This window comes from Impatiens glandulifera, unplaced genomic scaffold (assembly GCF_907164915.1).
Source record: "Impatiens glandulifera unplaced genomic scaffold, dImpGla2.1, whole genome shotgun sequence".
NCBI classification, from domain to species: domain Eukaryota; kingdom Viridiplantae; phylum Streptophyta; class Magnoliopsida; order Ericales; family Balsaminaceae; genus Impatiens; species Impatiens glandulifera.
In genome coordinates, this window is record NW_025919022.1 from 1 (window position 1) to 72,089 (window position 72,089).

A 72,089-nucleotide genomic window follows, 5' to 3' on the forward strand; every position below is an offset into this window, starting at 1 on the left:
AAGAATAATTTATAGTTAGAATTTATTGTAGGGTAGGATTTACTTAGGGCTAAGGCATCTTTTTGATGAAAGGATTTTTTGGATAAACCCATTTTTTATCTCAAAACCCAAAAATCTTATCAACTATCAAATCAAATAATTTTATCAATTAAATACTAAAATTATCTTCTAATTTTATCTTTTTTTTAATCATTATTCTCTCACTTACACTGTATCCTCTAAAGTTAAAGGACAATATTAGTCTTTAAATTTTAAAAATTATTTTTTTCCTAATTTTTATCAAACAAGAATGTTTAGAATAAAACCCAAGTAAAACATAAAAAACCATTTCTTCAAACAAGCCTAAGGTAGATTAAGTCCATCCAACTCTTCTGACTTTATAACATTTTAATTTTATAGTTGTACTAAGATATCATTTTTTATAAACAAATTATATGTTAATTTTAATAAAAGTTATAGTTGCATACTTGCATCACAAGTTTGGATTGTTTATAAAATGACAATTATTTTATTAAAAGGTTATTAAGGTTTCTTATTGGGTCAATAGAATTTTGGACATCTTTGTTCAAATCTTACAATTTAAAATTTTTTATTGTTATCTTTGTTCAAATTTTACAATTTAAAATTTTTTATTGTTAAAATTATAAAAATTGACATGATTTTAGTGCGTTTGCCCGATTAAAGTATAAAATATCACAATTATCATTTGCCTCATTCACCCATAAATCTCATCATTATCGATTTTTTACTATCTCATTTCGAGTAATCAACATATTCATTGTTACCCGTAATCGAACTATATAACATATTACAAACATTCTTATTCTACCAAAATATTTATCTTTATCGACTTCTCGCCATCTCTAATTTCGAGTAATATACATATTCATTGTTACCCGCAACCGAACTATATATATCATATTATAGACCTTCTTATTCCATCAAAAAAATTTCTCTTTATCGACCTCTTGTCATCTCTAATTTCGAGTAACCAACATATCCACATTTACTCACAACCGAACTATATATCATATTATAGATATTCTCATTCCAGCCAACCAACATATCCCTTACTCTCCAATCGAACTATTATTTAAAACATTTTGCACCATAACCATCTCATCATTATAAATATTTTCTCTTATCATCATAACTTTTACCAACTAATATATTCATTGTTCCCCAACCGACCTATCATTTTGAGTATTTTGCACCACAACCATCTCATATCATTACAAACTTTTTTTCTTACTATCCTCAATTCAACCAACCAATATAATCCTTAATTCCCAAACCATTTTATCATATTATAGAACTTCTCACACTCTAGTCAACCCAACACCAATCCCACTACATTTTAAGTATTTTGCACACAATCATCCATCTCATCATATTACTAACATTCTCACTTCGATTTGTTAGACTATGTTATATCAGTTGATATTCTATTATTATATATGATTAAATGGGTCGGATATACGACCCATTAGGTTATAGAATGTTCATGTATATATATACTCTACACAAACCTTATTCAGTGTTAAGAATAAAATTGCATTTGACATGGTATCAGAGCCTCCATTTATGGATTCTCTTTGTTCAACCTAAATCATTCAATCTACATCTATCGATTTGAATTTGGTGGTTGAGTCTGCAATCGTCAATGGTATTTTTCGTTTTTGTTTCCTTTTACTCTATCTGATTGTGTTTGGAAATTTGTATTTGTGCCGCGTCGTGCCGCATTGTGTCACGTCGTGCCACATCGTGCCGCGTCGTGCAATATTTGTTGTTGCTGATTTTGGGTTGTCGTTTTTGGTATTTGTATCTGTGTTGTGTCGTGCCGCGTCGTGTCGAATAGTGTCGTTTCGTGCTATATTTGTGCTAAATATTAAACCCTACCAAATATTTTGTCCAATCACCGCCGATATATCAAACGAGGATGATATTTCCGGCGTCTTTGACGCGGAGTTGTAGTCTTCCGGCGGCCCGACCTACCGGATTCCTGGTTTGACTCCCACTTAGTGGCAGAATCTCCTTCGCCTAGTTGGTAACGATGGTTCTTGCACTGATCATTTGAGTGGTAAAGTATCTTTTATCTTGGATTATTGATTTAGGGGCTACCTTACATGCAGTGCCGGACCCAGGGGCGGAGCCAGGATAAAAAATTACCTGGGGCTGACTCCAACTTGAATCTCAGATTTAACTTTCTATACTTCGCTTTTTTTTCAATAAAATTTCCACGATTATTCAAAGATGGAGACTCGTCATGCCATCTCAATGCACACGCTTGCAAAGTGAGCCACCGAGTGCTTTCAATAGTTGTTTTAAGCCGTAATCTGTTATTTTGTTTTTCATCTGAATACTATGCATTCAGTACTTTGTAAATATGACAAGGATATTCATTAGATTATAAAGATATTCAACTGCCCTATTATATGGTGAAATATTACATCCTATATGCATAACAAAAGAGCATCTATCCCCATCATTAACTCGTTTTCAATATTTGAATTCATCTATTGTAAATGTAGGTTTTTGAGGTTGCTTATGTTCAAACAAGAAACATGGGAAACAAAAAGCAGCATCTTTCAAAGGAGAGTATTCTAACCAAGTAAATATCTTAAACCAATGACTTTAAAACCGTCTATTTTGATTTTCAAATTTGGTCGGCGGGTACTCATCCTTAATAGGTTGATATGACCCATCTTATATAAGCTCGTCTAATTTCATCCATTTTATTAAAAGGATATTTTCATATCGGAATACGTAATGCTGAATCAAGTTTAAGAGAACTTACATCAACATCAATTCTAGGAGATTTGTTAGGTTTTTGAGCAGGGATATCAAATTCTTTATTTAAATACCGAATCAAACCATATAATAATAAATAAATAATATTATTATATGATTTACATTATTTTATATATAATTTTTTATACTTTATTTATATATTAATTAAAATTTATGAATTATTATAAATATTTGTATATTAGAAAATATTGTTAGTATAAAATAAAATAATTATGAATTAATTTATAGATAAAATATATATTTTAAAATATAATAAATTAAAGTTATTTATATAAATAAATCTTATTTATATATTAATTAAATTTTATGTATTATTATAAATATTTGTATATTAGACAATATTGTTGGTATAAAATAAAATAATTATGAATTAATTTTTAGATAAAAATAATATTTTAAAATTAAAGGTGAGGCCAAGGTTTGATTTAATTAAATTTTATGTATTATTATAAATATTTGTATATTAGACAATATTGTTGGTATAAAATAAAATAATTATGAATTAATTTTTAGATAAAAATAATATTTTAAAATTAAAGGTGAGGCCAAGGTTTGATTTAATTTTTAGATAAAAATAATATTTTAAAATTAAAGGTGAGGCCAAGGTTTGATCACCTGACCTCATCTTCACAGTTTAATCATATAACCAACTGAGCTAAAGGACATTTATCAAATACATATATAAAATATTTTGTTTTAAGATTTTAATTTAGGTGGGGCTGGAGCCCACCCTAGCCCATGTGTGGCTCCGCCCCTGGCCGGACCTGAGATTTCGAGACCTGAGGCGAGCACAAAACTTGGTGGCCTCAAATTTTAATATTCATACATATATTTTTTTATCGATTTAAATATAATAGTATTTGTAACATCTAGAAATAAAATATTATCAAAACAACATGTCATAAGTAAATATTAAAAAAACAAAAAAGATCCAAACAAAATATAAAATTCATGTTCCGAACTAGTTCATAGTCACTTGAATATTACTCGTCTCGCATTTTTTGAAGAGAAAGTATTGATCAAGTTTGCATAATTAACTTTCTCAATAATTTTTTTCTCGATAAATAACATAGTTAACTCATTTAGTCTTTCTTGCGACATAGTTGATCGAAGATAAGTTTTAATCAATTTCAATTTGGAAAAACTTCTTTTCGCAGATGCAATAGTAACTGGTATAGTCAGCAAAACTCGATATGCGATATAGGAATTTGGATAACAACCATCCATTGTTTTCAAATAATTCAACACATCAATCGCTCTTTTTGCTTCTCCGGGTAATGAATGTCTTAACAACTTTAGTTATAGAAATAAATCTGATTCATCAACATCGGAGTGCCTATAATGTGTTAAAGAATTTTGAAGATTGACACATGAGCTCAAGAGGCCATCATCATCAATAGACTTCAACTTTTCCAAACTAAATAAAAACCCAAAAATTTCTTCGTACTTTTGTAATTTCTCAAACCGAGTTTGAAGTGAAGAAAAAGCTGGATCAATTATAAATAAGAAGTAATTAACTCGAAAAGATTCTTTAGGAGATTGAGTTACCTCTTCACTATTGATATCATCAAATTGTCTCTTTCTCCGAATGATGCATTTTTCTCGGAAAATAGATTCAATTCTCATTTCACTTGCAATATATTTGGCTTCAACCAAGGCTTAATCAAATCAGCCAGAAGGATCGACGACGGGCTTGGAGTTTGGAGGAAGTGTTTCATTTTCTTTTTCCAGAATGCTTGTTCTTATTTTTTTTCTTTTTTCTTGATTTTGTTGATAAATGGAAATCGTGCGATTCTTTTCTCCAAGTAAGATAATGTTTTTTATTTTTATTTTTTTTGGATACAAATTAAGTTAGGCTTATCATTGATAGGTTATCAATTATTAGGGATTTTTAAAAATAAGCCCATGAACATATCATTATAATTTTTTTTGAAGATTTTGGTGCTCCAAAAATATTTGGGCCTGAGGCAATTGGCTCACTTATTACATAGCAGGTCTGGGCCTACTTACATGTCACTGGGGTCTAAGACTATTTAGTCGATTGCTTTGTGGGGATGGAGTGTCCCATTTCTCTACTCGATGGTAGCATTGTTACTGCTCATATACGGGGTTCTGTGTACTTATATCCTGAGATTACTCTGAAAAATGTTTTATTTGTCCCATCTTTGACTTGTAACTTGATTTTTGTTACTCAGTTGATTGATGATTATCATGGTGATATCACATTCTCATCTGATTTATGTATTTTTCACGACCGTAGTACTAGGAAGGTGATTGGAGCAGGTGAACGAAGGGGGTCTCTACTACTGGTGCAGTCTTCCGGCGTCACTTTTTGTCTGCTCAACTGAGAGTTTGAGGATTTGGCACAGTAGGATGGGGCATCCTTCAAACAGTGTGCTGCATCATTACCTGGTGTTAGTGTTACTCGTCGTTCTCCTAGTGTTAGCCCTTGTGATATCTGTCATCAGGCCAAACAGTCCAAGAGTATTTTTTATGACAGTAATTCATATGCTAGGAGTATTTTTGATTTAGTACACTGTGACTTTTGGGGTCCATATGTTATTCCCTCCTCTAATGGAGCACGTTATTTTCTTACTTTGGTTGATGATTTTAGTCGAGTTGTGTGATTAGTTCTTTTATCTGCTAAAACTGAAGTTTTCACTGTCTTTATGAAGTTTATTGCTATGGTCAAAATACAATTTGGAGTTGATATTAGACATGTAAGAACTAACAATGAAACATAATTTAATTGTTTGAAATCTTATTTTTTTGAAGCTGGTGTATTATTTCAAACTTCTTGTGTGCACACTCCTTAACAAAATGATAGAGTAGAGAGGAAACATCGACATATCTTGAGTGTTGCACGGGCTGTCATGTTCTAGAGTTATATTCCTATTGAGTATTGGGGGGAATGTGTTCTTACTACATGCTACTTGATAAATATGACTCCTTCTCGTGTTTTGAGTTTTCGTACTCCTTATAAAGTGTTATATGGTACTGCTCCCATTCTGTCTAACGTGCGTGTTTTTGGTTTCCTCTGTTATGTCTTTGATTTACACTCTCGTCGTGACAAGTTTGCTAGTCGTAGTCGTAAATGTGTGGAGGTTATTGGATTGGGAAACTAAGGATGTTTTTATGTCTCATGATGTTGTTTTCTATGAAAATGAGTTTCCTTTTGCCCTTGTGGATTGTCCTGTCTCTGTTCCTCCCATTAGTGTTGTGAAGGAGGCACCAAACCAGGTTTTAGTAGGAGAGTTCATGGTGTTTGATGAGCCAGAGAGGGCTTTGGGCGAAGAGGCTGATGCGCATGATTCAGTGAAGGAGACTAATGCGTAGGGCTCTGCTGAAGAGCCCGGTTCGCCGGTTGTGCAACAGGAGAGCGAGTTTAGCGTTGAACAACCGCAGTCGAGCGTCAAGCAGCCACAATTGGGCAGATGTATGAGGACTTAGACTCCTTCTTCTTGGTTGACTGATTATATTACCACCCTTCAACATCATTCATCTGGCTCCGACTCTTCCTCAGGTACTCGATATCCTCTTGCACATCATTTGAGTTATGATTTATTCTCTGTGAGACATTGGAATTTTTTGGTTGCCATTTCTATAGGCGTTGAGCCTAAATCTTACAGACATGCCTTTTGTGATCCTGGATGGCGCGCAGCCATGCAGAGTGAGATACGAGCCTTGGAGGACAATAGAACATGGAGTTTGGAGGATTTACCTCAAGGGAAGAAGACATTAGGCAGTCGTTGGGTTTACAAGATCAAGCACAATTCTGATGGGTCAATTGAGCGCTTGAAGGCACGTCTGGTTGTCTTTGGCAACCATTAGTTTGAGGGGATTGACTACTCTGAGAAATTTGCTCCGGTTGTCAAAATGAGTACTGTTCGGGCCTTTCTTGTAGTTGTTTCTGTTCGGTGTTGGCACTTGCACAAGATGGATGTGCATAATGCCTTTCTCCATGGTGATCTGATAGAGGAAGTATATATGCGCCTACCACCAGGTTTTGAGTTCGGTCATACCAACAAAGTGTGTCGCCTGCGTAAGTCTCTCTATGGACTGAAATAGATGCCTCGTTGTTGGTTAGCCAAACTAACAACTGCCTTGTTTTCTTATGGTTTTATTCAGTCTCGTTCAGATCATTCTCTATTTTCCTTTGTGAGCAGTGATGCTGTCTTACATTTCTTGATATATGTGGATGACATGATAGTATCAGGGAGTGATTTGGGGACACTAAAGGTCTTAAAGCAATATTTATCATCATGTTTTCATATGAAGGACTTGGGGGATCTGAAGTACTTTCTAGGGTTGAGATTGCCAGGAGTGCTGAAGACATTTCTTTGTGTCAACAGAAATACGTTCTATATATTATTTTCGAGTGTGGTTTTTTGGGTACTAAGCCTGCTGGTTTTCCTATGGAACAAAATCATAAGTTGGGGGAGTCAATGAGTGCGCAGATGGAGGATCAAGAGAGCTATCGACGGTTGGTGGGGAGATTGATATATTTGTCTTTCACAAGACCTGATATAGCTTACTCTGTACATATATTATCTCAGTTTATGCATGACCTATTACAGGATCACTATCAGGCAACATTGCGGGTTTGAGATATCTGAAGAATGCCTTATGACAAGGTATACTCTTGAGGAGTGATTGTGACATTCAATTATCTGGATGGTGCAATTCGGATTGTGCATCCTGTCCCAAGACTCGCAGATCGGTTACTAGGTGGTTCGTGTTTCTTGGCTCTTCTCTCGTGTCTTGGAAGTCCAAGAAACAACCAACTGTGGCCTTATCTTCCGCTGAGGCTGAGTATCGATCTTTAACAACTTTGATTTGTGAGTTGAAGTGGCTACAAGGGGTCATGGTGTTCCTTGGAGTACCTCAATCGGGTATGCATGTGTACTCAGACAGCCAATCAACTCTTCATATGGCTCAAAATCCAATGTTTTATGAGCGTAGCAAGCACATTGAAGTGAATTTATATTTCTTACGGGATCATATCCAGGATGAGACTATTGTTGTTTCTCATGTTCCCACGACTTCTCAATTGACTAATATTCTCACTAAGCCTCTTGGGAAACAATTATTCGACCATTTTAGATCCAAGTTGGGCATCTGTGGTTTGCATGTTCCAACTTGAGGAGGGGTGTTAGACTATGTTATATTAGTTGATATTCTATTATTATATATTAAATGGGCCGGAGATACGGCCCATTAGGTTATAGAATGTTCATGTATATATATACTCTACACAAACCTTATTCAGCGTTAAGAATAAAATTGCATTTGACAGGTCAATGAACATCTCATTAGTTCCCTCAATTAAACTATCATTTCAATCATTTTGTACTCTTTCATATAAAATTTTATAATTATTTCAAACTTGCACCTCACAAGATTCGAACTCTTAGTCTTTATTATTAATTATGAACACTTAACAATTATATCATTTAAGATTGTTGATTTCTTTTATTTTTATTTTTATCTATAATATATAATTAATATGACTAACAATTAAAAATAAATTACTCAACTTATATTAAAAAAATAAAAAGAAATTATTTTTAAAATTTTATAATTATATATATAAATATATATAAATTTAAAATTATATAAACGAATTAAAAATATTATTAGTTTATTTGGTTAAAATATTAAAGTTATAGGGTTAGAAATGTTGCATTCATTTTTATGTTAAATTTAAAATATAAAATATTATTAGTCTATTTTGTTAAACTATTAAACTTATATTATTAAGTTACAAATTTGAGACTCGTGTATCACATTTTTTTTTAGTTTAACCATTTTAAGTTTATATTCAGGTCAGGTCAACCACCTAATATATATTTATTCTCACACATATATGTCTAAATTAACCACAATTATATATATATATATATATATATAATATTTTGTCAGAACAGTGTCAAACGCAGTTAACTTATTATATACATGACATAAATAAATAAAATATATGTCACTAATTTAACTAGCATGTATTCCGTGCATTTACACGAGTAATAATATAAAAAACCGTGAAAAAATATTACAGTAAATTTTTTATGGGCGGGTCAACCCACAATTCGACCCAAGTATCCATTTACTCTCACATATATCCAAATTAACCAAATTAACATATATCCGGACACTTTAAAAATTAAGCATCATTATATATATATATATTAGTTAGTTAAAAAGTTGAACTTATATTGTTAAAATATCACGCGTTTATCAAATTTTGGGTTGAATTTAAAATATAAAGTGTTATTAGCTTAGTTGGTTAAAAGATTGTACTTGTTTTGTTAGGTTGCAAGTTCGAACCATAATTATAGCATTTTTAATTTTATTTTTAACCGTTTTAAGTTTATGGGCGGGTCAACCCACAATCCGACCCAAATATCCATTTACTCTCAAATATATCCAAATTAACCACAACTCTCGACCCGGCAATCCGAATACTTTAAAAATTAAGCATAATTATATATATATATATATATATATATATCAAGGTTGCAGTAATCGGTAATCGGACATTAATCGACACATACAGATTAATGATTAATTGGATTAATCGGGATTAATCGAAATTAATCGAATTAATCGTTTTTAGCCTAAACTCATTATTTTTTAAGAATAATACTAAATTAGTAAATTTCATTCATAAAAACACACTCAAATTCATACAGAGTCACGTTGGATACTAAAATTATCGTCCAAAAGCATATAAAGTTATAAACTAAAGTTTAAAAAGTCTAAAACACATCCACAAACACATCAATCTTCATCCCATCTACACTCAGCATCATTATTTTCATCATTGTCTTCTGGTTCCGATACAAATTCTTTTTCTTCGCAAGGTTCTCTCAATTGGACAACGTCACCAACCTCCATATGTGTCGCTCCGGTAATGGGATCAATCTCCTCATCAACATCCGACTCAACGTCTTGTACTCCATCAACCATCATATGTTGAGCTTTGTTGTAATCACTAGCTTCTAGGATGTCATTCCTTTTCTTCTTATAAAATAACTTTGAGTTAAATTGGACATAAACCAAATCATTCAACTTTTCGGTCGTAAGTCGATTTCGATTCTTTGTGTGGACCTACAAGCAAGCAAGTTCAAACGAATTTCATATATTAATTCGTAACTACTAACTAGTTAGTGGCAAAGTGAGATACTAATATACCATCATACCATAGCGAATGAGCTCCAATTTCGCTCACAACCCGACGAACTTGTAGTCAATGACAGAATTCTAATTGCCATCCTTTGCAAATTCTTAGCACTCCCTCCATAATTACTCCACCATCCAACTAAAATTTAAAAGAGAAACATAAGAAGAGGTGTATGCATTTTTTTAGATTATTATTGTATTACTGTCTAAGATACAACAATTCGAAAACTTACCGGGATCAAACGAGAACCAAGAGTTTGCATTTATCTCTTCATAACAATTAGCAAACTTGGCTCGAAAACTGGCTTCCAAGTTCTTATATATTTGCAACTCTCTGTTGATGACGTTGCCTTGCAAAATCTCATCACCCGGAAAAAACATTTCCACACACTTTTGTATGGCTTCCATGACCTCTAATGCTCCTCCAATGTCGGCTCTATTTTTTGCAAAGTAAAACGGATTAAGAAAATATGCCGTTACGTGCAATTCATTGTCAAGTCTTCCTTTTCCTTTAAGCTCAATGATATCTAGCAAAGGTTTATAGTTCCCCTCAACTCCATTCAATGCACTTTTGATGTCTTCTTTGGCCTCTTTTAGTTTCCCATACAACCATGGCATAGAAGGCCTATCACCATCAACAATGTGAAGAACCTCTACTAATGGTTTAAAAACTTCCAAAACATGAGTAACCTTATTCCAAAATGATTGAGAAAAGACCGTATCATATGATTTTTTTCCGGCAACACTCTTAGAATGTTTCAAAGAGTCAAATGCATTCAAACCAAACATAGTTCTTAATTGTTCCTTTTTTGAAACACCAATTATCCATATACAAACACCAATTATCCATTAAACAACTTAATAAGCACACACATGAAGAACTTCCAAGAAGCAAGTCTCTTAGGTAACAACTAACATATATGGTAAGACAGACGTATATGGTATATTCCACTCATTTCTTAAATGTAAATCACAGACACATCAAAATAAGGAAGAATGAACAAATTGGTATATTCCACCCATTCAAAAGATCACTCCATGTCAGTTAATCAAGTGCATCACAGTCTCACATATAATAAAATAGCATTTGTTTTCTTACATATTTTGGCTATTCAAATCACAAATGTCAAGATGAAAAATGGGGCACCTGTGACTAGGAAAGCAAGCATATTAGTTTTTGGCGGTCGAGCTGAATGCACACGCTGGTACAAATAAGAAAGCAAAACTGTTTTAGGAACTTTCAGATGCAACAAAGCAAAATTCAACCATGAAAATGGAAGAGGCTAAGTTGCTAGAGTAGAATTCTACTATAGGTTTACCGTTTACCAGTTGATGCCTTTGAGGAAAATATTCAGGTAACCCATTATCTAAATCTGCTCGACTCCCTCGGAAAACAAAACTCACCTGCGATTGATCTCGGTTGCCAGTTGATGCCTTTGAGGAAAATATTCAGGTAACCCATTATCTAAATCTGCTCGACTCCCTCGGAAAACAAAACTCACCTGCGATTGATCTCGGTTGCCAGTTGATGCCTTTGAAGCAGAACCCAGTCGATTCAGGTTTACCAGTTGATGCCTTTGAAGCAGATCCCTCACCTGCGATTGATCTCGGTTGCAAGTGGAAATTGATGCGGCGGAGATGAATCTGTCCGATTAGATCAGCCAGATAAGATGGTGGCGGCGAGGCGGAGAAATGGCTGAGCCGAGAGAATGAAGGTGACGGTTAGTGGATTCCTCTCAGTCGGCGAGTCGTAGACGCTACGGTGAAATGGTAGAGTAACCTAAAGAGTGAGTTTTCAAGAGATTGATGATTTGAAATAAGCCCTTCAAGTAAGGAATTATTTTGAAATAAGCCCTTAAACTATCGGGTCAAACCCAATTTAATCGGGTTGACCGTTGACCAAACCGTTGACCAGACCGTTGACCGATTTTTAGAAAAAACGAAATGTTTTTTTTCGATTTCCGATTAATCGCGGATTATTCGCGGATTAATCTCGTTTTTTGCATCCTTGATATATATAGATTAGTTAGTTAAAAAGTTGAACTTATATTGTTAAAATGTCACGCGTTTATCAAATTTTGGGTTGAATTTAAAATATAAAGTGTTATTAGCCTAGTTGGTTAAAAGGTTGTATTTATTTTGTTAGGTTGCAAGTTCGAACCATACCTATAGCATTTTTAATTTTATTTTTAACCGTTTTAAGTTTATGGGCGGGTCAACCCATAATCCGACCCAAATATCCATTTACTCTCACATATATTCAAATTAACCACAGCTCTCGACCCGGCAATTCGGACACTTTAAAAATTAAGCAATATTATATGTATATATAGATTATTTAGTTAAAAAGTTGAACATATATTATTAAAATGTCACGCGTTTATCAAATTTTGGGTTAAATTTAAAATATAAAGTGTTATTAGCCTAGTTGGTTAAAAGGTTGTACTTGTTTTGTTAGGTTGTAAGTTCGAACCATACCTATAACATTTTTAATTTTTATTTTTAACCGTTTTAAGTTTATGGGTGGGTCAACCCACAATCCGACCCAACCCGTCCGGATACTTTAAAAATTAAGCATCATTATATATATAGATTAGTTAGTTAAAAAGTTGAATTTATATTGTTAAAATGTCACGCGTTTATCAAATTTTGGGTTGAATTTAAAATATAAAGTGTTATTAGCCTAGTTGGTTAAAAAATTGTATTTGTTTTGTTAGGTTGTAAGTTCGAACCATACCTATAACATTTTTAATTTTATTTTTAACCGTTTTAAGTTTATGAGAGGGTCAACCCATAATCCGACCCAAGTATCCATTTACTCTCACATATATCCAAATTAACCACAGCTCTCGACCCGGCAATCCGGACACTTTAAAAATTAAGCATCATTTTATATATATATATATATATATATATATATATATATATATATATATATATATATATATATATTTTCGAATTTAAGCTATTTGAGAGTTTTTTGACTACCGAATTTTTTCGCTGAAATACGGTAATTCAATTAGTGAGTTTAATTATAATTGACACATATATAATAAGTTAACGACGTTTGAAATTGTAAATTTTTGTAAAACTTTAATAATAAATGCCCTTAAATTGCAAGTTTTGAAAAATGTCTAAAATTTCAATTATCCCCAAATAAGGAATTCGACATTTTTTATAACATCCCAATAAAATTATTTATATTAATTACATAGTGTAAGTAACGATGTTAAATTAAGTAAAAAAAAAAATTGAATCATAACATGAACTAGTTTGATCCTACTCATTAATTAGTTTGTTTCAATTTTAACTAATAAGTTATCTTGTATAAATAAATCATGTATAGATGGATCATTTAACCAATAATCTAGATAATATGAAAGAATAAATATATCACGATTAACTATATGAAAAACACATTCAACATTAGTCAATAAACCTAATACATATATCAATATATCATAGTTTAACCAACAAACTAAGATTATACAATTAAAGCTATAAATTTCACAACAAATTAAATTAAATTTAAAATACAAGTTTTTAAAATAAGATGAATGGTTTATTATCCATTTCTAAAACAAATTTGTGGACTAATTTTCTTTGGATAGAATGATTCCTCATCATTTAGAAGACGTTATTGCGGTCGGTTACAGCTGAGCCACGTCATACGACCCAAAAAAAAAGAAAAAAAAAAGGAAAAAAAAGCAGGGCTAAGCTGCAACAGCCATTAGCAAATGAAATACAACCTCAAGTAGAAGAAAAGGTTTTTCAGCTCTATCTCCAATTCTCCATCTCTTTCTCTCACCTGACGACGACTGAGAGTGCGAGAAAGGAGCAAGAATGGAGATGAGCATCGCCTTCCGCAACAACTCCATTACACCTACTCTCCCTCTCGCCAATACAAACCCTAACAGAAGGACCTTCACTCTATCCGCCGCTCCTCTCCTCAACAAAACCTTCCTTGGACACTCCATGTCCGTCAAAGCAAGACCTCGTTCTCATTCCAGAAACAACAACTCCGTTCTTCGCGTCTATCCTAAATGCGCTGTTTCCGGAGCCACCGAAACATCCGCCGGTACTTTATATTATTACTCTGCTGTCTTTCTTTGCAATTTGCATTGCATGCAACTTTGTTTTTATCCTGTATATATATATATATGCCTGTTGATGATTTTGGCCTCTGCTAGTAAGTCAAGTGTTCCACACGAGATTCTATAGACCATATCTTTCATGAATGTCATAATACTGTCCTGAACTCAATGCAGGGAACTGTCGGTTGTTCGATCGATTCCTGCAATAGATTATTTTTTGTACCTTATTAACATAAACTATGGCATCAGAGAAGAAGAGCCAATTGATGAGGAGAAGTGACATAAGGAATATAGCTATAGTTGCTCACGTCGACCATGGGAAGACAACTCTAGTTGATGCCATGTTGAAGCAAGCAAAGGTAGCCAACTCTTCATATGTTTGTTTATCTTTTTCTTTCTAAGTTGCAGCATATAGTTCTGTTTGCACGTCCTTCTGTTACATGAGTGAGATATGCTTTACTTTAAGAAAAAAAAAAATCAAGAATTAAAGTACTACTTGTGTCTGCATAATAGAGATATTTGTTATTTATATTGGTATGTTCCTTCACTTTCTCTAAGTTACTAAGTTAGACTGCATATCTGTTTGCACTTATTGTTTGAAGCTTTCAAATTACTAAGTTAGACTGGTTATTCATGTCTACCATCTAATCATATGTTACTCGTACTGCCTCCAGCTTTGTTTGTAATTTATCTTAAAGGAAGACTTATTGGTTTTTGTTTTACAGAGATTGATTGATGTAATGAAAGATTAAATATGTTGAGAAAAAAATGGAAATCTTTCGAGGCATTTCATTATGCAAGATTGGAAACTGACAATATGCAACACCAATTTGATGGAAGTGTATTAGGACCTATTGATATGTAGAAGAATAAGTGAAATGCAACTAAATATCTATTTTGCAAAAAATTGTAGACTATAAGATTTGGCTGAATAAATGTGAAAAGTGTAGAATTACTTGACGAGGACAATGATAAAGGGAAAGTGGATTTAAAAGATTAAAGGATAGGTTTGTGGCAGTAGGATGAACAAAACAAAGAGAAGAAAAATATGGGGACTAGAATCATAGATAGAGAAATGACAACATTTAGAACATAAGGAGGAGAGAGATGAGAGAGAGAACATTCTATTATCACAACGAACTAATACTAGTTCCATGACATGGATTTATCTCTCACCCACTAATTTATTTACAAGGTTGGCATTCATCTAGCCTTGTTTGAGAACCAGCTCTTTCCCATCTATTTAAACCCTACCAGAAATGTAATGTCTAGCTAAAAAGAGTCTTCCAACTCTGTTTAGAGGTAGCAACATGATATTCTTTAATGTTTGACATGGTTACACAAATCTCCTAACTCTATAATCTGATTTGTTCATGTATTGAAGGTGACATTCTTCGTACAAAAATAAATACACTTTATGCATCCTAAAATCTCAATCTACATCAAATCTATAATAACTCATAGATATTTTGAGAGTGTATATTGTTAATTTTGTTCATTGAACAAGGTCAACTTGTAGTCAAGTGCATAAATCTACTTTTGAGGTTGAGTGCAGTTCATCCTTCTACTGGCATAAAAACTGTCAAGATAGATAGCCAATGCCAATGAGTATATTGTGTTAAATGGTCGATTCTTCGGAACACTATTCCAGTTTCAGTAATGAATACTGTAGCTGGTTTCAGACATGACCTTTGTTTCATTAGCAATTATGATGCAAATCTTGTATATATTGCAAATTTTCCTGCTTATACTATGTGGTATCTTAGTTGCTTGCATAGTTGTGTTAAAAGTTTGAAGAAATTCAGGAGAATATCTCCCAGTAAATGTATCAGCTGCATTTGATTGCCAATTTTAACATAATTTTATCCAAATACCATTTTGTTTTATTTTATTTTTCTGGCGAGCCTTTTACATCTCTCCATCAATTGTTTGTATGTCTATACACGTGCTTACTCTACAACTTCTATTAACAGGTATTTCGTGATAACCAAGTTATGCAAGAAAGAATAATGGACTCTAACGATCTAGAACGGGAAAGGGGAATTACAATACTCAGCAAGAACACATCAATCACTTATAAAGACTCAAAAATAAATATAATTGACACTCCAGGTCACTCTGATTTTGGTGGAGAAGTGGAAAGAGTACTCAACATGGTTGAAGGGGTCCTTCTAGTGGTATTTCTCTGTTTAACTTTGTGGCAACATAAATTATTCTATTCTATAATCTTGTAGTTAGTGGGTCATTGATTGTCACAATTGATATTTATTTATTTGATCTTTCTTGAACTAGTTTTTGTTATTTCAAGTTCTTTAGTACATATAAGTTTGAGCAAATATTGTTCAAAATCCATGAGAAATCTTGTGTCAGCATTGGTTTTCAAAGCTGCTGACACAGTGGTTCTGCTTAAGAGGATCTTATGCTGATTACATATTTAATTCCCAAACTTTCTTTGATTACACTCTTCTTTGTCCTTTCATTTCATGTTTACATTTATAGAAGGCAGCCAACTTTTCTTTTACTCTCCCACAAAATGCAATAAATTGTCTTTTCATGTATATTAGTTAACTAACCATGAACATGTAATGCACAAGTATTACTCATTTTTTGTTATACAATTAACTATTTAATTTGAGCAAAAAATAATATATATATATAAATGAATTTATTTAAAATTATGGCTACACTATGAACAACTGAGTTAAAATTTATTTTGCAACATTTCTATGCATTTATCAAAGTTAGTCAAATTTTAAAACTTTGAATGCAATCTATTTGTAATAATCAGACTTCTTAAATTAATGTTTTCCAATCATTCACCTTATAATTTAAGTTCATTCAAAAGGTTTATATTAATAAACATGTAAGAGCATTTCGCGAAGTATACAGTGTCGTCCATTGGTCTAAAAAAAGTAACATTAATACTATCGTTCTATAAATATTACAATAATATATTTTTTGATAAGATGTCCTTAAATTGAAATGATCTTTTCAGTAGCCTTTTATTTCAATCATTTCAGAACATGATTTGATTCATTATTTTCTACTAATGTAAAATTACCGAAAGTATAGAAAAACTGATGTAGGAAAGCATTATGCGCACAGATCTGCCTTGTTATCTTGCTTTTTTTTTTTTGCAGGATTCTTTCTTTCTTGTCCTTTCCCCCCTTTCATGTTCCTTATTTTCCTTCATTAACTGGTATGTTTAGAAATTTTCATTTCTAAGCATTTATATGATGTGTAATATGTCATGTTTGCAGGTAGATTCTGTTGAGGGTCCAATGCCACAAACTAGATTTGTTTTGAAGAAAGCTCTGGAGTTCGGCCACTCTGTGATAGTGGTTGTTAATAAGATTGATAGACCTTCTGCCCGTCCAGAATTTGTTGTGAATTCCACATTTGAACTCTTCATTGAACTAAATGCTTCAGATGAACAGGTATCTTGAAGATAATGAGATCATCTTGGATTTACCTTTGTCCATGGCTTATCTCCTAATCTTTATTGACAACACAGTTTAGAATATGATTCCATATATGGTCATTCATGAATCTGCTTACAAACCTGATCTTATCTGAACTGTGTGACAGCCTTGTTTCCATTTGGAGATGACGAACACGATTTTAGAATCTCCTTAAATCTAATGAGTGTTATAACTTAAGAAGATGACAAACATGATTTTATTAGTACATTATCAAGACTCCTTTTAATGTGTATTGATGTTTCAAGCTGCTATACTTAATCAGTTAATTGGTTTTGTTTCATATTCGCAGTGTGACTTCCAAGTAATATATGCCAGTGGTATTAAAGGAAAAGCAGGACTTTCTTCTGATGATTTGGCTGATGATCTTGGCCCACTTTTTGAGTCCATCATGAGGTGCATACCTGGACCACGAATTGAGAAAGATGGTGCACTTCAAATGCTTGTTAGTGGTTTGTCCTTTATAATGTTATTTCCATTCTTTACTTCTAGTGTTTTCCTTAGTTTTTTTTTGCATATATAACAGGACTTCTTTCCTTCTTTCATAATGATCAATACAAGAGTTACTAGGATGTAATGATATGAGGAAGGACTAGGGTATATCCCTAGCGTTGTTACCTGCCATTTAGGATAAATTCTATTATGTTGATCAGTTATCAACAATGCTATATGTATTAATGTTGCTGTTAATTTTAAAATAGGTGACAAATATCGAATTTGATGAGCACAAGGGACGGATAGCCATTGGACGCTTACATGCTGGGGTTTTACGAAAAGGAATGGATGTTCGTGTAAGTTTGCTTTTGTTCGTTAGATACACAATAATTATGACATTTCCACACAAATGAAACCATCTCTTGTCCCTTTTCCAGCAGAACCAATGATCTTCTAGAATCATTTAATTTCCATATTTGTCCAGGTTTTCTGGATTTATATTTTTCTGTAGTGAGAAAAAATCTTGGATTTTGTTCTCTATTTCTCGTGTTTTTATGGCAGTACACGAGGGATTTCTTCTTTTCTTCCTATTTATAATGACTGTAAGTCCTTTTGATTATATTTTCTCCCAATGATTGTTGTCGATCTTCTGTAAATCACCACAGATATGCACTTCTGAAGACTCCTGCAGATATTCCAAAGTCAGTGAACTCTTTGTTTTTGAGAAATTCTTCAGGTCTGCTACAGATACTGTGGAAGCTGGTGATATATGTGCTGTGTGTGGAATCAATGATATTCAGGTACACATGAATTTATCCCTTGACAACTTATCAACTACAGGATTTAGTGTGACATTGAAATACAAACTCTAGCAATATGCTAGTCAACTGAATTGTTGTATCAAATGGTTTCATATTTCAGATTGGAGAGACAATAGCTGACAAAGTTCATGGGAAGCCTTTACCTGCAATTAGGGTGGAAGAACCAACAGTGAAAATGTCATTTTCTATCAACACTTCTCCCTTTGTTGGACGTGAGGTATGTTTTAGAAATTTATATATCTTCCCCTCCAAGGAAAAACGTAGAAACTCAGTTCACCAACGAACATGATCAAAAGACTTGGTCCCCAAAATCATATAAATGTTGATTAGAAAAAAAACTGCTCTTCACTCTAAGTTGAATCATAAGCCCCTCGAATGCTTTTAAACCAAATGCCTGACAGATGTTCTCGATAATCATGATTGAGGCACATCAAAGACTGATTAATCTAAATGTTGCATTTATGCTAAAGTGGGTCTTGCACAAATTGTTAGCATGTTTTTTGGAACTCTGAGAACTGATTCACTTCCTTAAGTTCCTATTTGAACTCTAGGTTGTTGAATCAATCAGGATCCTTCCAGATTCAATGCATCTTTGAAGCAATAAGAAAGTCAATTCAATTACTTTCACATTTTACTTTATTTTGTTTTGCAATCATTCAATATTTATGTACAAAGTTGGGGATTTAATGAAGTTTAGGTTAGTATTCATTTTTTTTTTTTGAGAAATAGGTTAGTATTCTTGTACCCAATGGAATGAGTGAGGGACATAATGTATTATAGAGAGGGTGCTGCAACAAAATCTGCAAAGCCTGCTTTTTTGTGTAATATTTTTCTGGGTAAATGCTGATTCCAAAATTCTTTGCACCTGGTATTCTTGTACCCAATGGAATGAGCGAGGGACATAATGTATTATAGAGAGGGCGCTGCAACAAAATCTACAAAGCCTGCTCTTTTGTGTAATCTTTTTCTGGGTAAATGCTGATTCCAAAATTCTTTGCACCTGGTATACTCCAAGGGTCAATAATGTTGTTTGGAAGAGCATTAAGATCACGAGCTTTTAGATTATTTTCAGACTTGAGGATTTGAATGAAGCACAGCACATTTGTATTTTTAATTAGTATTTTATCCAACCTCTGATTATAGTTCTCTTGCATCGACTCATTAATTCTATTCCTGGAACAGGGAAAGTATGTTACTAGTAGGAACCTTAGAGATCGTCTCTACAAAGAGCTCGAGCGAAATTTGGCCATGAGAGTTGACGATGGTGAAACTGCAGACACGTTCATTGTCAGTGGCCGTGGTACTTTACATATTACCATCCTAATTGAAAACATGTAAGTTATGATATATATGGTTGTGCAACATTTACCCGAGTTCTATTTTATATACTCCATGTTTCATGCCTACATCAGGCGAAGGGAAGGATATGAATTCATGGTGGGACCACCAAAAGTTATAAGCAAGAGGGTAGATGACAAATTGTTTGAACCTTTTGAGGTACATTCATTTTCTCTTCACCCTACATTCTTTTGATTATATATATTAGTTATTCTCTACGAATAATTCTGTAATATTTCATTCTTTTAAAGAAAAATTAGCCTATTGGAGAACATTATTTTGTCACAATCACCAAAATTGAAAATCATTCTTTTGTTTTGTTTGGTACAAAAAAAATTCTGGATAATGATTCAGATTATATCGTGATTTTTGTTACTTCATTTGCTATACAGATTATCTTCTAGATATTGATCTAAATAATGGTATAATTTTTTACTTCATTTGGTAAAGAGAATTTTTCGACCATAGTCAAATTAATTTTTGAATCATGATCTATTATTTTTAGATCATTGGGATATTTACAAGCATAACATATGCCGATTTTCTAAGATCATGATCAACATCAACAATTTTATACCAAAACACCCCATTACCTATGATTCTTATTCCAAGGAAGCTGCATACAGTGAACCCACACTCACAATGGCTGTCTTTTAGACATGGAGAATAATTGAAACTACCGTGTTTACACATAACTAATGGAACCATTTAGGATTTTCAATCACATTCTTTGAATACACCCTTTTCAAGTGTTTGCTAATTAAAGTCCATGGGAAAGAAAATGGTGTATTCATGACCTTAGTAACTTTACACTGCTTTTCAGTGTGAAGTACCTTCTTTCTGCATTCAAAACATTTCCTTCCATTCCTTGTATATTGTATATGCGTTAGATGATGTAAACTTATGAATATATTATGTTAACATGCAGATTGCTACTGTGGAGGTGCCGGAGGAATACATGGGTCCTGTGGTTGAACTTCTTGGCAAAAGGCGGGGCCAGATGTTTGACATGGAAGGTCTCGGGTACGCAAATCATCTTTGTTTCTCTTAACCTTTTTTAAATACTCTCCAAAATTTTAAATTCTGATTAATTTTTTAGTGTGAAGACTTGAACTCATAATCTTGAAGTTATCAAACAAGCCCTAAATAAATTAGTGTACATGTATAATTATGAATAAACATTTCAGTTTAGTTGGTTTTCTCATCCCTAATGGAGACAAAAGATCTTTGCAATTGTTTGCTTCAATTGACAGAAAGAAAAAGATAACTTTCTGCTCAATGGAGAAACATAAAACAATGAAAAGCAAAGAGAAAACAAGATACTAGCTACTTAGATTGTTGATCTCAATTTGTTCCACTTCCTGTCTAAAACAAGTTTTTTGTTGGATATTTTACTACCATCTATTCTTAACAGTACATTCTGGAAATAACAAGTAACATCATTCTTCTGTATAAATAGCATCCCATTTCGATTTTGTATAATTTCCTGATTTATTTTCTTACATGGTGTATTTGTTGTTCTCTCAATCACAACAATATAGGGCGGAAGGAACTACCTTCCTTAAATATAAAATGCCTACCCGTGGACTTCTTGGTTTGCGGAATGCAATTTTGACTGCTTCACGTGGCACAGCAATTCTCAACACAGTATTTGATTCTTATGGACCTTGGGCTGGAGAAATTTCTACTCGAGATCAAGGCTCACTGGTAATACTTGAAAACAAAACTCTTAAATTTTCATAATTGGCTCATCTTTATGAAGACATGATGCCTGTGAGTCTGATGGTCTTGAATGGAGAGATACATTAAATTTGTTCATCAGGTTTAGAATAGTATTAAAACATTGAATGAATTATCAATAGTATATATGCATTGACAACATAATTAAGAACTTGTTGGATGTAGGAGTTTTTGAAATAATCTGATTTTTTGTAGAAACCTTGTTTGATGAATAAGTGGATTATTTGATGTTATTTGGGTTAAATGACTCAATATAATATTTTAAATTGTTATAAAAATTAAAGTTATTTGGCGGCCATAACACTTGTTTTTTCTCTTTTCTTTTAAAAAAAAGCACCAAGGGATGAAAATAATCTGGCTTATTTGGGAAAAAACTTTGTTTGATAGTAACGTGGATTATTTGCGTTAAATAAATAAATATTCTTTGTATTTAATATTAAAAATGTTATAATAAATAAAGTAAGAGTAATTTGGTATTTTAGTTGATGATTTGATGAATGATTGTAATGATGATGGGCTAAGGGGTTATTTTTATTATTTGAGTGATTCGGGCTGGCTATTGAATATGATAAATTATGTAAAATTTGTAAATAAAAAAGATACAAATATGGTATACTCATTGCCATTTCATAAGATGGTATACATAAAAGTGAATGTGGCTTTCATTCTGTTTTATAGTTTGAATGGGCAGCAATTTTTGACAACTTAGAGCTTGCTTGTTATAATAAGTTATTATTAGGCTATTCTTTAACTGTATTTTTTTATGGTCAATATATTTTTTGTGTTTGTATAACTTATTACATCAAATGGATCATTTAAGGTTGCGTTTGAAGGTGGAACAACTACAACTTATGCTCTATCGAGTTCACAAGATAGGGGACTTATGTTCGTTAATCCTGGAACTGAAGTTTATAAGGGTCAGATTGTAGGCATCCATCAGAGGCCTGGTGACCTTGCCTTAAATGTTTGCAAGAAAAAGGCAGCAACAAATATACGTTCTAACAAAGAACAGACAGGTAATTACTCAGACAAACTTATGCATATCTTCGATTTGGCTTCAAATTTGAGCTTCCTACTTTTTTATAGTTATATTTCTCTCAAATAACCAACCCAATTTATAAGTTCACTTGGATGATTCAATCACTTTTTATAGCTATGATTCATTCCTAAACTACCCTCATCTAATTTTCATCTTTCTAATATAAAATATTTTTTGATCAACCCTTGTACTAATCAACACCATTACATGTTTTTTTAGCATACTTAATCAATATTTTTTCACACCTATCCTTAAAACTCATTGAACATAATTTAAGATTTCCATAAAATGGGAGGGACTAACTATTAGAATGCAATTGGAAAAATAAGACTAGTAAATAGTGGACCTTGTTTATTGAAAGGTTATTTGAGATTATTTCCAAATAATCCACTATCCAATCAACCATCACTTCTTAAATCACATCATTCAAATTATCAGCCGAAATATTCTCATATTTTTTTAAAACTTCTTACTATACGTAATATTTGGCCTTCATTAAATCAAACAAGCCCGTGGTTGTATCAAAACATTTTGGACTCCCAATTTGAAATTTATTACAAAACAAACCCTCTATTTTTGTGCCCGGTCCGGTCAGGGGGGCCTAATATCCATTTGGTACTGGATTTATTGGTCACTTTTGCCATTCCTATATGAAATTTGTAGATCATTATTTATATGTGGGGAGACAATCGAATTTCAGAAGTAGCTCTGTGCATATTTGTCTATCTTCCTAATATCCATTGATTTGGTATCATGATCCAGATTACAATTGGCTTCATTTGGTAAATAGATTTTTGATCCACATTATTTTTGTAGTAATTTTCTACAAACACAAATATAGATTTTTACTAATCATAATTCATACACTAAAACTCATTATCCAAATCGAGAAAATTGCTAACCCTTTTCTCCTTTTCTTCGAAAGATTGACCATTGTTAATTTATTGTATTCTGCAGTGGTTCTTGATACTGCATTGAGTTACAGTTTGGATGATTGCATTGAATACATTGAAGAAGATGAACTTGTTGAAGTTACCCCATTGAGTATTCGAATGACCAAGAATCCCAAGATGTCAACAAAGAAGACATACAAATAAAAAAAGACAAATTCTTATTTGACTCCACAATAAATTTATCCTATTTTGAGTTCTTTCTTATATATATATTGGAAGGCCAGATAATATAAGCTGGTTTTTCTTCCTAATTTTTCCCTTTTCTCATAACTTTAAATTAACAAGATGAGTAGTATTAGTAGTTGTAGCATATAGTTATTGTTATTAAGTTCAATGGATTCCTTTGTCATCCATTTAGTGTGTAATTCAATCTATGTTGATGATGATGCATTCAGTCAGTGTATATGAATGTATGTTTGAATTCTAGAAAATTCACTTTTCATCTTAATTTACATGTTTTTGTTGTAGAGTTTGATTTTTTAATTAGAAATATTATTTGATCTTAAAAGCTTAGTTTTGAGTAACACTTTGAATCTAGATCCATATACATGTGCTAAAGAAAATTGTTTTATAGTCTTGTTTGTATTTAGATTCATAAACATGTGTTCACTTTTGGCTTATATTAATTTTGAAATGAAATTTATATTGTTTTTTTTCACATCAATAAAATTATAGATATTTACTTAAATAATCCAATATCAATAAAACCCTTATGTTACATGTGAGTTGAAGCTGATAATATGTGCATTAATAATTATTATTTTTATATTTCATTTGCTACAAATTGATTAGAGTTCTTTTGACTTGTTAAGTTGCATGAAACTTCCAGCTTTGTATCTTGATTGACTCAACTAAATTCTTTAAAGCATTGTTTGACTGAATACCTTTTTTCATGGTCTTCTTCTTATTGTTTAAAAAGTTCTCATCACTTTGTTTAATATAAAATTATTTTTTAACTTATAATACTCTACAATTATAAAAGATAACAAAATCTTGCATGTTGATTGATTCATGATGATGTTTAGTTGTTTTTTAATATTGTTAATCAAAAATATTTGAACATCATTTTTCTCATATTTATTCATCATATTAAATTAATTGTCTCTCTCTAAGATCATTCAAATAACTCCAATTCCAATTTGAATAATTCTTAAAATATAATTTTTCTTTTAATTATGCAGATAATAATTAATTATTTATATTTTAAATGATAAATTTATGTAATACATATAAAGTAAAGTACAAAAATAAATTGAATTGAGTTAGGGATTTGGATCTTATTTTCTTGGAAAACGATGGATGGATTGATCTGGTCAACAATGGGTTCCATGAAATTGTGAGCAGATCATTCAATCATCATCATCATCAGATTTATTTTTATTTTATTTTCATTTTATTTTCATTCATTCATTCATACCTAAAGCTTTGAATTTTACTTTGATGTTGTAGCTAGACGACACCATTTCTCTCAGAAGAGGAGGGAGTAGTGGAAGACGGCTTTCTCTCAGAGATTCCTTTTTGACTCTTCATCATCTTCATCATCATCTCCTCTGCCGTCTGTCTCTTTTTCATCCACTTCTTCACACATAAATCTCCTCTCTAGTTCTTCGAATTCCCACTTACTTTTTTATCCCACTTTTAGTCTGGGTTTACGCTTTTACTCACTTTCTTAGATCTCCCAAACCTTTCTCGGATAACAAAGATCCTTCTGTCTGTCTTCCTTGTGTTTCCCAAATTTAGTAATCTCGCGAAAAACTCGCTCAACCTTCATTTCTCCGTCAGATTTCTTAGGGTTTTACGTTTCATGGGGAATTGTTGTACGACACTGCCATCTGTTCATTCGGACAATGATGATAACAGCAACAACAAGAAGAAGAAGGGTAAGCAAAAGCAGAATCCTTTTGCTGGTGATAATGGAGGAAGACATTCATCTGTCAATGGAGGAAACAAATCAAGTGTTTTAGATAACCCAACTGGTCGTGATCTTGAACAGAAATACGAGCTGGGTAACGAGTTAGGACGAGGTGAATTTGGGGTAACTTATTTATGCATTGATAAATCTAGTGGTGAAAACCTTGCTTGTAAATCTATATCGAAAAACAAGCTGAGGACTCAAGTGGATATTGAGGATGTCAAGAGGGAAGTTGAGATAATGAAGCATTTGCCTTCTCATTCCAATATTGTTAGCTTGAAGGCTACTTATGAAGATGATAATGCTGTTCATTTGGTTATGGAGCTTTGTGAAGGTGGTGAATTGTTTGATCGGATTGTTGCTAGAGGACATTATACTGAGAGAGCTGCTGCTGCTGTAACTCGCACCATTGTTGAAGTCATTCAGGTAAACATCTCCTCCTCTCTTTTCAGATCTTGTTCTTTTTAGTTTTACTCTTAGTTTTGACTCTAAAATTCCTTTCAAAGAGAAACAATCATTCCTTGGATGTTTGGCTTTATCACTGTCTGCTAACTATAATAATTTTGATTGCATTAGGGTATTTTTAGTGTTTAATGATGTTATGAGTGTCTTTTCTGGAGAGTGTTCATTGAGCCTATTTGGATTTTTCTCCATCATTATTGAGATTAGTGTGATTTTTGGCTTCTTTTGGTATAAAAAATTGTTTTTGGGATCATGATCCAGATTACTGTGTGATTTATTTCAGATCGAGATTATATTATATGTTTTGTTTTTATAGAACATTATGATTTTTGTGCAACATAACAAATGTAGAGTTTTTCAGATCATAATCAATATAAAAATAATGCATACCAAAACAGCCCAATATTATCCAAATATCCTTTGGTCTTGAATATCCATATACAAGCACAATCTTGCTTGAACACTTCATTTTTGTGTTGCAGAATTGCCATAAACAAGGCGTAATGCATCGGGATCTCAAGCCCGAGAATTTCTTGTTTGCCAATAAGAAAGAGACTGCCCCACTGAAAGCAATTGATTTTGGGCTGTCAATATTCTTTAAGCCAGGTAATGCTTCTGGTCATGTCTGGTAAGATTGCGTAGTTTGTTTATATATACTTCTTTTTGTCTAATTTTATTTCTTCCTTTTATAGGTGAAAGATTTGATGAGATTGTAGGTAGTCCTTACTACATGGCTCCTGAAGTATTGAAACGAAACTACGGTCCTGAAATAGATGTTTGGAGTGCTGGTGTTATCCTCTACATTCTACTTTGTGGCGTTCCTCCTTTTTGGGCGGGTAAGTTTCATTATGTTATTTCGAAACTAATATTTTGTGACGATCACCGTCACAATCACTTTTGAAAATTGTCAAAGTAAAAAGAACAAAGTGATTTTGTTTTTGTTTGGTATGAAAGATGTGATTGAATTAGATGAAATGTTCTAGGTGAAAATGGATGAAAAAATGATTTTTTGATAAGTTTTTAATTCAAGCCACAGAAGATCAATTTTGACTAACAAACATGATTGGTTTTAATTTTTTGACAAAATGAAATAAGTATATATTGCTAGTTTTGGAATTTTTTTATCTGTTAGGGACAAATTTTTATCGTTCATCAATAAAATTGCTTTAAATAGGTTTTTCTCTTAAAATTTTATAGTATTTATATTTTCATTGACTTCTTTTTATATTAAAAATATTTTGTTAGAATAATAGATTTAAGTGTATTTTATTTGCTTTTCATAATATCATATGAACATATTTAATTTGTTAGACTATTTGTATTATAAATAATTTTGGTTAAAATAATATTTAATATAGATAAAAATACTATTTGTAATATTTGTAGTAAAAATTGTGACCCATTTTGATTTCTCAAATCCCTAATGACTACTTGATTTGTCAGAGGCTTCATGATTCTTCTTGTTCATAATTTGCAAGCTTTCATAGTCATAATGAAGGAGTTGAAGATTCTAATATGCTAACCCTCAACAGTAGTCCCCCTAAGACAAACTATGTAAATTATTAATTTAATTTTATGAATATCAGTTATTCCTAAGAAGAAACAAACAGTTTGCTTATGATTCATGTTGGTATAACAAGTTTTCTGTTTGATATAGAACAACACTTATAAAAATCAATATCATTGCTCAACTGCTAATTTCAAATAGACCTAATAATATGGTGCTTCTTTTGCTTAAATATTTTCCATGACCGAGTTAATACTTTTGAATTGAAGTTAATTTGCTTCCGAAACGTGGTGTTATTATGATTCTCAGAGACTGAACAAGGAGTAGCACAAGCAATCATTCGTTCCGTTGTAGATTTTAAGCGGGAACCCTGGCCAAAAGTCTCTGATAATGCAAAAGAGCTTATCAAGAAAATGCTTGAACCTGATCCTAAGCGTCGCCTTACTGCTCAAGAAGTACTAGGTATATTTATGACCAAGTTTTCTAAGAGTTCATAAAGTATTGTAGAAATTGCAAAAATGAAAAAAATATACTTTTTATGGCAGATCACACATGGTTACAGAATGCCAAGAAAGCACCTAATGTTTCTTTGGGTGAAACTGTGAGATCAAGGCTTATGCAATTTTCTGTGATGAACAAGCTCAAGAAGAGGGCTCTGAGGGTAATTTCTCTAAATTGTTTCCTTTTAACTCTATTTGGAATCAGTTACCGAAATAAGAGGTTTACATAAAAAGCACATTGTGTTAGCCTGTTCAAAAGAAAAAACAACTTCTTCCATTAGCAATGTATTATTAGTTAGGCTCATTAATATGCTTCATAGTTTTGCTGATTATCTTTTTATTATACTGTTTAGGTAATTGCTGAGCATCTCTCAGTGGAGGAAGCAGCTGGTTTTAAGGAAGGGTATGAAAAGATGGACACAAGTGGTAGAGGGAAGATCAATATCGATGAGCTAAGAATTGGCTTACAGAAACTTGGCCATCAGATGCCGGATTCTGATCTTCAGATTCTTATGGAAGTTGTAAGTGCCACTTATAGTTGTCTTGTAATCTTGGACCTAAGATTCAAACTTTTGAAGTGTCATTAAACCCATTATGGTACCCATTAAAGGCCCTTTTGGTATCATGAAAAAAGAGATGGATATATTTCCAACACATGGCGCCATTTAAAAACATTTCTTTTATCCGTAAGATATCTCACCTGGATGAGGAAACAGAACTTAGTTAAAAAATCAGAAATTTGTTGGCAGTTTTCTTTCTAGATCCCAATTCTTAGCCAGAAACAGAAAGTTTTTCCAAATGGGCCATGGCTACCTGATTGAGATAAAACCTTCATTGATCTAGCCTAAAATTCAGCTTGTGATCTCATCTGATTCACCAATTTATTTTTCAAATAAACTGTGATATCACTCGATCAAACCTTTTCTTACCAAACAAAGTTTTTAGTGTTTGTCAGAATATATAAAAATAATGTGTTTTTTCTCTAGTATCCAGCCAGGCCCATAACTACATTACCCCAATTCCTTTGGCAGAAACTGTGATGATCACATTTGTTTTTTGCCAAAGAAAATGTGATTGTTTCATAAAATAAATTGGCGGGTTCCAAATGGGTTGGTTACACTTTTAATCCAGTTGAGTGAGTACAAGCATATATTAATTATTTTTCAACATATCAGTTTTTTCTATGATTTAACACACATCCGAAGAATAGAATGCTTGTATTTTTCATAAATTTGTTTGTTCCATAGACAAAAACCGAAACAAAAAGTGTTTATGTGGAATCAAATGATTTGTTTCTTTTTCAGGGTGATGTTGACAAGGACGGATATTTGGACTATGGAGAGTTTGTAGCTGTTTCTGTTCATTTGAGGAAGATGGGAAATGATGAACATCTCCGCAAAGCCTTTGAATTTTTTGATCAAAACCAAAATGGGTATATAGAGATTGATGAATTAAGAGAAGCCTTGTCTGATGATATTGAGTCGAATATTGAAGACATCATAAATGCCATCATCCATGATGTGGACACCGATAAGGTTTGTAATCTTCTCCATTGATTTTGTTTCTATGCCCTTTCCTTTTGGCTTATGAAATCAGAACATTAAAGATGATTTATTGCTTCATGACAATTTCCAGAAAGAAAATTGATTTAAGTTGTGTTTCCCATTAAAAAGATTGATGGAGACTCACTCTGGATGGTTCAAGTTGTTCGATTCCCACTGGAAACACTTTGATTGAAGTGGGATCGTGTCGGTTTACAAAATGAAACCCCTAAAAATGATGGGAAAAATATATTGAAATGGGTAGATCAATTGAAAGAGTCCTACTTAATAGATTAAAAATCTTATATTCTATTCTCATTATGAACACTCTTTCTGATTTTTAAGAAGAAAAAAAATTCTCATCTGGATATAAGATAATGTGATTGTTTGTTTAAATTATCTTCTTTCCAGAAAATGTGGGCCTTCTATGAGAAACAGATTGTAAACAGAAATGGTGTTTTCAAATAGGCCCTAATGTCTCGATTGAGATGTTTAACGAGTTTGAAAAACATTGCAGGATGGACGTATCAGCTATGATGAGTTTGCGACAATGATGAAGGCTGGGACAGATTGGAGAAAAGCATCGAGACAATATTCTCGGGAGCGATATAACAGTCTCAGCTTGAAGTTATTCAAAGATGAATCGTTGAATTTGAAAAATGAGGATAGGTAGCACACTCGCTTGACAACATTTAACGTGAATTACCAATTCCATTTGTTGAATTTCTCGTTTATTATTGTGTACCTTTCCAAAATTTATTTGATTCTCTTTCGATTAATTTCCATCCCCTTTTGCTTGACCGGTTCTTGCAATAGTTCAATCGAGAGTACACGTAGAAGTGTGAAGGGAAGTTGGGCTAGAATTGTTTGCAAATGTAAATCATTGTTGGCCTTGTATACTCTCTTAGTCCTATTTTATATTTATTGTAATTTAGTCTCTTATAACCTTAAATGCTGGTACAATTTGTTCAACCTAGTGTTTTTTTTACATGTCCTTAATCCGTGAATCATTTAGACTTTTTTTTTTGTTTAAACTTTTGTCATGTAAGACCATATTTTTTTTAATTAAAAAAAACGACTTAACGACATTTTATAAAAATTCTCAAAACGGGAAAATATTTTTTTAGACAAGTCTAGGAAAATTTAGTTCGAAATAGTCTAAAAGCAAATGAATTACACGACAAACAAAATTGAAAACGTTTATCTAACTAAAATTTTTTTCGTTCTCGTGATTTCTTTGAGTGTGATTTTTCAGTTTTAGCTTAGTGTCAAGTTTTGCTCAATCATGGGTACTTGTCTTAGCGTTTGTAGATTTGTGCTGCTGTCAAATACAATGTCTTCTCTACACTTCTTATTCTCGAGTGCATCCTTGCGTTACTTTCTCGCCAAATGTGGTAGATTATTGTACCGAAGCCGTTTTTGAAAACACTTGACATGAAACTTTTCCCCTTTGCTTTCTTTGATTGTGACTTCCTTTTTATTTCTTTCCATTCCGTAGGCAGGCTAGCTATTTTCATGCTTCTGACAAATTTCTTCCATAGTTCCGATGTAAAAAGACAACACCCAAATAAGTGATTAGTTGTTTCTTAATTTCCTTCACATAGTAGACAACTTGTATCCGGGATCTTCATATACTTCTTTACCCGATCTCTTGTGTTTATCTTTTCCCTAAATGCAAGCCATAGGATAAATTGGTGTCTCGAGATGACTTTTAATGACCAGACCAGATCAACCAAATCTACTATTTGCTCCTTCTCTCGGATGGTATTCCACACCTTGCTTGAGTTCATCTTCCCGTTTCCTCGGCTTTCCATCGGTGTATGTATGTTCTTTCATTGAATTAAATGTTGATTATATGTTTGAGAATGCGCTGTCCCACCGATATTCACATAAGGATCGAATTCCATAGTCCATCCTTAATGTCTCTAATCTTTGCGGCTAGGCAATCTCGTCTGATCCTCAGGTTTCTGAATTCCTTTTTATTGATTAGCGGTTGGTCATCATACCAGGGATCATGCCAAAACAGTGTGTTTCTGCCGTCTCCCTAGCTAATGTCAAATAGTCATGCAATGTTGTTTCTTAGTTTAAGGATTTTCTTTAACAACCATCCCATACCTTCGCTTATTTTAGTTGTCAAAATGCTTAATTCGTGTTTCATAAACCGGGTGTGGATCCACTTGATCCAGAGTGATTCTTGTTTGCTCTCCTTGACCCATAGGTGCTTATACGTCAACACTTTATTCCATTCAACACAGTTCTTGAGCCATATGCCGCCTTCTTCCTTTGATTTGCAAAGTGCGGTTCACTTAACATTCTTCCCGTTTCTCCCGTTGCTTCCCTAAATAAAGTTTCTCATTAGCGCGTCAAGTTATTTCATTACCTTATTCGGGAGCACGAGTTGTTGCGACCAGTAACCGATGATTCCCATTACCACGCTTTTGACTAGCTCAATTCTTCCAACGTATGTAAGTTTCTTTGCTGCCTAGCCAAAAATTGAGTAATTCACTTTCTCGATCAGTGCAGTGCAATATTTTGATCTTTTTTGCCGTGAGTGGTATGTCTAAGTATCTTACTAGGAAGATTCTTTTTGCGATGCCCGTAATGTTGTAGATGTTTATTTTCGTTTCCTCTTTTACTACTCCATAGAATGCCAAGCTCTTGTTCTCGTTGATAGTCAAACTTGTAACCTCAGAAAAATGTTAGTGCAACTCTTACAGTTTTTATGGAATCTACGTCAGCATGCGCGAGAATGAACAAATCTTCAATAAAATATAAATGAGTGATCCCCCCTCCTCACAGAATAGGTGAAAGATGTATGGTCGATTCTTTCGGAATGTCGTAAAGACACTCTCAAAGATCGCCATGATGACGACAAAAATGTAAGATGATAGGGGATATCCCTGCCTCACGCAATTTTTACCCTTGAAGTAGCCTTCATAGATCCCATTGACGCTAACTACAAAACAAGAGGTAGAAACGCATTGCATAATTCATTATATAAAAATAATGGGAAAACCCGATACGGCCATAATGGCTTCCCATCTAACAGAATCAAATGCTTTTGATATTAATTTTAAAAACCACTCTCGAAAATATTTTCTATTCCCATAACCTTTGAGGAGGTTTTGCATGAGAAGATTGTTATGTGAGATAGTTCGACCGGGAATGAATGTAGATTGATTTAATTTAATAATTTTACCAATGACATTTTTAAATTGTTTTGACAATTTTTGAAATTATTTTGTAGACGACATTGCAGCATGAAATCGGTCTAAAATCTTGAACCTTTTCGGGAAATTAGGTTTTCGGTATAAGACTCTTTTATCAATAATCTGGTATAAAGTGTTTAGATGACTTGATTGCGTTTTCGTTGTACCCATAAGCTCTTTTTATAAAAGTTGATGGCGAGATCTTGTACCCTTTTTTTCCATGTACATATTCACCCTCATCATTCTTCAGCATGTAAATATCATGAAATTTTGTTGTCGGTATCTATCTCTTAAAGTAAGTTAAATTTTAGTTATTTGTTTTAACATTTATTTTTTATATTAATTATTTTTAAGATTAAACATTTCATATTATTGAATGCAGATAGTTGTAGGTGTGCTATGATTGAAGAACATGAGTTAAAAAAGATTAATATGTTGAATGTTCAAACAATTTATATAGTTTTGTTCTTTAATTTTTGAATTTTATATTTTTGAATTTTGATTAATAATGGTGATTTAATGTTTTAGATTATCATATTTTAGAATTTTGAATAATTATGATTGTTTCATATTTTAATTTTGAAATATCATGTTTTAAATGTTTAATATGTATGAAAGTTTGATATTTTAATTTTACAAATAAATTTGGTTTGGGTTCGAGCTCGAGCTCGAGTTTGAGCTTGAAAATTTAATTTTTGTTCAAGCTTTCGAGTCGAGCCGAGCTTGTATGTAATATAGTCGAATCGAACTCGAGCTCAAATTTATAAGCTCATTCAAGCTCGAATTCGAGTTGAGTTAATAAATACTTAATCAAGTCAAGCTCGAGCTCCAGTAAGCTTAAGCTCGACCCGACTTATTTGCAGCCCTAAAGTGACATGACAAAAGTTAACAATAGTTAACTTTTTATTTGGTATGTTTAGATAAATATGAATATAATTTATAAGATCATATATTATACTTTTAAGTTGGATAAATTTAAAAAATGATGATAAATATATTATTCCCAATTAAAAACCAATATCTACATATATTATTATCCCAATCTTTTCTCCCTAAAAAATATTCATATGTTTATTATACATTATAAGTCTGATCTAAAAGTTTAACTTGGTTCGGTTTGGATTATTTTAAAAAAAATTCATTTCTCCCAAATCACTTAATTTATTAAAATTTGAAAGAGAGAATGAAAAAATAACAAAATAATTTTTCTCACTTTTTATCATATTGTTACTGTCAATTATATGATTCTCTTCCCCATCATCTCAATGAATTAAAAAGGTAAAAAAATGAGAGAAAAGAGAGAAATTATTTTAATTTTTCAAACGAATCAAATTATATATTACACGTCATTCCCTTAATCAAATTCACTCTTCCAATCATTTATCTATATATTAATATCTTTTATTAAAAAATATCATCATCTATTCAAAATCACCATCATTTATTAATTTTCAAATATCCAAAGCCTTGTCTGAATAAGACCCTCAAACACTCACAATTAGGTCTAGTAAGACAAGAAAAACAAATTTTATTTTAGCTAGGAAGCACGTAATCTGATTGAATAAAAAAATAAAATAATTTATTTTCTTTCTCTTCTTACATTTAATTTTTTTCAACCAATAAGATAATGTCATGTCGTTCCCTACTCTATCTATTATTGATTTATATTTCAAGATTTTCAATCATCAATCTTTATTCAATTTCAATCAAGAATTTTCTACTTTTATTTTTAACCTTAGATATAAATTTACCTTTATATTTTACACTTTTGGATCATCTATATCAATCAAGTTTTTGTTTCACTAATTTTGTTTTGTGAGTCATCTAAAATAAGTCTCTGTAATACATTACATGAATTAAACATATATTCATCATTAATTAATAAAAATATTTATTTTTTTATTAAATTTAAATTTTCATTACACCTATTAAAAGTATATTTTTCTATTTAATTAAATATAAACTGTATTAAACTTATTAAAATAAACATATTTAACATTAAAAAATTTTGAGATAAAAGTTTAAGAAGTTAGAAAAAATGTATAGTATTGTAAATTTTACTCTTTTATATATATATATATATATATATATATATATATATATATATATATATATATATATATATATATATATTTATTATAATAAAATCTGTAAAAACAAAAATTCAAATTATTTTTTTTATAATATTTTCGTTTTTTTATTTAGTAATAATAATTTTGTAATAAACTTTCTAACAATAAAATTTTATTAACAGAAATGTATATACTAGGATTTTGTAAGATTTTATAATAACGGTTCAAAATTGCTGATAAATGATTTAAAATTCAAAAATTATAAATTTCTCTTGTAACTTTGATTCATTTAAAATTAAAAACCATATATATATATATATATATATATATATATATATATATATATATATATATATATATATATATATATATATATATATATATATATATATATATATATATTTCTCCTATAACTTTGAAAAAAGCCGTTTCAAATTTCAAACGATTAGGTTTTAAATTTAGTCTTCTTTTCCATTTACCTCTCTCCTATTATCCGATCAATCCCTTAATTTACCTAGAACAAAAAATCTATAGTGTTCATTCTCGATCGGTTGATTGAAGACCACTCGGCCAGATATCATCGATGGAAAAGAATCGAACCGAGTAAACGCCTCCTATTCTCTCATGACGCTGTCTTGTTCTTCGTCCGCGGCTCCTCCGAGTTTCGTTCAGCAGAATCTGTCTGACAATGGAAGCGGAAAGAATTAATACCAAAAATACGGTAATGAGCGGGTTCCAACCGGAACTGTTAATATTGATCGTGATTTGATTTCTGTTTTGTTTTTCAGTTTAACTTAATATTTTGATCATTTATAGATAATGATGAGTTAACCGTTTCTGATTTTGCTTATAATTAGTTATTTATAACACATAATCATGCTATTAAAGAACAGGGGTTACTGTCCGTCCTTAATCTTATGCTAATTATGAGGAGATTTATCTGTAATAATTGTGACAAATTATTTCAAATAGATTAAGAGATTCATAGTTTAATCAAATTGTATATCTAGCTGTTATCCAAATAGATAAAAAAAAAAAGATCCATTGAAGATCACAGCCAACTGCAGCGGATGGAAATATAAGAAATAGAGGATGAAGATGAGTTGTTATTGATTAAGGCATTACTAATTCTCCCTTAATTTAGTCTATATGTTATTGATTTCCACTTGCATTTGACAGAACTTTTCTAATCAATTTAAAAATGATCGATTCGTTCTTATTCCATTTATTTACTCTACTTTCTTTCGTTTATGGTGGGTGACCAGATAGAATGATATAGTCTCAATTCAATGGAGGTGTGCAAACTGAACATTCCGTTAATTTTATTTATGTATAATTCCTTTTTCTTAAGTGATAGGTTAATTTTAATCCATTATTATTTACGAAATCTTTATTTGAATAATTATATCTACTCATTTTCTTGTTGGCTAAATATTTATTGTAAATTTATATTCAATATGTTAGAAATAATATGTGCAATTTTTCATGAAAATTTTAGTACAAGAATGATTAAGTTTTGTTTGAAAACCCTAAACCAGATTTCTTAATCCTCTCATAATATTAAATTTACCGGTCTCGACTTGAATTGTTATTACATGAAGAAAATACATATCATCATCAACTACCAATTCGAACAGCGTGAACCTCTCATATTTGCAATATATTATTAAAATCTTACACTTTTTCTAATCAAATAAAATTTAAATTTTTAAATACATAAAATTTTTAAATGCATGGTATAATTTTTATGCATAATAGATTTTAAGAATTATCAAAATTCAAATTTAAATAATTCATATTTAATTGAAAATAAATAAACTTATATGCTATCCTTAGTTTTAGTTTCACTTTGTAAATGTTAAAAATATTGATAAAATTTGTATTATATTTATTAAAATCTTATTTTAATTTTTTTCTATTTAATCATATATATATATAATTTAAATTTTAAATACATAAAATTTAAATAAAAAACTATTACTTTATTTAATTTGATTTTTAACATAATAATTACATTTATTTTCTATTTATTCAAATATAATTAAAAATTATATTTTAATTAAAATGATTTTTATTAAATTTAAATTTGTATTAATTGTTTTAAAAACATATTTTGAATTAAATTTTATATAGTATTTTACTTATATATATCTTTATTAAGAATATTATTTATTTTTGAAAATATTTTTATAATATTTATAAATAATTTTAAAATTTTAATTAAACTCATATTTATTATTAATTCATAAACAAATTTTTATATTTTGCATTAAATGTATTTTTATTAAATTTAAATTTGCATTAAACTTAATAAAATTTTATTTTTTAATTAATTTAATATAATTTAAATTTTATATTAAACTTACTTTCATTAAATTTTAATCTGGATCATGTTTATTAAAAACATAACTAAATCAATTTAAGAAGAAGTGTCAAATAATTTTAATGAAAGAAGTTGTAGTTACAAAATCAATTAATGAGTTCATTTATTTGAACAATAATTTTATTTTTGAATTTACAAATATAAATTCACTAAAAATCGTATAGAATTGAAAAATCAAAATAATTTATAAACTTATAAAATAATAAATTTAAAATCATTAAAATTAATTAGTTTAAGAGTTTATTTAAATTAAAATCAATATTCTAATTCAATATGGTAAAGTCATATAATTTTAAAAGTTGAATTAAAATTTTAATTAGGTTAACATTAACAATCCATTTAGAAATTCAAATTAAGATGAATCATGATACAATTTTTAAGAAAATAAAAATATTCTTATATGCTTATTTTAAAAGATGTGAAAATATATATTTAGAAAGAAACAAAATATAGAGAAGAAACCTATATAAATATATTTATAAGTTTAATACTGTTAAATACTAATTTATTATTTAGCTAATGAAAGAAATCTAATGATCAATTTTTTTTAACTGAACTAACATAAGTATAAAAAGAAAAAAATAAAGATAAAAGAAGGCACATGTAATTTGAGGAATCAAACAAGCCCGCCCATGATAGGAAGAAACATGATGCTTAAAATTAAAGCTAGCCACTTGTTTGATCATTCATATAGGATTATTTAAAAAAAAAAGTGTAATTTGGGGGACTTCTTTTATTTGATATAAAAATAATTTATTTAAATAATTATTAAGTAAAATGAAGAAAATATATTATTTTTTACTTATAATTTAAATAACTAATTTGACGCAACATTGGAATGTAGGAGATCATGAAGTCACATTTAAACACTCTAATTAGTATATAAACTCATATTTAATAATATAATATAATAATAGAAAAAATACCTTGTTAAGGTCACGTGTTCGATTATTCACACCGTAATTTAATATATATGATAATTTAATGTTAAGAATGTGATTACAAATTACTTAGGATTTAATTTGAATATGGTGTTAAATGGTTTAGTAAGGTTGTAGTTGAATCAAATTGAAAAGTTTTCATGATTTAAAGATAATTTGAATGAATTGAAAGGAGTAGAATTTAAAATTTAAGAAATGAATAAATGAACTTGATTTGGGGAATTTAATATACCTTTTGATTTCTTTTAGAAAATGAACGGTAAACGATGAGCAATTGAAAACATTATTGAGGATTAAATTAAGTTTATTAGTGACGATTTAAGTGAATTATAATTAAATTAAGTAAAATAGATTTAATTTTAAAATCTGTTCAATTTAATAACTCAATTTATCTTCAATTTAAGTAATAATTAAAAGTTCAAAATGAAATTGGAGGTGTGTCTATAAGGTCGGGGAATGTTGTGTGGGCTATTTAAATAACTAAACATAATCAAATATTATTTCACTTTTGTTCTCATATATTACATCAATCATTTTATTAACCAAAACATGAATATACTTTATATTTAATTTTAATTTTATTTTATCAATATATATTAAACTCTTTAATTTTTATCAAAAACAATTATCATCTTCTTAAAATCATAATCTATCATTACTTTTTAAATTATTTAAAAAAAAATTGAATCTGAACAAGTTTCTAAGTTTGTAAGGCTTGTCTTAATATTATCAAAAAAAAATTTCTTGAATGTAGTATTTACTAATAAATATATTTTGTAAATGTGATATATGTGTATTTCTAGATATTATTTGTAATGCTATATCAAATTTTACTGCATTTCTTCTTTTATAAGAGATAATTTATGATGTTACCTTAAATAAATATTATTTATTTTTATTATTTTTCTTTATATATCACATTGTTAAAATTTAGTTTCTCAGCTGTTTGAGGTTTTCCCTCTCATTGAAACCCACATTCCATTTGTCTTTTGTTTTCTTTTCGGTTTCCCCTGTTTTCTTGTTTCATGTATTATTCTGACCTTTGTTTCCACCCCGATTTCTTCCAAACCAACATTGTTTTCCTTTTGTTCCCCTATGTTTTCCTTCTTCTTGCTCGTCTCCTCTGTTTTGTTCTACTTTCCTTTTTTTCTTTGTGAATTATCCGTTTTCTTGGTTAGATCATAATTTCAAAAGAATCAACAAAAAATCATTTGAAAATTTTTGTTTATTTGAAAAGTTTCTAAGGTTGTCATCATTTCCTTCTTTAGCTAGAGTATCTTTGTTTTTATGAATGGTAATGAGGTGTGTGTCCCTTTTTCTTTCCTGTTGGTTATCTGCATCCTAAACTTTCTTTGGATGAGTGAAGTAGGAATTAAATACCTGAAGTGCCTATTTGAGATAATTGGCGAGGCTTGAGCCAATAGTTTGTAAAGAAGATAAATTCCCTATTGTGGAAGCCTTCATGTTTCCTGATGTTGATTCTAAGTGGCAAAAGCAGACAAATTCCTAATTAGTGAAGCAACAAACAAGAAATTAGTATAAGTAATATTCTACATAATAGTGAATTTATACACTACAGAAAATCAGAATGTTTTCTAATGTCGACCGAGATAGCCAGTCGACCGAGAGTGCAACCACAGTTGGCTATGAGTGAGAGACTTGACAAACAGCGGCGCTTACATCGATTCTCGATCAGTACGATTGAAACCCTAACGACACTTGCGAATATTTCAATTGGGGATTCTACGACACTGTCAAACGTGTCGTTCGTGGCGACCATGTTGTTGATTGTGCTGTATAGCCTGTGCAGATCGTGCCACGACACTTACAACGATGCGCGATTAGTACGATTGAAACCCTAACGGCGCTTGAAAATGATCCAATCGGGGATTACGCGACACTACGGGTTGTTCCGTTTGTGGCGATCGTTTCATTCGTGCCTTTGATTGTGATTTATCGACCGTGTCGATCGTGTTTACGATTTAAACTCTAGCTACACCTGGGGATGATCAAACCGGGGATTCTGCGGCGTTTTCGAACGTGTCGTTTGTGGCGATCGTGTCGTTCGTGTCGACTGTGCCGTTGATTTTACTATATCGTGCGTGCCGCTCCTTCCGTCGTTCTGGTCGTGTTTCAATTGTCGAGTGATGTTTCTTGTTTTTTCGTTGATGCGATTGAATTTTTAATTTGTTATAATTGCTGAGCATAAAGATGTGCACGTTCTTGGAGAAGAATTTCAAAAATCTGTCGCCGGAAATCTTCAGATCTTGACTTCACTTTATGGTAATTATTCTTATGTTTAAAAGCATGTTCTTACTAGTCTTGTCAAAACATTATCCGTTAGACTGCACGTCTAACTACGTATGTCTAATAACCAATACGTCTAATGAACTAGATTCAAACTAAGTCAAACTTAGCATGTTTTGATGCACTTGCACAAAAATAATTAGACGACTTAGTTTCCTTCTTATTTAAGTTTTACACAAGTTCATCATCAAAATACCGTTAGTCAGAATAGTTTGACCTTTAGTCAAAATAATTTGACCCAACAACAATTAACATATTTTTTACATGTTTAACACGTTTAACATGATTTTCATGTTTTTAGAATGTTTAACACATTTTTCACATATTTACACATTTTGGCACGTTTAAAACGTATTTAACATTTTAACACGTTTTTAGCACATTTAACATGTTTTGACAAGTTTAACATATTTTTGGTACGTTTAACATATTTTAGCACATTAAACACATTTTTAACACATTTAACACATTTTTCATGTTTAACACATTTTTTACGTTTTTGGCACGTTTAACACGTTTTTGACATTTAAACACGTTTAACATGTTTTGGGATATTTAATACGTTTTTGGTACGTTTAACATGTTTGACAAGTTTTAACACGTTTATGGCACATTGAACACATTTTTGGCCAATTAACATGTTTTGGCACGTTTAACATGTTTTGACACATTTAAAACACATTTAACAAGTCTTAGCACTTTTGACACATTTTGGCACGTTTTACACATTTTTGACAATTTAACACGTTTTGGCCGTTTGACATACTTGGGAAACATTTAAAATTTTCGGTCCGTTTAATTTATTTTTTGCAATGTCTAATATTTCTTTGACATTATTATACGTTTTTTTGATCCGTTTAACTTAATTTTGATTTTTTGATATTATTTTAATTACTAAATTAGTTGATGAAATAATATGTGAGATTAATATGAATTATTTAAATCATTTCAAAACATAAATTTTAAATATGGTAAACCCTATTAATTTTAAAAAATAAATTAAGTCATTGAACGGACTGAAAATATTAAATGTCTCACAAGTGTGTTAAACGTGCCAAAAACGTATTAAACATTTCAAAACATGTTAAATGTGTCAAAACGTGATAAATATGTAAAAAAATATATTAAATATGCCAAAAACGTGAAAATGTTAAACGTGATAAACGTGCCAAAAATGTAATAGATGTGCCAAAAACATGATAAATGTGTTTCATGTGTGAGAAACAAGTTAAACGTGTCTTAATCGTGAAAACGTGTTAAACGTATAAAAAACGTAATAAACATGTCAAATATGTGAAAATGTGTTAAACATGCCAAAAATGTGTCAAAATGTGAAACATGAAAAATGTGTCAAAAACGTGTTAAATGTGCCAAAACATGAAAAATGAGTCTAAAACGTGCCAAAACGTGTTAAAAGTGTAAAAAACATGTTAAACGTGCCAAAAACCTAAATACATGTTAAACGTGTGAAAAACGTATTAAACGTGTTAAAAATATGTTAAACGTGACATAAACGTGATAAACGTGTTTAATATGTGAAAAACGGTTTAAACATGTGAAAAACGTGTTAAAAACTTGAAAAACGTGTTAAATGTATTAAAAAAGTGTTAAAACTGCAGAAAACATAAAAAAACGTGTTAAACGTGCCAAAAATGTGAAAAATATGTTAAACGTGTGTAAAATGTGTAAAATGTTCCAAAATCGTGTTAAATTTTCTAAAAACATGTTAAACGTGCCAAAACGTGAAAAAATGTGAAACGTGCCAAAAACGTGAAAAAACATGTTAAACGTGTCAAAAACGTGTTAAATGTGTCAAAAACTTGTTAAACGTGTAAAAAACGTAAAACATATTAAACGTGCCAAAAACGTGTTAAACGTTCCATCAACGTGTTAAGCATGTCAAAAACTTGTTAAGTGTGTCAAAAACGTGTGTAATGAATTAAAACGAATTACATACTTTAAATAATTAAATTTATAAAAATAATAATTTGAACACTTTAAATAATTAAATTTATAAAAATAATAATTTGAACAGTAATTTTAAAATATAAATAATCAGATTTATAAGAAAATAATTTAAATTAATATATTAAAATATAAATAATCAATTATATTAAAATAGTAATTTAAATATATAATATACATGATAAATTTAATATGAGTTAAAATGGTTAAAATTAATAAAAAAAAATAAACTAAGTTTTAATAGTTAACTAAGTTAATTTGAAAATACCTTAATCTAAAAAATTAAAATTATAATAAAAACTCATATAGTATATTTTATTTTATTATATATATATATATATTAAATTTAAATATTTTAAAAACATTGATATATAAATATATATAATATAATAATAATAATAAAATGTTATGTTTGAAATTTAAAATTAAAATTTAAAATTTGACGTGTATTGAGATGCGTGTGTATTGAGATTCGTGGAAAGATATTTGAGAATATCATCAAATATTCTCAATCAACCTTGGAGGAGGTACCAATAAAGTAAACAACAGAAATTTCCCAAATCTTTAAGGAAATCATGTTGAATTAAAAAGTAAATCTTAACAACAGAAAATTTTCTAGACAATTAAAAAGTAAATCTTTAAGGAAATCATGTTGAATTAAAATCTGAACTCTCTTCAATATATATATATATATATATATATATATATATATATATATATATATATATATATATATATATATATATATATATATATATATATATATATATATATATATATATATATATATATATATATATATATATATATATATATATATATATATATATATATATATATATATATATATATCAGTCTTCATTGGCCTCTATTGGCAATTCACGATCCAAGTTGCGCCGCCACCGTAAAAATATCGAGGATCCAGTCGTCTTTCATGTCTATTCCTCTTCTCCCGCATCATTTCGTTAGGGTTGAAGCAGGTTATTCGTATGGTCAAACCTGTTAATGACAATCATCGGAGGATCTTCACGATCATATTAACAGAACTGCTCTTCGGATTGAGTATCGGTCTCGACGGTCGGTTCGGTTTCGGTCTAATACTGGTGTTGATTATTATGGTTCAGATTAAACTCGGGAGACTCTTAGATGTGGGAGTATTCACATCTATGGATCGATGTCGTCCCTCTACTAATTTTAATTCCTTCTACTCTTCTCATTTACGTCTGTATTATTTTTCTATGTTTCACTCGTTACATGTGTGTTTGTTTGTGGGCAAATGATGTTCCTTGCATACCGTATTTACCTAGAACCGCCACTATCAACAATTTTTTTCAAAATCCAATGGATCATCAATTAATGATAATAATGATGATGATACCCTAAAAGTGACGGTGGTTGCGTAGAAGTAATCTGATTATACTGTTACCGATGCCTGCTGATTTATACGTTCCAAGTTAGAGCAGAGCGACTAAGAGATTTCACTTACGGTAACTATCTAAATTGATAATCTAATTTGTAATTCTTCTCTAATCTTGAGATCAGATCTCCATCATTGTTGAGACGTGAGAACGCTAACCAGGAAATGTGGTGTAATTAGAAATCTTAAAATGAGTAGTGGAACATCATTATCTATGTTCATTGTTTTTCAAGATATTAGGATCATTGATAATATATATTTTTCATGTTGATGTATTAGATGTTCACGTGGATAAGAGCACTTTTCATCTATTTGATAAATTCAATCTGAAGTATAATTTTGTGGTAAAAGTATGCTTAAGAAGATCTTCCTTAAACAAGACAATCTTATCCATGTTTTTCTTTATCAACCTTTTTATCCTTGGATATATAAATATATATTTTGCATGTGTTGTTGATGTTCTTGAAATGAAGCAGTTTTGCCCTTATTAACAAGCAATTCCCTAATAAAGTTCATAATTCAGGAGCAAATTAGATCTAGATTGTATGTTGCTTATCATATCTCAGATAATATTGTCAAATACAAAAATATGTGATCTTGTTCAATGTTTATTTTTTTATGAAATAATTAATGGCGTAGGGGATTGATTGCATTGGTCATGGGTACTAATTTGCTCACAATTTAAAATTATATGAACAATCTTGCCCTTTAAATAGTTCAAATGCAAATACACTACAATCAAATAAGTTTAAAGGCAAATATGCTTTTAAGTACATTTTGTTATGCAATTCTGAACTTATTGTTTAAAGAATTGAATGATGTAATATGTTGCTTTAGATAGCAACATGAAGATGTTGTGATTGCAACTCTCAATTTTTGATTAAAGTCAATATTGCACTACTTTCCTACTATTTGAATCATTTTCTTAAATAGGTCAATTCATGTATTTGAATTGCCATGTGTAGTTTTGTCTCTCATTAACTAAAATTTTCAGTCACTTATGTTTCATATCTTAACGAATTATCTTCCATCTTCTCAACATTAATAGGCATTTCTGTGCTGAATTGACAAAACAAGTTTTCTCATACCTTTCTGTAAACAAATATCAGGTATTCTTCATGTAATTTTTTTTGAAATATGAACCTAAGGCTCACTTGAGTAATACTTTGCATCATATTATTCTAATCGGTTGAACTATCTATGGTTCAAATTAAGAGTACTTTGATAATTTATTCATAATTATGATAGTTCGTTTTGTTTTGATTCATATTTTTTTATTTCAATTTTACGAAATACACTTTGGTCTATTTCTAATTCAATAACATAATAACACTGTGGTTTGAACACAAATTTTCAAGCGGTAGAGATTGAAAAGAAACTGACCAAGAGGCAATATGGTGCTAGTGTTTGGACTTTTAAATTTGAGCGGGTAAAACAATTTACTGAAATTGAATGATGTAAGTTTGACCTTGTTCTGTGATGCTCTCTCTTTTATTGCATTCACATTATTTTTTATACTCACACTCTATTGAATGGTTGTAACTTGATGTATTTATTTAGTTACTTTTTTTTATTATACAACTATTGACATCTTTATGTTTTATATGTTAAATTTGATTAATCTCAAATCATGAAGGTGAATCAAACGAGAGATATAAATATATCGGATATTGCTGCCATGGAGAAGAACCGTTTGTTGGTGTATAATAATTTTATTTGTCTTTTTAATGTGTTTATTATATATAATTGTTTGAATAACACTGTAAAATATATTTTAATTGTAGAATATTATTGAAATCTCCGTTCATTATATATCAGTATATATCAGCATTCATGACTTAAAGTAAGATTTCGTTTTATTCTACTTAAATTTACATTATTATATTTCTCTTTTGGCATGATTTAAATTATTTTTGTATACATAATAGATTTTAAAAATTATAAGAATTTAAATTTAAATAATCTATATTTAGTTTGGAAATAATAAACTTATATGCTATCTTAGTTTTAGTTTAACTTTGTAAACCTTAAAAATATTAATATAATTTTTATTAGATATATTAAAATATTATTTTAAATTTTTTTCTATTTAATCATATATAATTTAAATTTTAAATACATCAAATTTAAATCAAAATTAGTATTTTATTTTATTTATAAAATAATAATAATTACTTTTTATATAAATTTAATTTCTCATTAAATTTAAATTTTACATTAAAATTATTTTTATTAAATTTAAATATAAACATATTTTACATTAATTGTTTTTTATTTTATACTTATATATTTCTTAAGAATATTCTTATTATTTTTATAAATAATTTTAAATTTTAAATTAAATTTATTTTTATATTTAATTCATAAATAATTTTTTATATTTTGCATTAAACATATTTTTCATTAAACCTAAATTGTATTTTTTTTTTCAATTTAATTTAAACTTTATATTTAAATTATTTTTATTAAATTTAAATTTGAATTAAACTTATTAAAAATAAATTTTAAATTAAATTTTATTTATATTTACTTATATATTTCTTATATTAAAAATAATATTTATTTGTTAAATAATCTTATAATCTTTATAAATAATTAAAAATTTTGAATTAAATTTAAATTTATTATTAATTCATAAATAAATTTTATATTTTATATTAAATGTATTTAATTAAATTTAAATTTGCATTCTTATTAATTTTTTTTTATAAATATAATATAATTAAAATTTATTTTTTTGTAAAACTTTCTATAATTTTATTTTTTTCTATAATCTAATTTAATTTGCATTAAACTAAAATTTTTCATTATATTTTATTTATTTTTTTATTTATATATTTATTATATTATGAATATTACATATTTTGTAAATATTTTATAATATTTATAAATAATTTTAAATTTTCAAATAAACTTTTATTATATTTTTAATTCATAAACACACTTTTATATTTTAACAAAAATTACATTTTGAATTAAATTTTTTTTTCTATTTAATCAAATATAATTAAAATTTTCACTAAATTTAAAATTTGCATAAATATTATTTTTATTAAAATTAAATTTGTATTAATATTTTTAAAACCATATTTTGAATTAAATTTTATTTATTTTTTATTATATATTTTTTATTAAGAATATTATCTGTAAATATTCTTATAATATTTATAAATAATTTTAAAATTTTAATTAAACTCATATTTATCATTAATTCATAAAAACATTTTTATATTTTGCATATTTTAATTAAATTTAAATTTACACTTATTAAAATTTAATTTTTTGTATTTAATCTAAAATAATTTAAATTTTGTATTAAACTTACCTTCATTCAATTTAAATTTTCTATATTTTGAATTAATGTTTTTTAGATTTGTAATTATATATTTCTAATATTAAGAATATTATTTATTATTTAAATATTCTTATTATATTTTTATAAATAATTTTAAATTAAATTTATATTTATTATTAATACATAAACATAAATTTTATATTTTGCATTAAAATTATAAAAGTTGTGTTATTTCTATTTAATCTAATATAATTTAAATTTTTAATTAACCTATTTTTATAAATTTAAATTTGCATTAAACCTATTTAAAATAAATTTTACATTAAATTTTATTTAGATTTACTTATATATTTCTTATATTAAAAATAATATTTATTGTTTAAATAATCTAATAATGTTTAAACATAATTTTTAATTAAATTTAAATTTATTATTAATTCATAAATAAAATTTATATTTTACATTAAATGTATTTAATTAAATTAAATTTGCAATAAACTTAATAAAATTGCATTTTTATCAATATATAATATAATTTATATTTTTTGTTTTTTAATTTTATAAAATTTTATTTTTTATATAATCTAAAATAATTTAAATTTAAATTTTGAATTAAATTTATAAAAAAAATCATTAAATTTTATTAAATTTTTTTTACTTATATATTTCTTATATTAAGAATATAACTTGTTTTTTAAATATTTTTATAATTTTATAAATAATTTTAAATTTATTTAAAGTTTTATTATATTATTAATTCTCAAACATACTTTTATATTTTTATAAAATTAAAATATACCAGAAATTTATTAAACTTGCATTTTTTTCTATTAAATCAAATATAATTAAAATTTTCGTTAAATTTAAATTTGTATAAATTTATATAAAAACATATTTTGAAATAAATTTTATTCAGTTTTTACTTGTACATCTTTTTATAAAAAAATATTTTTTTAAAATATTTATAAATAATTTTAAATTTTTAATTGAACTCATGTTTATTATTAATTCATAAACATATTATTATATTTTACTATAAATGTATTTTTATTAAATTTAAACTTATTAAAATTAATTTTTTTTATTTAATTTAATATGAATTAATCTTTTATATTAAACTTCCTTTTATTATATTTAAATTTGGATCATGCTTATCCAAAATATATTTTGTATTAAATTGTCAATAAATTTTTACTTATATATTTCTTATATTAAGAATATTATTTATTATTTAAATATTCTTACTATATTTATAAATAATTTTGAATTAAATTAATATTTACTATTAAATCATAAACATAACTTTTATAATTTATATTTTACATAACTTATTTTTATTAAATTAAATTTGCATTAAACCTATTTAAAATAATTTTACATCAATTTTCTTTTAGATTTACTTAAATATTTCTTAAATTAAAAATAATATTTATTTTTTAAATAATCTTATAATTTTAAAAATAATTTTAAATTTTGACTTAAATTTAAATTTATTATTAATTCATAAATAAATTTTATATTCTACATTTAATGTATTTATTTAAATCAAATTGCATTAAACTTATTAAAATGACATTTATTTTTCTAAAAAAAATATAATATAATTTAAATTTAAAATTTGTATTAAATTTATTAAAAAAAAAGAATTTCATTAAATTTTATTTAATTTTTACTTATATATTTATTATATTAAGAATATAACTTGTTTTTTAAAATATTTTATAAATAATTTTAAATTCGAACATGTTGTCTTTTTTGTGCTTGATAATGCAAAAGATTCAAAACAACTAAAATGAGATATTTAAGGAATCTCCAAGAACATTGTGTAAGTAGAGGTAGGAGGAATTTTTGCATTACAATAATAGTGAATGTCCGAAAATGCACATAACACATACCAGGTGGAACGATTTAAATAAATTCAAGAAGCGATTCTCTAGTTTGTTTACGAACTACTCATTAAGATCAATATAATGTTTGTTATCTAAAATTTTGAGTAAAATTTGAACAAAAACAAAAACTATTTTTTTAAAAATTTGCAGGATTTTTCTAAATTTTGAGAGATTCCAGTTGTGATAATATTATCGAAAAATGTATTGGATCGAATTGACAGGTAAAATTATTGATTGTAGTAATCAATTGTTAGTTCTGATGTTAACTTCTACAAAGCCACTTATGATTCTTACAATTTTTTATTTGGATCGGAGTTTTATCATCATCTTTTACCTATTATTACCCATGTCTCATCTCATCTTTCTTTCTATGTTCTTTTGTCAATAATTTTTTTTAAAGTTAATTTTGACATCCATGACTTTGATTATCATGAAAGTTTTCGCTCTTCTGATCAGAATAGACTGGCAACTAGCACCAAACATTCCAGTTATTGGCTATATATTTAATGTTAATGGACATTTGAATTCATAATTGGATGGTAACTCTCCATATGAAGGCTTCTGCATTCGCTCGAGATAATTCTATATGGTAAGTAGACTTAATTATAATTTGAAATTTATTTTCAAGTTTTATAATTTTGTTGGAATTTGATAAATTGTTTTGAAACATTTCTCACGATATTGTTTCACACTTTTGAATATTAGTGTGATGAAAAAGTAAGCTGCTTATGTTTAAGGACTGCCATCATTCAAATGGTTTTTATAAAATTTTCTATATTAATTTTTTAATGGCAGTGAAACTGGAGTTCCTTTTCATCCATTGTCTCTTCCAGTTTTGGGCTTCTCACAAGGTGACACAACGCAATATACGTGATCGTAGCAGCATGCATAATGGATTAGACACTTCTTTGTCGATAAAAGAAAATAATTCATTAATGCATATGTTGCGCTCCCTATTCTCTATGAAATCTAAATTTTGAAACTTATGATACATTTTTTTTAGTTTATACTTTTAGCATACAATGATAAGGTGTCACGGTCCTTTCAAACTATAGTTCTATCTATGTTTATATTTTACAATTTCTATGCATTTTTATTATTTGCAAATTCATATGTAGTATGTTATTTGTCAGGTAAAATTGATGAAGATTTCAGCTCTAGAGGTTCCCACCTTTAGAGATTCCGTGAATTGGAGGGATATTAGAATGACTATAAAATTATTCGAAGAGTTGGTCTTAAGGCAGCTAATGGTTGGTCTAACAAATTTGTTCACCACGAATAGATCATGGTGATCCAAATTCTTTAACTGTCTTTGGAGAGGCAATATGGTGCTAGTGGTTGAACAATTTACTGAAATTCAATGATGTAGGTTTAACTTGGTTCTGTGATGCTCTCTCTTTTATTGTATTGCCATGATTTTTTTTATACTCACACTCTATTGAATGGTTATAACATGATGTACTTATTTAGTTCATTTTTTAATATACAACTATTGACACATTTATGTTTTGTATGTTAAGCAGGATTAATCTCAGATAATGAAGGTGAATCAAATGAGAGACGTAAATGTATTGGATATTACTGCCATAGAAAAGAGTCACTTGTTTGTCCATACATGTATAATAATTTTATTTATCTTTTGAATGTGTTTACTATATATAATTGTTTGAATAACACTATACAATATATTTTAATTGCAGGATATTATTAAAATCCTTATTTATTATATATCAACATTTATGAGTTCAAGTAAATTTTCTTTTCGTTCTTTTAAATTTATATTATTATATTTTTATTTTAGATACATGATATATTTTTTATGCATTATATATTTATTTTATATGCATATATAATTTTTATTTTATTTTTATGCATAATAGATATTAAGAATTCAAATTTAAATAATCCATTTTAGTTTGGAAATAAATAACTTATATGCTATCCTTAGTTTTAGTTTAAATTTGTAAATGTTAAAAATTTTAAAAAAATTTAAATTAAATTTATTAAAATCTTATTTTACATTTTATTTATTTAATCATATATAATTTAAATTTTAAATACATCAAATTTAAATTAAAAATATTACTTAATTTAATTTTATTTTTTATATAAATTTATTTTCTCATTTTATTTAAATTTTGCATTAAACATATTTTTATAAAATTTAAATTTGCATTTAACAAATTTTACATTAGTTTTTTTTTGTTTTATAATTATATATTTTTAAGAATATATTTTTTTTTAAATATTCTTATTATTTTTAAAAATAATTTTAAATTTTGAATTAAACTTATTTTTATATTTAATTCATAAACAAATTTTTATATTTTGCATTAAACATATTTTTCATTAAACTTATAAAAATTATATTTTTTTTCAAATTAATCTAATATAATAGAAATTTTTTATTAATTTTTTTTTATTAAATTTAAATTTTCATTAAACCTATTTAAAATAAATTTTACATTAAATTTTATTTAGATTTACTTATATATTTCGTATTTTAAAAATAATATTTATTTGTTAAATAATCTTATGATATTTATAAATAATTTATAATTTTGACTTAAATTTAAAGTTATTATTAATTCATAAATAAATTTTATATTTTACATTAAATGTATTTAATTAAATTTAAATTTGAAATAAACTTATTAAAATTGTATCTTTATATAAATATTATATCATTTAAATTTATTTATTTTTCTATAATCTAATATAATTTAAATTAAAATTTTTCATTAAACTTATTAAAAATAATTTTCATTAAATTATATTTTTTTTACTTATATATTTCTTATATTAAGAATATTATTTATTTTTTTTAAATATTTTAATAAATAATTTTAAATTTTAATTAAACTTCTATTATACTTTTAACTCATTAACACGCTTTTTATTTAGTGTTAAAATTTGCATTAACTTTATTAAATTTACATTTTTTTTATTCAATCAAATATAATTTAAATTTTTATTAAATTTAAAATTTTATTAAAATAATTTTTATTAAGTTTAAATTTTTATTAATTTTTTTAAAAATATATTTTGACTTAAATTTTATTTAGTGTTTTACTTATACATCTTTTAATTATAATATTTATAAATAATTTTAATTAAACTGATATTTATCATTAATTCATGAACACATTTTTATATTTTTTATTAAATGTATTTTCATTAAATTTAAATTTAAACTTATTAAAATTTAATTTTTTTTTTATTTAATCTATTCTAATATAATTTAAATTTTTTATTAAACTTACTTTTCATTAAACTTAAATTTGGATCAAGCTTATTAAAAATATATTTTGTATTAAATTTTAATTAGATTTTTACTTATATATTTCTTATATTAAGAATATTATTTATTTTTTAAAATATTCTTACTATGTTTATAAATAATTTTGAATTAAATTTATATTTATCATCAAATCATAAACAAACTTCTATATTGTATAATTTCTTTTTAATCTAATATAATTTAAATTTGTATTAACTTTATTAAACACGTATTTTGCATTAAAATTTGTTAGTAGAGGTATGATGAATAATGCATATGATTCAAGACCGTTGTTTATGAAAACGAAACTTCCAATACAAGCTTGGAGACATGCTATATGCAACAACATTAAGTCGTATCAGACCTACACATTATAATGAGGTCTCCCCTTAAGAAATGGTTTATGGTTAGGAACCAAATATTTCCCATCTAAGAATTTTCGGATGTGCGGTATATGTGCCAGTTGCTCCACCACAACGCACAAATATGGGACATCAAAGGAGATTGGAGATATATGTTGGATATGAATTACAGCCTATAATTAAATATCTTGAGCTATTGACGGGTGACTCATTCACGGCATGGTTTGTCGACTGTCATTTTAATGAAATGAAATTTCCAACATTGAAAGGAGAAAATAAGTAGTTGGAAAAGGAAATAATCTGACGTGAGTTATCATTAGCTCACTACGATCCTTGTACAATGCAATTTGAACTTGAAGTTCAGAAAATCATTCACTTGCAAAATTTAGCAAATCAATTGCTAGATACTTTTATTGATCCTAAAAAGGTTACGAAATTTTATATTCCAGCTGTAAATGCTCCAATTATGATTCATGTCCCTGAAGGACAACTCACTACTACTAACGAGCCTAAAATGCAAGTAAAGCGTGGTAGACTAGTCGGTTTCAAAGATAAAAATCCTCGAAAAATAAAAGAAGTAATGACTCAAACTGAGGAAACAATTACTTTAGAAGATTATCCAGTCATTGAAAAAATGATTCCAGAGGAATCATAGGTACCTGAAAATGAGGAGATCTCTATCAACTATGTTTTGACTGGAAAAATTTGGAATCGAGATGAAATCGACGTCGATGAAAATTTCGCATATGCTATAGCATGCAATATTGTTAAAGAAGATGAGGATCATGAACCAAAGTCTGTAGAAGAATGTAGACGGAGAAATGATTGGCCAAACTGGAAAGATACGATTGAAGCTAAATTAAAATTACTCGCAAATCATAAAGTTTTTTGACCTATCGTCCGTACCCCTATAAGTATTAAACTGATCTGTTATAAATGGGTGTTTATAAGAAAAAGAAATGAGAATAATGAAATTGTCAGATATAAGGCACGACTTGTTGCCCAGGGATTCTCGCAAAGACCTGGTATTGATTATGAGGAAACATATTCTCCTGTGTTCGATGCAATAACATTTAGATATCTAATAAGTTTATCAATACACGAAAAATTGCAGATGAGATTAATGGATGTTGTTACGGCATATTTATATGGCTCCATTGATAACAATATATACATGAAACTCCCTAAAGGATTTAAAATGCTAGAAGCATTTAATTCAAATCGTCGAGACCTTTACCCGATTAAATTATGCAGATCTCTATATGGATTGAAACAATCTGAACGTATGTGATATAAACGTCTTAGTGAATATTTATTAAAGAATGGATTTCAAAATGATCCAATGTTTTCATGTGTGTTTATTAAGAGATTTGGATCACAATTTGTAATAATTGCAATATATTTGAATATTATTGGAACTACTGATGAACTACCTAAAATAGTTAGTTATCTTAAGAAATAATTTGGGATGAAAGATCTGGGAAAAACAAAGTTATGCCTTGGCTTGCAAGTTGAACATTTAGATAATGGAATTCTTGTCTATCAATCTGCTTATACATCAAGAGTACTAAAAATATTTTTTATGGATAAAGCGCATTCCTTGAGTAGTCTAATGATTGTGAGATCGCTTGATGTTGGGTCAAATTATTTTGACTAAGTGTTGAAATAATTTAACTATTGGGATTTTGATGATGAAATGATTTATGCGCTTTGATGCAGGTGTATCTAAATCATATTTCATGAGACTTGACTCTAATAAGGCTCATTAGACCGATTTGGCATTAGATGCACAGAATTAGACGCACAGTCTAACTCAGTGGAGTTAGACGTGCAATCTAATGTATACGGAATTAGATGTGCAGTCTAACTTAGTGGAGTTAGACGTGCAGTCTAACTCGGTGGAGTTAGACGTGCAGTCTAACTCGGTGGAGTTAGACGTGCAGTCTAACTCGGTGGAGTTAGACGTGCAGTCTAACTCAGTGGAGTTAGACGTGCAGTCTAACTCAGTGGAGTTAGATGTGCAGTCTAATGTATAATCATGTTAATGGAATTCTTGTCTATCAATCTGCTTATACATCAAGAGTACTGAAAATATTTTTTATGGATAAAGAGCATTCCTTGAGTAGTCTAATGATCGTGAGATCGCTTGATATAAATAAAGATTCGTTTCGACCTCATATGAGTAATGAAGAACTAATTGGTCATGAAGTACCATATCTTGGTTCTATTAGAGCACTAATATATCTGGTTACTCATACTAGACCTGATATATCATTTGTAGTAAATTTATTAGCGAGATATAGTTCTTCACCGACAAAGAGACATTGGAATGGAGTTAAGCATATTTTACAGTACCTTCAAAGAACTATGGACATGGGATTATATTATATAATATTGGCATGTGGAGACTCAAAAATTTAAAGTGATGTAACAAAAGGAGGATTTTACGTACTGCACTCTTTTTCCCTTAATCATGGTTTTATCCCAATGGGTTTTTCTGATAAGGTTTTTAATGAGGCAGTATATCAATGGAATCCAAGGGGGTATTATAAATGCAATATAATTAATGGATGCCATTGTGTAAGACTTTTGGTTTCTATATAAATAGGAGACATAAGAACATTATAAAGATCATCCTCGATAATACATTCTCTCGTTGTTATCTCTTTTGTTCATTATCTTGTAATCATTTCTCCCACATCACTTAATTTATTAAAATTTGAAAGAGAGAAGGAAAAAATAACAAAAAAAAAATTTCTGACTTTTTATCATTGTTACTGTCAATGATATTATTCCCTCTCCATCACCTCAATGAATTGAAAAGGTAAAAAATGAGAGAAAAGAGATAAATTATTTTAATTTTTTAACGAATCAAATTATATATTACACGTCATTCCCTTAACCCTATATATTAATATTCTTTATATTTTTTATTAAAAAATATCCTCATCTATTCTAAATCACCATCGTTTATTAATTTTCAAATAACCTAAGTTTTTCAAAAAGCCTGGTCCGAATAAGACCCTCAAACACTCACAATTAGGTCTAGTAAGATGAACAAGAAAAACAAATTTTATTTTAGCGAGGAAACGCGCAATCTGATTGATTAAAAAATAAAATAATTTATTTTTCTCTTTTCCTTTACATTTTTTTTTTCAACTAATAAGATAATGTAAATCTTTCTCTCCTCCATCAATTATTGATTTATATTTCAAGATTTTCAATCATCCATCTTTATTCAATTTCAATCAAGAATTTCTAATTTTATTTTTAACCTTAGATATAAATTTACCTTTATATTTTACACTTTTGGATCATCTATATCCATCAATTTTTTGTTTCACTATTTTGGTTTTGTAAGTTATCTAAAATAAATATCTAATTAGTGTATATTCATCATTAATTAATAAAAACACTCTTATTTTTTTTATTAAATTTAAATTTGCATTACACCTATTAAAATTATATTTTTCTACTTAATTAAATATAAACTGTATTAAACTTATTAAAAAAAACATATTTAGCATTAAAAAATTTTGAGATAAAAGTTTAAGAAGTTAGAAAAAAATGTATAGTATTGTAAATTTTACTCTTTTATGAATATTATATATATATATATATATATATATATATTTATTATAATAAAATCTGTAAAAACAAAAATTCAAATTATTTTTTTTATAATATTTTCGTTTTTTTATTTAGTAATAATAATTTTGTAATAAACTTTCTAACAATAAAATTTTATTAACAGAAATGTATATACTAGGATTTTGTAAGATTTTATAATAACGGTTCAAAATTGCTGATAAATGATTTAAAATTCAAAAATTATAAATTTCTCTTGTAACTTTGATTCATTTAAAATTAAAAACCATATATATATATATATATATATATATATATATATATATATATATATATATATATATATATATATATATATATATATTTCTCCTATAACTTTGAAAAAAGCCATTTCAAATTTCAAACGATTAGGTTTTAAATTTAGTCTTCTTTTCCATTTACCTCTCTCCTATTATCCGATCAATCCCTTAATTTACCTAGAACAAAAAATCTATAGTGTTCATTCTCGATCGGTTGATTGAAGACCACTCGGCCAGATATCATCGATGGAAAAGAATCGAACCGAGTAAACGCCTCCTATTCTCTCATGACGCTGTCTTGTTCTTCGTCCGCGGCTCCTCCGAGTTTCGTTCAGCAGAATCTGTCTGACAATGGAAGCGGAAAGAATTAATACCAAAAACACGGTAATGAGCGGGTTCCAAATTTAGCTGTTATCCATAGTTTAATCAAATTGTATATCTAGCTGTTATCCAAATAGATAAAAAAAAAAAAGATCCATTGAAGATCACAGCCAACTGCAGAGGATGGAAATATAAGATTAATTTAGTCTATATGTTATTGATTTCCACTTGCATTTGACAGAACTTTTCTAATCAATTTAAAAATGGTCGATTCGTTCTTATTCCATTTATTTACTTTACTTTCGTTTATGGTGGGTGACCAGATAGAATGATAAAGTCTCATTTCAATGGAGGTGTGCAAACTGAACATTCCGTTAATTTTATTTATGTATAATCCCTTTTTCTTAATTGATAGGTTAATTTTAATACATTATTATTTACGAAATTTTTATTTGAATAACTCATTCTCTTGTTGGCTAAATATTTATTGTAAATTTATATTCAATATGTTAGAAATAATATGTGCAAATTTTCATGAGAATTTTAGTACAAGAATAATTAAGTTTTGTTTGAAAACCCTAAACCAGATTTTTTTAATCCTCTCATAATATTAAATTTACCGGTCTCGACTTGAATTGTTATTACATGAAGAAAATACATATCATCATCAACTACCAATTCGAACAACATGGCGTGATCCTCTCATATTTGCTAAATATTATTAAAATCTTACATCTTAAGGATCAACATTAATATATTGAAGTAAGTTTTTTTTTTACCTTACTTAATTTGTATTATTACATTTATATTTTAGGTGTGTGATATAGTTTGTTTAGATGAAAGATAGATTCTTACAATTATAAAAATTCAAACTTAAATAATGTAGGTTAAGTTTAAAAATAAATAAATTATATATTATCCTCAATTAGAAAATATAATTTATTCATTTAAATTTTCTACACAATTGTTATTTTGAATAACAAAATATAGTTTAAATTTAAATTTAGTATTAAATTTGTTAAATTATATTTAATTTTTTTCTATGTATTTTTATATTATCATTATTTTTCTAATTTATATCCATTACACTTTTTAAATTATTTTTTATTACATTTATCTGTAATTAAATATAATTAAAAATTAAAAAAAAATTAAATAACAACCATCAATTTTATTTTTAATTTTTTCATATAAATATGATTTCTCTGTATCAATAAATAATTTTAGTGCAAATATTTTATTGTAAATAATTTTAAAATTTGAATTAAATTCATATTCATCCTTAATTAATAAACACACTCTTTTTTATATTAAATTTAAATTTATATTAAACTTATTAAAATTATATATTTTTTGTTTAATTAAATAAAATTTACATTAAATTTATTTTAAAAAATACATATTTAGTAATAAATTTTACACTTTTTTAATCAAATAAAATTTAAATTTTTAAATACATAAAATTTATTTCAAAACTATTACTTTAATTTTTATTATTTTTAAAATAATAATTATTTTTTATATACATATTATTTTTATACTGTTTTAATTAATTTTAAATTAAACTTATATTTATCATTAATTCATAAATACATTTTATATTTTACATTAAATTTATTTAGATTTAATTTAAATTTTAAATTGTATTTTTTATTTCATCAAATATAATTTAAATTTTATAATAAACTTATTTTGTATTAAATTTGAAAAAAAATATTTTCATTAAATTATATATTTTTTGTTTAATAAAATATAATTTAAATTTTTAAATCTATAAAACTAAAATCAAAACTATTACTTTAAATTTGAAATTTGAAATGCATAAATTATTAAATTTGAAAAAAAATATTTTCATTAAATTTTATAATTTTTGTTTAATCAAATGCATGATTTATTTTTTAAATAATTTTAAATTTTAATTTAAACATGTATTTATCATTAGTTCATAAATATATTTTTATATTTTGCATTAGATCGTATTTACATTAAATTAAAATTTGTGTATTAAACTTATTTGTATTAAATTTAAATTTTTATTAATCTTATTAAGAACTCATTTTTCATTAACTTTTGTATTTATTTTATTTATTATATATAATAAAATTATTAAATTTAAATCAATAATATTACTTTAATTTTTATTAATTTTTATATTAATATTATTTCTCTATAACAAAATATTATTTTAGTTTTAAATTTTAAATGTATAAAATATTATTTAATGCTTTACTTATAAATTAATTAAATTAAGAATGTGATTTTTTTTTTTAAATATTTTAATAATTTTAAATTTTAAATTAAACTTATAACATTATTCATAAACACACTTTTATATTTTGCAATAAAATTATTAAAATTTTATTTTTTAATTTAATCAAATATAACTTCAATAAGTTAAATTTCTAATAATCATATTAATATTTTTTTATATATACTCAAACAAAATTTAAATTTTACAATATACTTAATTTTCATTTTTCTATCCAATTAAATATAATTTAAATTTAAAATAAATAAAATTTAAATCAAAACTATGACTTTAGTTTTTATTAATTTCAACATAATAATAATTATTTTTATTTAATTGTTATTTATGTATAACAAAAAATAATTTTAATTTTAAATATATAAAATATTTTTTGTTTTTTAGTTATATATTTCTTAATTAATATTATTTATTTTATAAATATTCATTTAAAATAATGTTAAATTTTTAATTAGACTCATATTTATCATTAATTCATAAACACATTTATTTTTTTTATTAAACATATTTTCATTAAATTAAAATTTTATTAAACATATATTCAAATAAAGGGTGGAAAGTGTGTATCCCACTCTGTTTTCCCATGTACAAATGTTCATCTTTCTAAGTCAAGTAATGGTGACCTGCCCGAAAACTTCGTTACATTTGCTGTAGCTGCTACGTAGGATCCTATCGATATGATTTCTATCAGGTCACCGAATACCAATAAGGATAATTCTTTTATCAAATTGACATGTTCATTTTATTAAATTATTTTACGAAATTCTTATTTGAAAAATTATATTAATACATTCTTTTGTTGGCCTAAATTTTGTTGTAAATTTATATATCAATCATATTATATAATTATATGTTATCATATTATATAATTATATAATATGTACAATTTTTCGTAAAAATTTACTCCAAAATTGATTAGGTTTTGTTTTGTTTAAAAATCCTAAATTAGATTTCTCAATTCTCTTGTAATCTTATAACAGATATAACTGGGCGATGATCAAACATCATGGCATGATCCTCTCATATTTGCATGATATTATTATTATTTGTAACTTATATCTTACCTATCAACATTTATCATTTATACGTTAAGTAAGTTTTTTTTTACCTAACTTAAATTTATATACATAATATAGTTTTTTATATGATTGAAATTTTAGATATTTTTACAAATGATCCATGTTAAGTTTGAAAATAAATAAACTTATAAAATTATATTTTTTATTTTTATTTTTTAAATTTAAATTTAAATATTACATTAAACTCTTTTTAAATATTATTATAGATATAATAATTTGAAATTAAACTTATATTTATCGTTAATACATAATTATATTTTTATATTTTACATTAAACATTAAATCATATTTACATTAAATTTAATTTTATATTTAAATTATATTTTTATATTTTATCAAATATAATTTAAATTTAAATTTTTTATTAAATTAATTTTTCATTAAACTTATTAATTTAAAACTTAATTTTCATTACATTTTATATTTTTTTATTAAATAAAATATATTAAAATTTTAATCACATTTTATATTTTACATTAAACATATTTTTTATTAATAAAATTTAATTGAAATTTAATTTTACATTAAATTTTTTAAAACTATATTTTCCTTTTTTTTTTTCTTTCTAATCAAATATAATTTAAATTTAAATTTTTATATACATAAAATTTAAATCAAAATTATTGTTTTAATATTTATTATTTTTAACATAATAATTTTATTTTTATATAAATATTATTTGGAATAACAAATATAATTTAGTTTAATTTAACATGGATAAAATATTACTTAGTTTTTTTACTTATAATATTTTTATATTAATAATAAGATTTACTTTTCAAATATTCTTATTGGTAAATAATTTTAAATTTTGAATTAAATTTATATTTATTAATAATTAATAAATATATTTTTATATTTTGCATTTAACGTTATTTACAAGATATTTAAATTTACATTTAAATTATTAAAGTTTTATTTTTTTATTTAATCAAATATAATTTTAATTTTGTATTAAACTTATTTTACATTAAGCTTATAAAAATCTTATTTTTTATAAAATTTTGCATTTTTAATTAAATATAATTTAAATTTTAAATAAATTAAATTTAAATCAAAACAATTACTTTAATTATTATTATTTTTAAATAAATATGATTTAATCAAATCGGTAATATTTTACGTTCCGTAAATGGGTACTATCGGCAAAGTGAATTCAATAATAGACGCCAGTTAGCATTGCAGTCTTCCTTTTCCTAATTATTTTTTTTACATATATTAAGAATATTATTTATTTTTTAAATATTCTTGTAATTTTTATACATCATTTAAAAATTTGAATTAACCTTATATTCATTATTAATTTTAAAACATATTTTTATATTTTGCATTAAACTAATTAATTTTATCAAATATAATTTAATTTTAAATTTACATTAAAAATATTGTATTTTTCTATTTTATCAAATATAATTTAAAATTTTAATTACAACAAAATTTAATCAAAGTCATTATTTTAATTTATATTATTTTTATCATAATTATTATTTTTTAACATAAATATTTTTTAAAAATAAAAAAAATAATTTTTTGTTTAATTTTAAATACTAAAATATTATTTAGGTTTTTTACGTGTACCTATACTATTTACTTAAATTTTGTAGACTTATTTTCATTAAATTTAAATTAAATTTATGCATAAAATATTATTTACAAAATTTATTTTAATTTTTAATTTTAATTTTAAAATACTAAAATTTATTTTCATATTTTTTGTTTATAAAATATTATTTACATTTTTAAATACATAAAATTCAAATCAAAATTATTACTTTAATTATTATTATTTTTAACATTATTATTATGTTTTATATAAGTGTTATTTCACAAAAAAAAATTAAATTTTTAATGCATAAAATATTATTTAATTATATATATATATATATAATTATATATCTTATATTAAAAATATAATTTATTTTTTAAATATAAGATATAAATAATTTAAAATTTTGAATTAAATTCATATTTATCATAAATTCATAAACACTTTTTATTTTTATTTCTATTATTGTGTAAAACATATATAAATTTTCATTAAATTTTATTAAAAACGTTAAATTTTACATATATTCTATTTTATCAAAATATTCTATTTTTTCTATAAATATAATTTAATTTAAATTTAATTTTCTTTTTAAAATTTTTTAAATTTTTTTTCAATAATCTAATATAATTTAAATTAAAAATTTGAATCAAACTCATTAAAAATAATTTTCATTAAATTTTATTTTATTTTTTACATAAATATTTCTAATATTAATAATATTACTTATTTTTTAAAATATTTTTATAAATTCTTAAATAATTTTAAATTTTAATTAAACATATATTATATTTATAATTCATAAACACGCTTTTTTTCTATTTAATCTAATATAATTTAAATTTTCATTAAATTTAAACTGATATTAACTCTTTTAAAATATATTTTGAATTAACTTTTATTTACTGTTTTACTTATACATATTTTTATTAAGAATATATTTTTTTTAAATAAACCTATAATATTTATAAATAGTTTTAAAATTTTAATTAAACTCATATTTATCATTAATTCATAAAAATATTTTTATATTTTGTATTATATTTTCATTAAATTTAAACTTATAAAAAATTAATTTTTTGTATTTAATCTATTATAATTTAAATTTTGTATTAAACTTATTTTCATTAAATTTAAATTTGGATCAATCTTATTAAAAATATATTTTTTATTAAATTTTATTTAAATTTTTACTTATATATTTCTTATATTAAGAATATTATTTATTTTTTAAATATTCTTACTATGTTTATAAATAATTTTGAATTAAATTTGTATTTATCATTAAATCATAAACAAACTTTTATATTTTACATTAAACTTATCAAAAATGTATTATTTCTATTTAATTTAATATAATTTAAATTTATAATAAACCTATTTTTATTAAATTTAAATTTGTATTAACTCCATTGAACACGTATTTTGCATTAAAATTTGTTTAGTTTTTTTTACTTATATATTTCTTATATTATGAATATTATTTATTTTTTAAATTATTCTTATTATGTTTATAAGCAATATTAAATTAAACTTATATTTATCACTAATTCATATACAAATTTTATATTTTGTATATTTTTATTAAATACAAATTTTGTATTAGTATTAAATAAATACCAATATTTGAGAAAAGAGATCAGAATTCGAACACGATGTCGTTTTGTGCTTGATAATGCAAAAGATTCAAAATAACTAAAAGGAGATCTTTTTAGGGAATCTCCAAGAACATTGTGTTAGTAGAGGTATGAGAAATTTTTGCATTACAATAATAGGGAAGGTACGAGAATGCACATAACACTTACCGGGTGGAACGATTTAAATGAATTCAAGAAGCGATAATCTAATTGGATCAAAAAATACCAAAGTGAAGTGTGTTGCCCGAAATGTCTGGTTACAAACTACTCATTAAGATAAGGTAATGTTTGTTGTCTAAAATTTTGAGTAAAATTTGAACAAAAGGAGAAATAAACACTATTTGTTTTTAAATATTTAGGGTTGTTCCAAATTTAGAGAGATTTTAGTTGTGATAATATTATCGAAAAATGTATTGGATCCAATTGACAAGTAAAAATTATTGATTGACTACTTTTCTATGAACTAATCAACCGTTACTTTTGATGGTAACTTCTACAAAGCCACTTATGATCCTCTAAATTCTTTATTTGGATCGGAGTTTGATTATCATCTTCTATCTACTATTACCCATGTCTCATCTCATCTCATCTTTCTGTCTATAATCTTTTGTCAATAATTTTTTTTAAAGTTATTTATTATCATCTATGACTTTGATTATCAGGAATTAGAATGCCTTCGAGGTTTTCGCTCTGCTGATCAGAATAGACGGGCAATTAGCACCAAACATTCTAGTTATTGACTATATATTGAATGTTAATGGACCTTTGAAACCACAATTGGATGGTAACTCTCGATATGAAGGCTTCTGCATTCGCTCGAGTTATTTCTATATTTTAAGTAGAATTAATTATAATTTGAAATTTATTTTCAAGTTTTCTGATTTTGTTGGTTTTTGATAAATTGTTTTGAAACATTTCTCACAATATTGTTTCACACTTTTTGAATATTAGTGTGATGAAAAAGTGAGTTGGTTATGTTTTAGGTCTGCCCTTATTCAAAGGGTATTTAGAAAATTTTCTACATTAATTATGGCAGTTAAACTGGAGTTCCTTTTCATCCCTTGTCTCTTCTCGTTTTGGACTTCTCACAAGGTGACAAACAACGCAATATACGTGATCGTAGAAGTATGCATCATGGATTAGACACATCTTTGCCGATAAAAGAAAATAGTTCATTAATGCACAGGTTGCGCTCCTTATTCTCTATGAAATCTAAATTTTGAAACTTTTGATACGTTTTGTTTTAGTTTAAACTTTTAGTATACAAAGATAAGGTGTATTGGTCCTTCCAAACTATAGTTCTATCTAGGTTTATATTTTATAATTTTTATGTATTTTCATTATTTGCAAATTCATAAATAGTATGTTATTTGTTAGGTAAAATTGATCAAGATTTCAGAGCTGGAAGTCCTCACCTTGAGAGATTCCGTAAATTATTGGGATATTTGAATGACTATCAAATTATTCAGAGAGTTGGTCCTAAATTAGCTAATGGTTGTTATGACAAATTTTTTTAACACAGAAAAGATCACGGTAATCCAAATGCTTTGGCTGTCTTTGGAGAGGCAATATGGTCTTAGTGGTTGGACTTATGAATTTGAGCGGGTGGAGCAATTTTCTGAAATTGAATGATTTAAGTTTAATTTAGTTCTATGATGCTCTCTCTTTTATTTTATTGTATTGACATAATTTTTTTATACTCACACTCTATTGAATATTTGTAACTTGTTGTATTTATTTAATTCCTTTTTTTAATATACAACTATTAACACCTTTATGTTTTGAATGTTAAACAATATTAATATCAAATCATGAAGGTGAATCAAATGAGAGACGTAAATATATCGGATATTGCTGCCATGGAGAAGAGTCGCTGATTGGTCCATACATGTATAATAGTTAGATTTATCTTTTTAATGTGTATATTATATATAATTGTTTGAATAATACTATACAATATATTTTAATTGCAAGATATATATCAATATTTTTGAGTTTAAGTAAGTTTTCTTTTCATCCTACTTAAATTTATATTATTATATTTTTATTTTAGATGCATAATATGTTTGATGTATTATAGGTTTATTTTTAAATGCATGATATAATTTTTATTTATTTTTATGCATACTAGATTTTAAGAATTATAAGAATTCAAATTTAAATAATTTATATTTAATTGGAAATAAATAAACTTATATGCTATTTTAGTTTAACTTTGTAAATGTTAAAAATACTGATAAAATTTATAATAGATTTATTAAAATCTTATTTTAAATTTTTTCTATTTAATCCTATATATAATTTAAATTTTAAATACATCAAATTTAAATAAAAAACTATTACTTTATTTAATTTGATTTTTAACATAATATTTATATTTATTTTCTATTTATTCAAATATAATTAAAATTTTTATTTTAATTAAAATGATTTTTATTAAATTTAAATTTGTATTAATTGTTTTAAAAACATATTTTGAATTAAATTTTATATAGTATTTTACTTATATATATCTTTATTAAAAATATTATTTATTTTTTAAAATATTCTTATAATATTTATAAATAATTTTAAAATTTTAATTAAACTCATATTTATCATTAATTCATAAACAAATTTTTATATTTTGTATTAAATGTATTTCATTAAATTTAAATTAAACTTATTTAAAATATTCTTATAAGCTTTATAAATAATTTTAAAATTTTAATTAAACTCATATTTATCATTAATTCATAAACAAAATTTTAGATTTTTTATTAAATGTATTTTCATTTTTAATTAATATAATATAATTTAAATTTTATATTAAAGTTACTTTCATTAAATTTTAATTTGGATCAAGTTTATTAAAAACATAACAAAATCAATTTAAGAAGAAGTGTCAAATAATTGCAATGAAAGAAGTTATAGTTACAAAAATCAATTAATGAGTTCATTTATTTGAATAATAATTTTATTTTTGAATTTACAAATATAAATTCACTAAAAATCATAAAATCAAAATAATTTATAAACTTATAAAATAATAAAATAATAAATTTAAATAACTAAACATAATCAAATATTATTTCACTCTCGTTCTCATATATTACATCATCACTCATTTTATTAACCAAAACATGAAAATAATTTATATTTTATTTTAATTTTATTTTATTTTATCAATATATATTAAACTCTTTAATTTTTATCAAAAACAATTATTATCTTCTCAAAATCATAAACCATCATTACTTTTAAAATTATTTAAAAAAAAATGAATCTGAACAAGTTTCTAAGTTTGTAAGGATTGTCTAAATATTATCACAAAATTTTCTTGAATGTAGTATTTACTAATAAATATATTTTGTAAATTTGATATATGTGTATTTCTATATATTATTTGTAATGCTATATCAAATTTTACTGATTTTCTTCTTTTATAAGAGATAATTTATGATGTTACCTTAAATAAATTTTATTTATTTTTACTATTTTTCTTTATATATCAGCATTATTAAATCTAGTTTCTCAGCCGTTTGAGGTTTTCCTTCTCATTGAAACCCAGCTTCCATTTGCCTTTTGTTTTCTTTTCGGTTTCCCATGTTTTCTTGTTTCCTGTATTATTCTACTCTTTGTTTCCAACCCCGATTTCTTCCAAACCAACGTTGTTTTCCTTTTGTTCCCCTATGTTTTCCTTCTTTTTGCTGGTCTCCTCTATTTTATTCTATTTTCCTTTTTTTCTATGTGAATTATCTGTTTTCTTGGTTAGATCTTAATTCCCAAAAGAATTAGCAAAAATTCATTTGAAAAAATTTGTTTATTTGGACAGTCAATATGTATTTCATTTTTTCTCTTATCTCCATTGACATTCATCTTAACAGAACTATCGAAGGCTATAGAGGAAGAAGGGATACCTAGAACCTTTTCAGAGTTGACTGTATCGTGTGTGCCACTCCTTCCGCTTGTTCTGATTGTGTTTCAATAGTCGAGTGACGTTTCTTGTTTTTTCGTTGATGCGATTGAATTTCTAATTTATTATAATTGCTGAGTATAAAGATGTGCACATTCTTGGAGAAGAATTTCAAAAATTTGTCGCTGAAAATCTCCAGATCTTTACTCTCGACTTCATGGTAATTATTCTTATGTTTAAGAGTTTGTTATTACTAGTCTTGTCTAAACATTATTACAAATTTTGCACATTTGGATAACATATTTGTTCTATCATTTTTATTTAAAATTATTAATAGTATTCATTAGGAATTGTGATATTTAAATTTAAAGAATTAAACTATAATAACAAAAGGCCTCTCTTGATGACTATTGTCAGCGCCGTCCGAAAGCAAAGGCAAAAACGTGTAAATATAAGAGACAAAAAAAGATTATTATTTTATTAGAGTTATTCAAAATATACTAATTGTCTCATAATATAATATATTCTAAGACTCTCAAATATGATTGAGTAATTTTATGTTTAGCTTGAATTTATAATATAGTTTTAACAAGAGTATTGTCTTCTATTTTCTCTAATATAGAGCTCCCAAAGATAAAGTCAATAAACTAGGTCTAGAATAGACCGAATTCTCCCATGTGGAGTCCAAAGTAAAACTAAAAAAAAAACTTACTCCCTTTTACTTTATCGGATTCAAGGTTAGTTCTCAAAATCATCTTGTTTGAAATTCAGTTTCCTAAATTTGAACACAATTCTTTTTTTCAATTTTTTTAAACTTATAATTAATTATTAAATATATTCTAAATTTAATATTATATATATTTAAATTATTATTTTATAAATTTGATTATTTATATTTTAATATATAAATTTATATTATTATTTTTATAAATATGATTATTTATATTTTAATTTATCTATTGAAAATATTATTATTATTTCAATAAATTTGATTATATATTTTAATATTACTATTTAAATTATTATTTTTACAAATTTCATTATTGATATTATTTATATATTTATACATTTTAATTATTATTTTTATATAATAAACTTATTCATTTCATATCTACCTAAATAATTAATAAATACTAATTAATTTAAAACATCTTAATCATAACAATAATTTAATAATACATAAAAGGATCACAATCATTTAATAATTTTGGGTATGTTTGGATAAGTGAAATTGGAATTGGCATTGGCATTGGAATCCCAATTCCAATTCCATGAGAATTGGCATTGAATTATAATAAATTCCTATGTTTGAGAAAATTATAGAATTATAATCCAATCCCAATTCCAATGTTTGGAAAAATTATAAAATTGTAATTCAATCTCAATTCCTATATTTATAAAATAGAATATAATAAAAATAATTTTAATATATATTATCTACTTTATTAAAATATTAATTTGACAAAACTAATTAAGATAAATTAAGGTAAAAAAAAATTAAGTTTCGATTTTTATTAAAAATATAACCGTTCAACATTTAACTTAATATATTAAAAATAAAAATATCGGTTTAACAATTTAACTTTCTAAATTCAAAAATAAAATATCGGTTCAAAATGTTAATTTCTTAAATATGTTTTCACGTTTTTGACACGTTTAACACATTTTTGACATGTTTAACACGTTTTTGACATGTTTAACACGTTCAACATGTTTTTTACACGTTCTCACGTTTTTGACACGTTTTAACACATTTTTGACATGTATAACACGTTTTTGACATATTTAACATGTTCAACAAATTTTTTACACGTTTAATACATGTTTCACGTTTTTCACGTTTTTGCACGTTTATACACGTTTTTGACATTTATAACACGTTTTCACACTTAAAACACATTTTCATACGTTTAACATGTTTTCACGTTTTTGGCACGTTTAACACGTTTTTGACATTTTTAATATGTGTAACATATTTTTCACACGTTTTGATATGTTTAACAGGTTTTTCACGTTTTTGGCACATTTAACACGTTTTTGACATGTTTAACACGTTTAACATGTTTTTGACATGTTTAACACGTTTAACATTATTTTCATGTTTTTGGCATGTTTAACACATTTTTCACATATTTTATACATTTTGGCACGTTTAACACGCATTTAACATGTTTAACACGCATTTAACATGTTTAACACGTTTTTAACATATTTAACACGTTTTGACAAGTTTAATTCATTTTTTGCACGTTTAACATATTTTTAGCACATTAAACATGTGTTTGACACATTTAACACGTTTTTCATGTTTAACATATTTTTTACGTTTTTGGCCCCTTTAACACGTTTTTGGCCCCTTTAACACGTTTTTGACATTTAAACACGTTTAACAAGTTTTCGGATATTTAATACGTTTTTGGCACGTTTAATATATTGGATAAGTTTTAACACATTTTTGGCACGTTGAACACATTTTTTTATCTGTTTAACATAATTTTGATTTTTTGATATTATTTTAATATTTTAATTATTAAATTAGTTGATGAAATAACATGTGAGATTAATATGAATTATTTAAATAATATTTAAATCATTCATACTAAATAAAGTCTTGAATATGGTAAACCCTATTAATTTTCAAAAATAAATTAATTCATTGAACAGACTGAAAATATTAAATGTGTCACAAGTGTGTTAAACGTGCCAAAATCGTATTAAATATTTCAAAACATGTTAAACGTGCCAAAAACTTGAAAAACATATCAAATATGTCAAAACGTGTTAAAAATGTTAAAAAATGTATTAAATGTGCCAAAAACGTGAAAATGTTAGATTTTTGGTATTATACTATTACGTGTATTAATATGTGAACATATTAATCGAATTTTTCTACAAATACCCTTACTAAATATATCTTCGACCAACCCTTCCTAAAATAAAATAAATAAACGAAAGTTTAAGAGTGATTAGAATACTCGATTTTAAAAAACAATTATACATGTTAAAGAAAAATTAAGTTAAGAAAACGTGAAAAATTAAATTAATTTGATTTTAAATAAGTGAAAACAAAATATATAAATAAAGAAAATATAAAAAACTAAGTGGGAGGGCAGAATTTGATTAAATCTAAAGCCATCAGGACAGATTGTTACATGTTTAAACTTAATATACATATATTTAAAACTTTATCTTTGGCTACAACTAAGAATTTTTTTAAATTTAGGTGGGGCTGGAGCCCACCTTAGCCCAAGTGTGGCTCCGCCCCTGTATGAAAAATGTGTTAAACATGTCAAAAACGTGAAAAACGTGTTAAACCTGCTGAAATATGAAAAACGTGTTAAACGTGCCAAAAAAGTGAAAACATATTAAACGTGTCAAAATCTGTTAAATGTTCCAAAAACGTGTTAAATGTGTCAAAAATATGTTAAACGTGCCAAAAACGTGAAAAATATGTTAAACGTGCCAAAAACGTGAAAAACATGTTAAACGTGTCAAAAACGTGTTAAATGTGTAAAAAACGTAAAAACATATTAAACGTGCAAAAACGTGTTAAACGTTCCATAAATGTGTTAAATATGTCAAAAACGTGTTAAACGTGTCAAACACGTGTGCAATGAATTAAAACGAGTTACATACTTTAAATAATTAAATTTATAAAAATAATAATTTAAACTGTAATTTTAAAATATAAATAATCAGATTTATAAGAAAATAATTTAAATTAATATATTAAAGAATAAATAATCAATTAGATTAAAATAATAATTTAAATATATAATATACATGATAAATTTGATATGAGTTAAAATGGTTAAAAGTAATAATAAAAAAATAAACTAAGTTTTAATAGTTAACTAAGTTAATTTGAAATTAAATAAATAAAAGTAAGTTATTTTAATAAAATGAATTTCAAACAATATTATCGTAACGAAATATATTAATTTAAGAGGAAATGTCAAATAGTTGCAATAAAAAGAAATTATAGTTACAAAATCAATTAATGAGTTCATTTATTTGAATAATAATTTTATCTTTGAATTTACAAATAAAAATTAAATTCACGGTAAAGTCGTATAAAATTAAAAAATCGAAATAATTTTTGAACTTGTAAAATAATAAAATAATAAATTTAAAATCGTAAAAAAATAATTAACTTAAGAGTTTATTTAAATTAAAATTAATATTCTAATTCAGTATCGTAAAATCACATAATCTTAAAAGTTGAATTAAGATTTTAATTGGGTTAACATTAACAATAAGAAAACATGTTATTCAAATATAGATGAATCATGATTAAATAAAAAATAAATATTATATATATATATATATATATATATATATTAAATTATTAGTATTATATACCTTAATTTAAAAAATTAAAAAATTGAAATTATAATAAAAACTCATATAGTATATTTTATTTTATTATATATATATATATATATATATATTAAATTTAAATATTTTAAAAATATTGATATATAAATATATATAATATAATAATAATAATAAAATGTTATGTTTGAA

At 26.5% G+C, this 72,089-nt stretch overlaps 4 protein-coding genes across 4 annotated transcripts; 3 read left to right on the forward strand and 1 right to left on the reverse strand.

Annotated features, from left to right (window-relative positions):
* The first annotated feature begins 5,853 nt into the window (after positions 1-5,853).
* Positions 5,854-7,954, forward strand: LOC124917338. Its single transcript, XM_047457792.1, has 8 exons — positions 5,854-6,126; positions 6,187-6,247; positions 6,419-6,621; positions 6,748-6,840; positions 6,940-7,050; positions 7,164-7,294; positions 7,389-7,445; positions 7,528-7,954. Exons 1-8 carry the CDS (start codon positions 5,854-5,856, stop codon positions 7,952-7,954), a joined length of 1,356 nt encoding a protein of 451 aa, XP_047313748.1.
* A 1,634-nt stretch (positions 7,955-9,588) lies between these two features.
* On the reverse strand, positions 9,589-10,779 carry LOC124917339. The gene is made up of 3 exons (XM_047457793.1): positions 10,224-10,779; positions 10,011-10,129; positions 9,589-9,918 (listed from the first exon to the last, which is right to left on the reverse strand). The coding sequence occupies exons 1-3, from the start codon at positions 10,777-10,779 to the stop codon at positions 9,589-9,591; spliced, it is 1,005 nt and encodes a 334-aa protein (XP_047313749.1).
* Positions 10,780-13,744: 2,965 nt separating this feature from the next.
* Positions 13,745-24,367, forward strand: LOC124917337 (putative elongation factor TypA-like SVR3, chloroplastic). The gene is made up of 14 exons (XM_047457791.1): positions 13,745-14,068; positions 14,334-14,443; positions 16,058-16,261; positions 17,345-17,521; positions 17,856-18,008; positions 18,265-18,354; positions 18,664-18,798; positions 18,920-19,036; positions 20,002-20,153; positions 20,232-20,316; positions 21,086-21,180; positions 21,699-21,864; positions 22,718-22,913; positions 23,894-24,367. The coding sequence occupies exons 1-14, from the start codon at positions 13,834-13,836 to the stop codon at positions 24,031-24,033; spliced, it is 2,055 nt and encodes a 684-aa protein (XP_047313747.1). The 5' UTR covers positions 13,745-13,833; the 3' UTR covers positions 24,034-24,367.
* Positions 24,368-25,289: 922 nt separating this feature from the next.
* Positions 25,290-30,802, forward strand: LOC124917341 (calcium-dependent protein kinase 32-like). Its single transcript, XM_047457795.1, has 8 exons — positions 25,290-26,227; positions 26,746-26,869; positions 26,956-27,099; positions 28,080-28,232; positions 28,316-28,431; positions 28,624-28,791; positions 29,575-29,805; positions 30,329-30,802. Exons 1-8 carry the CDS (start codon positions 25,694-25,696, stop codon positions 30,482-30,484), a joined length of 1,626 nt encoding a protein of 541 aa, XP_047313751.1. The 5' UTR covers positions 25,290-25,693; the 3' UTR covers positions 30,485-30,802.
* Positions 30,803-72,089: the final 41,287 nt, after the last annotated feature.

Excerpts from the sequence above, each read along its gene's own strand:
- LOC124917337 (XM_047457791.1), top strand. The coding sequence starts at position 13,834 with ATGGAGATGAGCATCGCCTTCCGCAACAACTCCATTACACCTACTCTC. Across the intron at positions 18,355-18,663 it reads GAAAAGGAATGGATGTTCGT|ATATGCACTTCTGAAGACTC; the intron begins GTAAGTTTGCTT and ends AAATCACCACAG. Across the intron at positions 20,154-20,231 it reads ACCATCCTAATTGAAAACAT|GCGAAGGGAAGGATATGAAT; the intron begins GTAAGTTATGAT and ends TGCCTACATCAG.
- LOC124917341 (XM_047457795.1), top strand. The coding sequence starts at position 25,694 with ATGGGGAATTGTTGTACGACACTGCCATCTGTTCATTCGGACAATGAT. Across the intron at positions 26,228-26,745 it reads CCATTGTTGAAGTCATTCAG|AATTGCCATAAACAAGGCGT; the intron begins GTAAACATCTCC and ends TTTGTGTTGCAG. Across the intron at positions 28,233-28,315 it reads TACTGCTCAAGAAGTACTAG|ATCACACATGGTTACAGAAT; the intron begins GTATATTTATGA and ends TTTTTATGGCAG.
- LOC124917339 (XM_047457793.1), bottom strand. The coding sequence starts at position 10,779 with ATGTTTGGTTTGAATGCATTTGACTCTTTGAAACATTCTAAGAGTGTT. Across the intron at positions 10,130-10,223 it reads TTGGTTCTCGTTTGATCCCG|TTGGATGGTGGAGTAATTAT; the intron begins GTAAGTTTTCGA and ends TTTAAATTTTAG. Across the intron at positions 9,919-10,010 it reads ATTGGAGCTCATTCGCTATG|GTCCACACAAAGAATCGAAA; the intron begins GTATGATGGTAT and ends GCTTGCTTGTAG.
- LOC124917338 (XM_047457792.1), top strand. The coding sequence starts at position 5,854 with ATGTCTTTGATTTACACTCTCGTCGTGACAAGTTTGCTAGTCGTAGTC. Across the intron at positions 6,127-6,186 it reads AGGCTGATGCGCATGATTCA|GAGAGCGAGTTTAGCGTTGA; the intron begins GTGAAGGAGACT and ends GTTGTGCAACAG. Across the intron at positions 7,446-7,527 it reads GAAGAATGCCTTATGACAAG|ATCGGTTACTAGGTGGTTCG; the intron begins GTATACTCTTGA and ends CAAGACTCGCAG.